Consider the following 72089-nt stretch of genomic DNA (forward strand, 5'->3'; position numbering starts at 1 on the left):
CCTCAGGGGCCAAGATCCACCTCATTCATCTCTGTGTCCTCGTTCACAGGACACAAAGGGGTACACACATGTTGAAACACTGAATGGAATTGCGTTTTGCATTCGCTCAGAAGCTTCAAATTCTCTCCGCATTGTTGAGCACAGTGAGCGCAGAGTTATTGTTTAAATATTAAAAGAGAATACAGCTAATTCGAAGCACACATTTGGGTTCTGGACTATGGTTATGCCAGCTTCATTATGAAGTTTTTCATCACTTTTTGGCCTTTTGGCTAAGATTGAGTGTATTATGTTGTTTTTCTTGTTAGGATAAAACCCTTTGCTGGATTATATATCCAGAAATTTTTTAAGGCTTTTGAGGAGATTTAATTTGATACACAGCTGCATGATCTGGGTAAGTCAATTAACACGTCTGGATCTTATTTTCCTCATGCATTAATGTAACATCTAATTAAGCAATCCATGTACTGACACCCATTTACAAGTCAGGATCATAACATCCACTATTTAAGCTTGAACGGCTGTAACCAAGTACCATAGACTAGGGGGGGCTTCTAAACAACAAATTTATGTCCCACAGTTCTGGAGGCTGGAAGTTGAGATCAGGGTGCCATCATGGCGGCGTTCCAGTGAGGATGCTCTTCTGGGTTACAGACTGCCAACTTCTGGCTGTATCCTCACATGGCAGAAAGAGGAGAGAGCTCTCTGGGGTCATTTTTATAAGAGCACTATTCTTATTCATAAGGGCTCCACCCTCATGGCCTAATCACCTCCCAAAGGCCCTACCTCCTAATACAACCATATCAAGGATTAGGATTTCACCATAAGAATTTCGGAGAGTGGGTCACAAACATTTAGTCCATTGCAATACATTGGCAAACGGTTCTCTTTTTTTGAGACGGAGTCTTTCTCTGTCCCCCAGGCTGGAGTGCAGTGGCGCAATCTCGGCTCACTGCAAGCTCCGCCTCCCGGGTTCACGCCATTGTCCTGCCTCAGCCTCTCCGAGTAGCTGGGACTACAGGCACCTGCCACCACGCCCGGCTAATTTTTTTGTATTTTTTAGTAGAGACAGGGTTTCACCGTGGTCTCGATCTCTTGACCTCGTGATCCGCCCGCCTCGGCCTCCCAAAGTGCTGGGATTACAAGCGTGAGCCACCGCGCCCGGCCGGCAAACGGTTCTTATCGTCTTATCAACTAGTGCTCATGTTGTAAAGTAGTAAAAAATAATAATGCAATTGCGGCACATAGCAAAAGAGCGCTGGGAAGAAGGGCTCTGGAACATAGACGAGGAGCCCCTGCTCTCTGCCTGGGGAGCTGACACAGATTCCACAAAGAGGGTGCACCTGAAAAGCAAGTGTCTCCAGAAGTGGTGGATGGGCTCCCTGAAAACAGCTTCACACTACTTCTGAGCGTGTTGGTCAGAATGGAAGAATCTCTAATGTTCCCTCCAGACCTGGCGGATGAAAATACTGGGATTTAGGAGATGGCCTAAGAAATGTTTGGGTGCAGCACATGTTTCTATTTCCCTGCTTTGTTTTTTTTCCTTTCAGATGCTTGGCTGTCTCCCATTTCAAGACATGTCTGTTTTGACTGCATAGTTACATTTGTTGTGGTGAGCAGACTGCTCATTAATATTTTAATTAAGGAACACAGTTTCTGTCCTCACTGTCCCCATATACTAGTTGCTGCTTTTTTTCCACTTTCTTTAAAAAAAAAAAAAAAGCCTTGGAAAAGCTTTGTTTTATAGAACTCTCTTGAGCAAGAGCAAATTTGTTTTCTCCACAAAATTAAAGGTGAGCTATCTTGGAAACATATAGACCTTTCCATATCCCTGATTTCCTGAATTTCTAGTGAGATTCCCTTGTCTTCTGATGAAAATATTTGCTGGTAGTCATTTGTAATGCAAACAGCTTCCCTAACCATCTCTCTAGAGGGTGGAAGGGAATCTGTTTCTAAAGAAACCATGTGACATTGAGGACTTCTATGACTGTTACAATTTTAGGAAAATTTTAATTTGACCTTTTTTAAAGAAAAAAATTAGGTGTAAAGTTTAATCCTTCCGATTCTTCAGAGTCTGAGAACTTGTTAAAGAGGGAGGCTCCCTAAGATCTAGAATTCTTGAAATGAATGTCCCTAACCTTGAACAACTTTCCTATGTTCTCAAAATCGCTACAATAGAACCCCTGAAGGACTTGAACTTCTGTGAACTTGAAAACAGCAAGTTCTTAGAACCTCAAGTTCTCTATCTACCAAATTAAAACATTAATTCCCATCTCATGACATTGCTTCCATTTTATTCCCTCAAGATTATTTTGAATATTAGGGAGTGGGTGGGTAGGTCTGGGAATATCACAGGCATGGGTTTATTGTTTGTTTCCATAACATGACACATGCAATGGTGGATAGCTTGTGTCATTATCAAAGAAAGCAGGAAAACTACTGAGTTCTGTGCTTTCCTGTTTGGTACAAAGATGCTGTGGACTTCATCTGCCAAATTCTGCTCCCATTTTGGGAGGAGTGGGTTGGAAAAATCATAGAAATAGGTTTGATGGGAGGCAAACACTCTCAGTGTCCCCAAGAACCATCATTGGTCACCCCCCAAATGGGGCAAAGACTGATTTTTGTCTATTTTATAGCATTGCTCTGCCTGCCTCCTTCCTCACTGCCACCCCCTGAAAAATTTGAAGCACATGTTGCTGAAGAGACGATGCTGCCAACACTCCATAGTCTCGGGAACACTGAGAATGTTGAAATATTTGAGTTTGATTCTCTCCTCTGCATGTTTGTCCATGGATTTAAAAAAAATCCGTAGTTACTGAAACAGGTTTCATTTGGCAACTCTTACAACTCCTAGGCTACTATTGTCCTGTCAACTTACTTTCCCCCATGTGGAAACTATTTCTTTCAAATACTCCTTTTATTGCTAAACTAAAGGCAAAATAAAAATGAATCAGGATGACAAATTCTTAAGAAATGTTTCAATATTTTATTTGCTCACTCACAATAAGGTATAATCATTCACATAAAAAAATCTTCCTACTCAGCAGAATTTGCTTTTGTTTTCCTCCCTGTAATTTACTGCCTGGTTAGGATTTAATAGCATAATATACTCTTGTTCACTGTCCCCATAAAATCTGTGGGCAGAGAAACAGCTACAGTCGGATATGTTCTCGCTCTGGGTTAAGAAATGGAATCCTGAAGTTGAACCTTGGTGGAAGTGGAGCTGTGAAATTATAAGGCAAATTGACTTTACAGGCATGTTTGCTGAGAATAGGGTGCTAGACACTCAAGCTCTGCAAACCCCCCGGGGCCTGTCTCATTCAGCACACTCCACTGCTTTCACTCGGTTTCATTTCTGAATATTATTTGTGTTGATTGTTAATGTCACATGATACAACATTGCAAGAGTTATGATTGAGTTGAACAGTGCTTCTAGAGCTTACTCAAAGAAGAGAAAACACTCTTGGATACCAGTGGGGTTAGGTATACAGTGATTTCAGCATAGTTTTTGTTGTTGTTGTTGTTTTCGTTTTTTTTTTTTTTTTTTTTTTAATTATACTTTAAGTTCTGGAACACATGTGCAGAACGTGCAGGTTTGTTACATAGGTATACGCGTGCCATGGTGGTTTTCTGCACCCATTGACCTCGTCATCTACATTAGCTATTTCTCCTAATGCTATCCCTCCCCTAGCCCCCGACCCCCGACAGGCCCCTCCCTGTGTCTGTGTGATCTCACTGTTCAACTCCCACTTATGAGTGAGAACATGCAGTGTTTGGTTTTCTGTTCCTGTGTTAGTTTGCTGAGAATGGTGGTTTCCAGCTTCATCAATGTCCCTGCAAAGTACATGTATTCACATATACTATGTGAATACAGCTGCATAGTATTCACAGGTACATATAGTGTATATGTGCCACATTTTCTTTATCCAGTCTATTATTGATGGGCATTTGGGTTGGTTCCAAGTCTTTGCTATTGTCAATAGTGCCGCAGTAAACATACATGTGCATGTGTCTTTATGGTAGAATGATTTATAATCCTTTGAGTATATACCCAGTAATGGGATTCCTAGGTCAAATAGTATTTCTGGTTCTAGATCCTTGAGGAATCACCACTGTCTTCCACAATGGTTGAACTAATTTACACTCCCACCAACAATGTAAAAGTGTTCCTATTTCTCCACATCCTCTCCAGCATCTGTTGTTTCCTTTTCAATGATCGTCATTCTAATTTGAGTGAGATGGTATCTCATTGTGGTTTTGATTTGCATTTCTCTAATGACCAGTGATGATGTGCTTTTTGTATATGTTTATTGGCCGCATAAATATGTTCTTTTGAGAAACATCTGTTCATATCCTTCACCCACGTTTTGATGGGGTTGTTTTTTTCTTAAAATTTGTTTAAATTCTTTGTAGATTCTGGATATTAGCCCTTTGTCAGATGGATAGATTGCAAAATTTTTCACCCATTCTGTAGGTTGCCTGTTCACCCTGATGATAGTTTCTTTTGCTATGCAGAAGCTCTTTAGTTTAATTAGATCCCATTTGTCAATTTTGGCTTTTGTTGCCATTGCTTTTTGTGTTTTAGTCATGAAGTCTTTGCCCATTCCTATGTCCTGAATGGTATTGCCTAGGTTTTCTTCTAGGGTTTTTATGGTTTTAGGTCTTATGTTTAAGTCTTTAATCCATCTTGAGTTAATTTTCATATAAGGTGTAAGGAAGGGGTCCAGTTTCAGCTTTCTGCATATGGCTAGCCAGTTTTCCCAACACCATTTATTAAATAGGGGATCCTTTCCCCATTGCTTGTTTTTATCAGCTTTGTCAAAGATCAGATGGTTGTAGATGTGTGGCATTACTTTTGAGGCCTCTGTTCTGTTCCATTGGTCTATATATCTGTTTTGGTAACAGTACCATGCTGTTTTGGTTACTGTAGCCTTGTAGTATAGTTTGAAGTCAGGTAGTGTGATGCCTCCAGCTTTGTTCTTTTTGCCTAGGATTGTCTAGGCTATGTGGGCTCTTTTTTGGTTCTGTATGAAATTTAAAGTAGCTTTTTCTAATTCTTTGAAGAAAGTCAGTGGTAGCTTGATGGGGATGGCATTAAATCTATAAATTACTTTGGGCAATATGGCCATTTTCACAATATTGATTCTTCCTATCCATGAGCATGCAATGTTTTTCCATTTGTTTGTGTCCTCTCTTATTTCCTTGAGCAGTGGTTCATAGTTCTCCTTGAAGAGGTCCTTCACATATCTTGTAAGTTGTATTCTCAGGCATTTTATTCACTTTGTAGCAATTGTGAATAGGAGTTCACTTATGATTTGGCTCTCTGTTTTCTATTATTGCTGTATAGGAATGCTTGTGATTTTTGATTTTTGCATGTTGATTTTGTATCCTGAGACTTTGCTGAAGTTGCTTATCGGCCTCAGGAGATTTTGGGCTGAGACGATGGGGTTTTCTAAATAGACAATCATGTCATCTGCAAACAGAGATAATTTGACTTTCTTTCTTCTGTTTGAATACCCTTTATTTCTTTCTCTTGCCTGATTGCCCTGGCCAGAACTTCCAATACTATGTTGAATAGGAGTGGTGAGAGAGGGCATCCTTACCTTGTGCCAGTTTTCAGAGGGAATGCTTCCAGCTTTTGCCCATTCAGTATGATATTGTCTGTGGGTTTGTCATAAATAGTTCTTATTATTTTGAGATTCTTTTCATCAATACCTAAGTTTTTAGCATGAATGGGTGTTGAATTTTATCAAAGGCCTTTTCTGCATCTATTAAGATAATCATGTGGTTTTTGCCATTGGTTCTGTTTATGTGATGGATTACATTGATTGATTTGCATATGTTGAACCAGCCTTGCATCCCAGGGATGAAGCCGATTCGATCATGGTGGATAAGCTTTTTGATCTGTTGCTGAATTCACTTTGCCAGTATTTTATTGAGGATTTTCATGTCGATGTTCATCAGGGATATTGGTGTGAAATTTTCTATTTTTGTTGTGGCTCTCTCAGGTTTTGGTATCAGGATGACACTACCTCATAAAATTAGTTAGGAAGGAGTCCCTCTTTTTCTATTGTTTGGAATAGTTTCAGAAGGAATGGTACTAGCTCCTCTTTGTACCTCTGGTAGAATTCGGCCGTGAATCCGTGTGGTTGGTCCTGGGCTTGTTTTGGTTGGTAGGCTATTAATTGCTGCCTCAATTTCAGAACTTGTTATTGGTCTGTTCAGGGATTTGACTTCTTCCTGGTTTAGTCTTGGGAGGGTGTATGTGTCCAGGAATTTATCCATTTCTTCTAAATTTTCTAGTTTATTTGCATAGAGGTGTTTATAGTATTCTCTGATGGTAGTTTGTATTTCTGTGGGATCAGTGGTGATATCCCCTTTATCAGTTTTTATTGTGTCTATTTGATTCTTTTCTCTTTTCTTCTTTATTAGTCTGGCTAGCAGTCTATTTTGTTAATCTTTTCAAAAAAACAGCTCCTGGATTCATTGATTTTTTGAAGGGCTTTTCATGTATCTGTCTCCTTCAGTTCTGCTCTGATCTTAGTTATTTCTTGTCTTCTGCTAGCTTTTGAATGTGTTTGCTCTTGCTTCTCTAGTTCTTTTAATTGCAATGTTAGGGTGTTGATTTTAGTTCTTTCCTGCTTTCTCCTGTGGGCATTTGGTGCTATAAATTCCCCTCTAAACAGTGCTTTAGCTGTGTCCCAGAGATTCTGGTACATTATGTCTTTGTTCTCGTTGGTTTCAAAGAACTTATTTATTTCTGCCTTAATTTTGTTATTTACCCAGTAGTCATTCAGGAGCTGGTGGTTCAGTTTCCATGTAGTTGTGTGGTTTTGAGTGAGTTTCTTAATCCTGAGTTCTAATTTGATTGCACTGTGGTCTGAGAGACTATTTGTTATGATTTCCGTTCTTCTGCATTTCCTGAGGATGGTTTTACTTCCAATTATGTGGTCAATTTTAGAATAAGTGCAATGTGGTGCTGAGAAGAATGTATATTCTGTTGATCTGGGGTGGAGAGTTCTGTAGATGTCTATTAGGTCTGCTTGGTCCAGGGCTGAGTTCAAGTCCTAAATATCCTTGTTAATTTTCTGTCTCGTTGATCTAATATTGACAGTGGGGTGTTAAAGTCTCCCACCATTATTATGTGGGAGTCTAAGTCTCTTTGTATTTCTTTAAGAATCTGCTTTATGAACCTGAATGCTCCTGTATTGGGTGCCTATATGTTTAGGATAGTTACTTCTTGTTGTTGCATTGATGCCTTTACCATTATGTAATGTCCTTCTTTGTCATTTTTTAAAATCTTTGTTGGCTTAAAGTCTGTTTTATCAGAGACTAGGATTGCAACCTCTGCTGTTTTTTTTTTCTTTTCATTTGCTTGGTAAATATTCCTCCATCCCTTTATTTTGAGCCTATGTGCATCTTTGCCCATGAGATGGGTCTCCTGAATACACCACACTGATGGGTCTTGACTTTTTATCCAATTTGCCAGTCTGTGTCTTTTAATTGGGGCATTTAGCCCGTTTACATTTAAGGTCAATATTGTTATGTATAAATTTGATCTTGTCATTATGATGCTAGCTGGTTATTTTGCCCGTTAGTTGATGCAGTTTCTTCATAGTGTCAATGGTCTTTACAATTTGGTATGTGATTGCAGTGGCTGGTACCGGTTTTTCCTTTCCACATTTAGTGCTTCCTTTAGGAGCTCCTGTAAGGCAGGCCAGGTGGTGACAAAATATTTCAGCATTTGCTTGTCTGTAAAGGATTTTATTTCTCCTTCGCTTATGAAGCTTAGTTTGGCTGGATATGAAATTCTGGGTTGAAAATTCTTTTCTTTAAGAATGTTGAATATTGGCCCCCACTCTCTTCTGGCTTGTAGGGTTTCTGCAGAGAGATCAGCTGTTAGTCTGATGGGCTTCCCTTTGTGGGCAACCTGACCTTTCTCTCTGGCTACCCTTAACATTTTTTCCTTCATCTCAACCTTGGTGAATCTGATAATTATGAGTCTTGGGGTTGCTCTTCTCGAGGAGTATCTTTATGGTGTGCTCTGTATATCCTGAATTTGAATGTTGGCCTGCCTTGCTAGATTGGGGAAGTTCTCCTGGATAATATCCTGAAGAGTGTTTTCCAACTTGGTTCCATTTTCCCCGTCACTTTCAGGTACACCAATCAAATGGAGGTTTGGTCTTTTCACATAGTCCCATATTTCTTGGAGTCTTTGTTCGTTCCTTTTCATTCCTTTTTCTCTAATCTTATCTTCACACTTTATTTCATTGAGTTGATCTTCAGTCTCATGTCTTTTCTTCTGCTTGATGGATTCGGCTATTGATATTTGTGTATGCTCACGAAGTTCTTGTGCTGTGTTTTTCAGTTCCATCAGGTCATTTATGTTCTTCTCTTAACTGGTTATTCTAGTTAGCAATTCCTCTAACCTTTTTTCAAGGTTCTCAGCTTCCTTGCATTGGGTTAGAACATGTTCCTTTAGCTTGGAGGAGTTTGTTGTTACCCACCTCTGAAGCCTACTTCTGTCAATTCGTCAAACTCATTCTCCATCCAGTTTTGTTCCTTTGCTAGAGAGGAATTGTGATCCTTTGGAGGAGGAGAGGCTTCTGGTTTTTGGAATTTTCAGCCTTTTTGAACTGTTTTTTCCTCATCTTCATGGATTTATCTACCTTTGGTCTTTAATGTTGGTGACCTTCAGATGGGGTTTCCGTGTGGATGTCCTTTTTGTTGATGCTATTCCTTTCTGTTTGTTAGTTTTCCTTCTAACTGTCAGTCCCTCTGCTGGAGTTTGCTGGGGGTCCACTCCAGACCCTGTTTGCCTGGGTATCACCAGCAGAGGCTGCAGAAGAGCAAAGATTGCTGTCTGCTCCTTCCTCTGGAAGCTTTGTCCCAGAGGGGCACCCGCCAGATGCCAGCTGGAGCTCTCCTGTATGAGGTCTCTGTCGACCCCTGCGGGGAGGTGTCTCCCAGTCAGGAGGCACAGGGGTCAGGGACCCACTTGAGGAGGGCATCTGTTCCTTAGCAGAGCTTGAGCACTGTGCTAGGAGGTCCGCTGCTCTCTTGAGAGCCAGCAGGCAGGAATGTTTAAGTCTGCTGAAGCTGTGCCCACAGCCGCCCCTTCCCCCAGGTGCTCTGTCCCAGGGAGATGGGAGTTTTATTTATAAGCTCCTGACTGGGGCTGCTGCCTTTCCTTCTAGATGCCCTGACCAGAGAGGAGGAATCTAGAGAGGCAGGCTGGCTGTAGCAGCTTTGCTGAGCTGTGGTGGGCTCAACCCAGTTTGAACTTCTGAGAGGCTTTGCTTACACTATGAGGGGAAAACCACCTACTGAACCCACAGTAATGGCGGACGCCCCTCCCTCCATCAAACTCGAGTGTCTTGGCTCCCTGGCTTCAGCCCCCTTTCCAGGGGAGTGAATGGTTCTGTCTCGCTGGCATTCCAGGTGCCACTGGGGTATGAAAAACTACTCCTGCAGCTAGCTTGGTGTCTGCCCAAACGGCCGCCCTGTTTTGTGCTGGTACCAGAGGGAATCTCCTGGTCTTTGGGTTGTGAAGATCATGGGAAAAGCGTAGTATCTGGGCCAGAGTGCACTGTTACTCATGGTACAGTCCTTCATGACTTCCTGTGGCTAGGGGAGGGAGTTCCCCGACCCGTTGCACTTCCCAGCTAAGGTGACGCCCCACCTTGCTTCAGCTCGCCCTCCGTGGGCTGCACCCACTGTCTAACCAGTCTTAATGAGATGAGCCGGGTACCTCAGTTGGAAATGCAGAAATCACCTGCCTTCTGCAACTGATCTCTCTGGGAGCTGCAGACCAGAGCTGTTCCTGTTTGGCCATCTTGCCAGCCACTCCTGTTGTCTGTTTTTTAAGAGAAGCATTTTACACTTTGTTGGTAATGAATAGAATGGGGTGCAGAACCATTGAATTATGGGAGGCATCTGTTTATGTGCCTGTTATAAAATAGGAGTTTTTATGACCCAGGGATAGATTTATGAATAGGCCTTTGAATGATAGCTGAAGAAACAGCACTTTTATAGTCTCCTACTTTTTAAACTAAAAGATCATCTATGAACAGCAAATTCGATCTATGATCTGGTTTGTTTAATTAATATCACATGACTATTTGAATGTATAATTTCTCCTTTCATATAGATAACTCTTTAGCACAAGAGCAGCTTGCAAGGCAAATTTGCTGATGCTTAAAAACCCAAACAAATGGGATAAGTCATAAGAGGCGATAAGAACAGTACATTTTGTCAATAGATACTAGACTTACTGGAAGTTGAGCTAGACTCTGTTAGCCAGAAGGGCTGTCTCCAATCCCAGCTCCACCCCTTATAATAGAATAATTTTGTCAATGCAAATGTGTGCCTTTGTTTCCCATCTGTAAAGTAATGGTTTCCACTTTTGAGGTTTGTTAAGAGGATGAACTCATTTAATGATTGTAAAGTATTAGAACAACTCATGGCACTTGGTGGTTTTTGTATAGCATTTTATTATTATGTATTATTATTATTTATTCACATGTCCTTTGGACTTTTAGTCTAGTTGCTCCTTCTTTTGTACTACTGCCACCCAGAAAAGCAAAAAAAGAACCTAATATGCTGGCTCAAATACATCATTTTGGCAAACGTATGTATGTATGTATATATGTCTACATATGGGCAGTCTCACTTCACAGAAATGTCTCTGCCTCCCTTCATTGAGGAGGGGCCATTTAGACCATTGTAGGTGGCTCCCAATTAATCTCTCCTTAGCGACCACTCTCACCACACTGTCCCAGAGTGACCTCTCATTCAAATGTTGAAGCCTCTACTAGTGAAAGTTTTAAGATCACTGGTGCTATAGTTAGCAGTTAAAAACCTTCTCAAAGAAATGTCTCTACAGGATAGCTTATTACAGGCTCTGTTTACACAAGCCATCTGTGGGGGACTTTGGAATTTGGTAACTCATCAGTAGTTATAATGATCACAATCACCAGCCCCAAGACCAGGAAATCACCTCCAGAAGCTGTACATTTTCATAAGTGATGCAAGGTATTCATCACTGATCACAATCAGCACTGGATTTATTGTTTTAGTTTTCAAGAATCTTACTCTGTTCTGTAGACCATGAAGTTTCCTCACTTAAAAGCCAAAATGTAAATGTGTGACATGTATTTTTCCCCAAGGCAAGTGAGTCACTGCAGATGCAGTGACAAGCTATCCTTCAGTTTGATAGTTGATCAGTGAACTGGATGTAAAACTGCAGCAAGTCTGCAATATGCGGAAATTAGATAAGCAAGATTATCTCTAAAATAAACCTCTACTTTTAAAAATAATCGATTACTCCAGCCAGAGTACACAGGGACTGAGGTCCCAGAGATGATTTGGGGGACAACATTAATAGATCATAGATGATTGATTCCATGTGAGAAGGAATAGAACTAAGGGTTAGAATTAAGGTTTAAAATAGTCAGTTTTGATTACATACACAGGCATAAGAGTTAAACTACCTGGGTTCACCCCTCTAATAGTATGACGGGCTAGGTTCTTAAATTCTCTGCACCTGTTTCCTCATCTGTAGAATGGAGATAATTGTACCTACCTCATAAAGAAATTGTGAAAACTAAATGTGATGATGTCTATAAAACATAAAGAACAATGCTTGCCTTTGAGTAAAACCCCACAAATGCTAGATAGTATTTTATCACTTATAATAATTAATGATTTCAAACTGCTAACATTTGAAACTTTGATGATCAAGGATCAAGAATTTGTGAATACTAATGATAGTATTTATTTTAGCAATTTAAAGTAGCTTCTTTCAACTTGCTAACATTTGAAACTCAGGATCAATGATTTGATGAAGGATCAAGGATTTCTCAATTTGGGAGCCATTATATGATTTTTTTTTTAGTAAAAGCTTTTCCATTTGTATTTTGTTTCAAGCACTGTGTTATGATTGGATAGTCTTAATTGATAATATTTGTTATTTGTTTTCTTTCAATGAGTAAGCTTTCGATGAGTAAGATCTAAGAATAACAAAGATTTAAAAAATTTTTAAAAATATTTTATATATATGTATATTTTTTACCACAGTTATATATTCATATTGTCTTTAAAGGTCAAATTGTATCTTCTTTTTTTTTGGTTCTTTTTTTTTTTGAGATGGAGTTTCGCTCTTGTAGCCCAGGCTGGAGTGCAATGGCTCAATCTCGGCTCACTACAACCTCCCTCTCCCGGGTTCAAGCGATTCTCCTGCCTCAGCCTCCCAAGTAGCTGGGATTATAGGTGCCCAATACCATGCCCAGCTAATTTTGTATTTTTAGCAGAGATGGGGTTTCACCATGTTGGCCAGGCTGGTCTTGAACTTCTGACCTCAGGTGATCTGCCTGCCTTGGCCTCCCAAAGTGCTGGGATTACAGGCATGAGCCACCATGTCCAGCCCAAACTGTATTTTCTTAAGGAAAATATTTAGCAGTCTCACATCTTTTCTTACCCCGTCCTCATCCTCACTGCCTAACATCAACTTTGATCACTTGATTAGAGTTGAGTCTGTCAGGCTTCTCCATCAAAAAGTAATTCTTTCCCTTTTGTAATTAATAATTATTTGGAAGGATGTATTTTGAGATTATGTAAATAGTTCATCTCTTATGGAAAACTCAATTTATGTATTCATTTCATCATATAGATTTTCCTATTTTATTCAATGGATTCACTAAGTATTTGGGTGCTTACATTGCCTCTGATTTGGCTAGTGGGGACTCCTTCAATATAGTTCTCTGTTATTTTGACATGTCCCCATCTTTTTTTAGTACTTCTGGACTTTTTAGTACTTTCTGTGCTTTCTGGAACAAAAACATATTCGACTTATCTTGTACCCCAAAGTCAATCGTTTCTCCAAAAGGGGCCCAGATTTAGTGGCGAACAGTTTTTAGAAAGCAGTATTTGGGCTCTAGTTGTTACTCATCGCTTTTGTTGGGGGTCACTCTCCCAGACCGCCTTCTCAATGGCCAGGCACAAAGGCACATTTACATCTGTGTGTATCTAGATTTGCATCTTATCTATCTATTGAAAATCATGCATTTACCCCATTATCTTCAATTGCAACCAGACTCACAGGGTTCATTCTGGTTCTCTTCTCTTTCATATTTGTAACTCCTTGAGGAATGAGAAACTAACTGCCCAAATTCTTATTATATTTACTTTATTTAAATTACTTCCTATATAACCAACCCTGTGTTGCCACTTTGTCCCTGAAAAAGAAATCAGAATCTTGGGACCTCAAACTCACTATGCCAGAAGGAAAGTTAAGCCTGGGAACTGAGTCATGCAAATATTACCTTCCTTTTTCCTCAGACAGATAGCTGTCATTTCACAATCCTATGTTATAGCATTGTATGTAAGCCAGGTTCCCAACACGGCAAAAGGCCATATACCTCCCCAGATGTCCCCCTTCAGATTGCTCTCAAGGAAATTCCTTGTGAGCTCCAAAATCTTTCAGGATACGTATTCCCCTATAAAACCAACACATGCCAATTGTAACCTTGGTTCTACCACCTAAGTTTAACTCCTAAAACCGAGTTCTGTTAAATCTCACCCTGACCATGTCAATTATGAGCTTATCTTCCAAGGTACAGACGTGTACCTTTACCTTATCTTCCAAGGTAAAGACGTGAACCACTCCTGCGCCTACTCTGAGATGGATGCATAATTGACTTTTTCCTTTCTCTTTTCAAATGTTCATGTTCTTTTATGTAAAACATAGATTCCCTTAGTGCTAGTTACAGCCTCACAAGGATGTAACTATTTGTTTCACTGCCTACCCATCTTCCCTTTCCCCCCCTGCTTGCTTTTTCCCCTTAAGTAATGAGTTCCTCAAACCCTCTTTGGAAAGCCCAGGTTAGATGCTCCTGTGACTTGTGTTTTTCCTGGGTCATCCTCAAACTTTGGCTTAATAAACCTCTACTAATTGAGACATCTGCCTCATTTTTGTTTATAACCTTTCCCCCTGCTGATGCTTCCTCCGCCCACTGAGGCTCTGGCACCCCACCCCCAATCTCCCGCTCCCTGCTGCCCCCATGGGTGCCCTCCTCCTCCCACTCTAGATCTGACAGCCTGCATCAGAACTCCCCACCCACCCCATGCTAGGCCCTCCTGGTTTGCTCCAGCTCAAACACACCTCACCATGCCCCTGTGAATGAGGATTAACCCTAACCTTGCTTGTTGCACCTGATAGCTCTAGGATGGAATTGTTCCAGAAGGAAAGGGGAAGGAATAGCATAAACTCCATTTTGGGGTTTTCTTAGGGGATTTTGCTGGTGCTATTTCTGGTATCTACCAGTAATGAGATTTTACCTAAGTTGACTGATCAGAACAATTCAGCATACCCCGACATGTGGCTAAGCCGCAGGCTGCTCACACGCATGGATTCTTTCTTAGCGGTAGTCTGTTTTCCTGTTCATTAGCACAACAGGAAACCAAGCACTGGTAATTGGATAGGTCCTCCTTTTACTTCTAATGAGCAGCAAGTTAGTGGTAATGACTAAGAGGGCTACTTAACTAAGTTTCAGATCTTGTTCTAAAATTCTTTGTATCTAACTGAGCTTCCATTTCAAATTCGTTCAGGTCTGAGATTGGAATTTGGCTTCTTATGAGCTTATCTGCTATTCCATTTACCTTAGCCTTCTCTTTGGTTCTAGGATACGGTGCCAAAAAATGTATTTCTGCACAAGAGATGCTAATATGATAAGGGACATCTGGGGGCTTTTGTACACATTGCTGTGATTTTCTTCTGTTGACCAGAAAATCCTAGCCACACAGTACCCAGAGGCCCTTGAACATATGACTACAATATATAACTTGAGCTGCTTTACTTTGGAGATCTAGTCAGGAGCAGCAGGGTAAGCTATTTCTCACACCCTCCACCAGATAATCGCAATAGATGTAAGCTTTGAAATTTCCTATAAACAAATTTTGCTGAAACTGGCTTTTTGATGTAAAGCAGCATTTGTCATGCAAGTTCTACTGGTATTACTCTTCCCATAGTCTATCTTGGTTGAATTTCAGGATGAAGATTATCTAAGCTACTTCTGGATTCCCTAGAAAACTTGTGCTGCCTATTCTTTTCCAACCATATAGTCCTCTCCTGGCTGTTTCTGTGGTCCGGCAGAGTGTGGAGAAATAGCTTACAACTCCATTAGAAAGAAGATCTTATGTAATAAAAATAAAAATTAGAAGCCCAGTTGGAAGTGGTATCAGGTCATGGGAGCTTTGGAAATGGAATCAGGAGATTTGGTGCTTGTCTTTGCCTCTGTGGCTAACAAGGTATAGAATGTTTGGAAGTTTCTAAACTGACTTAGGCCACCTAAAGGTATCAGAGTAAACAAGCAGTTTCTAAAAGGTGCTTTGCAGGTAACCAGGGGCCTGCTGGTCTCTCATAGCTGCCTCAGAGGCTCATGATAGAAGGTTTGGGAAACTAGGGGATTGTCACTGAGAGGGATACAAAGGGGACTTTGGTCGAATAATCTCCATTGTCTTTCGAGCAGAGCAGCAGCAGCTCTATTTCCTATATATTTCACATTTTTTAATTCTTGAAGGATTTTTTTTTTTTAAAAAAAAAAGACCTCTGCTAAAACCAAACCAAACCAAATCAAATCAAATAAAAGCTACAAGACTCCTGAAGGTCCCTCTAGCTCTACATTTTTAGTACTTTCCTATGATATTTATATATCCCACATGCTGGTTACTTTGTCATCTGAGATGAGACCAATCTGTGTCCATCTGGGATAGAAATTTCTTCCATACTTTGATGAAAAGCAGTGTAGTCCTGCAAGATGTGAGTCTATTTCCCCATACTTTATTCACACAGGTATGAAGATGAGAAGAGATGGAGGCAGCAAAGGAAATGTGGTTTTGCATGTCACTAGCTCAACTCCCTCTGCATTTTAAGCAAGGGAGGTGCCCCATTGTCTCTATAGGGCAACAGCAGTTCACTGGGTCCCCACATTTTTCTGGGGCTTTTGTGAGAAGCAGTAGGCAGGAACAGTGAAGAGAAACTTAGCAGGAGGTCCAGGTGCTGTCTTTTCTAGTTTCAGAGCTATCTGATCAGGACAAAAAGGAACAAGCTTGTCCACAGCAAGATGGCCAGCAACTTGGTTATTTACCCAGTTAGTCTTGGGGAACTCTAGAGCTCTTCCAATAGATGGGACTATTTAAATTTTTTCAAGGAAACATATGCTGTGGGTTGGTGGTAGATGGGATTCAGGAGGATCCTTCTCTTATACAAGATGATTTTCTGGATAGGTGTTTGTGGGGTACAGAGGGAGGGAGCAAGGAGAATAAGAGAGGAACAAACCAAATGTTCAACATTCTAACACTCTTTAATAATTTATCTAAAATTATTGAATATTGAATTATTAGAGGCATTGAATCTTTTACTTTTTGTATGACACTCAGTCTTCAAATAATTTCTGATTGAACACTAGATTAAGAGGAAAAAATAACACCACAAATGAAATAACTTGTATTTTTCTTACACAAAGGATTATTCTAAAAAATAATAAGCTGTTCCTCTAAGCCCTTTTAGAACACATGGCAAACTTCAGAACAGTGGAAGAGCTTCTTACATGCACTTCTTTCTTTGGAGATTGTGATGACCCAAGTAGAGGATTTAGGATTGTGCTGCTCAGAGACAACTGTTTGGATAAAATAGTGCCAGATTCATGGTTTCCAGACTTGTTAAATTCATGGAGTATTAAAATAAAATTGAAATAAAATGGAAAATATGATGCCCAGTTGTTTTGTCAAAACCAGTCTAGGTGTTGCTTTGAAAGTAGCTTTTAGATATGATTAACATTTAAATCAGTAGGCTTTGAGTAAAGCAGGTTACTCTCTATAATGTGGGTGGGCCTTGTCCTATCAGTCGAAGGTCTGAAAAGACTGAGGTCCCCTGAAGAGGAAGGAATTCTGCCTCTGACCTGACTTCAGACTCAAGACTGCAGCATCAACTCTCAGAGTTTCCACCCATCCAGCCTGCCCTGCAGGTTTCAGACTTGCCAGCCCCCAGAGCTGGTTTAGGGAATTAAACCAATCTTTCTCTCTCCACATATATACATTGTTTTGTTTCTCTGGAGAACCCTGACTAATAGACCAATACAAGATTGTGGTTTTAATTTCACCAAGTAAGGACTTAAAACTAAACAAATAAGCAAAAATGAAAATCTACCATCTATTGTCATCACTTCATGAAAGAAAGAAAAATTTACTATTCCCATAGGAAAGACATAATCTCAGAACAAAGAACAATTTTATTGATGAATAAATTCTATCCTATTAACTAGCTTACCACATTGCCTTTATGTGTCTCATTTTCCACACACAGGAGCCAGCCTTTAGGAACTGTGCTGGAGGTGACCCAACTTCTGATTGTGTGGGAGAACCATCCCACTGTTACTCCTAAGAGAACATTCTCTCCCAATAGTTTCCCTGATATGGAATGTGAGAGAGTAACAAGATGCCAAAATATATAGACCTTTTTTTCTTTCTACAACATAGATGCTCTTAAACAGTATGCAGAGGATTGTGTAGCTGCTTATAATAGGAGCCAGGCTGACTCAGCTCTCTTTTCTCTTTTGTCACAGGTGATCACAGAAATAGCTTTGCTATAACAGCACCTCACAGTTTCCTCTTAAAATGAAACCACATTTTCTTTGTGCCCTTTCAGCTCAGTTCTGCTGTTCATACAGGGGCTTGGGAGATTTTCCACTGTAGGTTTCTTAAAATTCATTATACTTGTAGAATGTTAGAGCTGGAAGGTTCCCTAAAGATCATAAAGTTCAATTTCATTTTTTACAGATGAGAAAACAGAGGCTAAGAGAGGTAAAGAAGTGCTTAGTTGTGGCAGAAGATTAGAAGTTCCTGCATGTCGGTTTAGCAATCATCTTGCTCATTACAACTTCCTCTTCTGCCTTAATCACTTTTCAGTTCAGTTGCCTCTTTCCTCTACAATAGCCCTTCTCTATTCACACTGCCTTTTCTTTGCTTTGAAGTTACAGATTGGAAACTCTTGCGTTAGCTATGCTATGGTTTTCTTCTACATTCTGTACACTGTACTGACCATCCTCTTATAAACCTCTTCTTATCTAGGTTAAAGATTTCTTGACTTCCCTCTGGTGAAGCTGGATACCAACTGACCTATAAGGGCTTGGTTTTCACAAGAGTCTTAGTCCACCCTTGCCATCGCACCAAATACTGACAGAACAAATAAAATTATTGCTTGAAAAAACTAAGACTGTAGTATTCATATTTTTCCCATATGCCATTTGCAGTAGCTTTTCATATTTCTCATCTATCCCACACTAGAAATTCATCTATCGGTTTTGTAAATTTTCTTTTTGAGCCACAAATTTATCTCAGTTTCAGATTCTAATCTATTTTCAGTAGTGCTTTCAGTTTAGTTTACTCCCATTTCAAAAATATTCCCTCTTGTTCTTTACAGCAATAAAATCCAAATGCAAATTCTGACAACCTCAGCCAATGGTGAGTCATGGTCCCTCATTTCCACCTCTTCTAAACGGTCATGGTCGCTCATTTTCACTCTTCTAAGCACCTCTTCTTTACAGCAACAAAATCAGAAAGCAAATTCAGGCAACCTTAACCAATGGTGAGTCATAGTTCCTCATTTCCACCTCTTCTGAACCCCTCCTCTGATGGTTAGGACCCTTCTCATTCCTCAAGTAGTAGCTATTCAGCACTTTACCACTTCCCTTGAGTCCCTGACCCCATTATCTTTTTCGTCTTTCTCAGAAAATAGAGGCAGCCATTTAAGTACTTTCTCAAGTTACTCTCCAACAAATCTGATTCAAATACGTTCATCTGTAGTTTTACCTTCTCTAGTGTCAAAACCTGAGGTAATCCTAAACCTCTTCAAAGACAAGTCATTCTCGGTGTGATACTCTGTTCTGTGTCTTCAAACTGGGCTCCTTTGATTATTGCTACCTCTCTATCGTTAGCCTTTCTACTGGCTCTGTCCTCTTAGTATTTATTCACGTTCAAGTACTTCCCAACCTTAAAAAAATAACCTTGGACGCAACATCCTCTTTGCCTCAACTTCACTTCATAAAATTTTAAAGACATCATACCTCAAATCCACTATCCTACCTATGTTAGTCTATTTTATGTTGCTATAACAGAGTACTACAGAATGGATAATTAATAACAAACCGTTATTGATTTGGCTTACAGTCCTGGAGGTTGGGAAGTCCAAGGACATGGTGATAGCATCTGGCAAGATAGCAAGACTTCATGCTGTGTGATAACATGGTAGAAAGAGCAAAAGAGGATGTGAGCAAGCAAACAAGAGGGGGCTGAACTTGCTTTTATAACAAAGGCACTCTCATGATAACTAACCCACTCCGTCCATAACATTAATTCATCGGTGAGGGCAGAGTTTTCATGACTTAATCACCTCTTAGTAGACTCCACCTCTCAATGCTGTTGCTTTTGGGATTAAGTTTCCAACACATGAACTTCAGGGAACACATTCAAATCATGGTACTACCTTGCATCCATATTACAATCTGTTGTGATCTACTTTTGCTCCCACAGGTCCATTAAAACTGTACTCCATGAATTTCTGGTTGCTAAATACAATGAACATTATTCAATCCTTATTCTTTCAATCTGTTGGCAGAAAACTTTCCAGTTGACCAACAGAGTCTTGTTGGATTTTATATCTCTTAGACCCAAAGACTTACAGGGCTTGGTGGAGTTTCTGGCAACATAACGAAATCTGAAAATTGATGAAAGATTTAAAATGGAAAATAAGTGGATGCCAAATGGTGAAGGCTTTAAATGTTAAACTGTGGGGACTGGCTTTTATTTTGTAGGCAGTGATAATCTAGAAAGGTCTCTTAGCAGAAAAGTAGCATTACCACATCTTTTGGGAAGTAAATTCTGGGGCAGTTTATGGTTTGGAGCAGTGGTTTCCTTTTTTTCTCTCTCTCTTTTTTTTTTTTTTTTTTTGAGACAACGTCTTGCTCTGTCACTCAGGCTAGACTGCAGTGGCACAATCACGGCTCACTGCAGCCTTGACCTCTTGGGCTCAAGCTATCCTCCCACCTCAGTCTCTGCCCCACCAAGTAGCTGGGACTACAGGCCTATGCCACCATGCCAGGCTAATTTTTATATTTTTTGTACATACAGAGTCTTGCTACATCGCCCAGGCTGGTCTCGAACTCCTGGACTTAAGCAATCTACCGGCCTTGGCTTCCCAAAGTGCTGGGATTATAGGCATGAGCCAACGTGCCCATCCTAAAGCACATTCTTAACAGGAAAACTGACATCTGCATTACCAAGAGGTTTAATTTCTCTTCAGAATCTTCCCATCAGATTCAGGTGACTCAAAAGGCAGCCCATGTGGCAGAGGGTTAGTTTAGATATGCATTGGCTCTTAGCAGTTCACCTCTGGAAATGAATTTCATAAGATATCATAGTAGAACACAGGACATAGACCCAGTGGAAGAGGTTAGTTTTAACAAGAGTTCTGAGTTGCAAGCTAGAGAAAGCAACTAGTTGACTTAGGCTATAAAGGAATTTATTCAATGGGGAGAGATCACCCAGAAGGCTGGGAAACCATGCAGGAACAAAGGTGATGTAATCAACTACTAGGATCACAGTCTAATGTACACAAGGCAATGGCTATTCAAACACCAGATGTCAGGAACTTACCTGTTGTACTTACTGGATTTGGGGTAACGGCTGTTGTCCCTGCTGATAGTTAGCCATTGATGCCCTCAACACAGGCCTTCTCCTAGCCAGTTTCTTTGCTTTACCAGTCAGGGCGAGGTGCCTCAGATACACAGGAGGTTGAAGTTTTTGCTTCTAGAGGTGGTGACTTGTGCCATCCAAACACTAGAAAGGGATTCAGATGTGGAAGAACAGCAAAAAACCACAAAACCGAAATCAAAAATAGAAAATAAAACCCAAAGACGTAAACTTGCAAGGATCCAATGCATCACTTTTATCAGATTCTAAAAGCAAAACCTTTCGAACAGCTTTTTATGAATTTAGAGTATCAATATATAAAACAGGCCTTGTTCTGCCTGCAGCTCCCCTTCCTATTCTATCCATCATCCACGTATGACTTGTCAGCCTCTAAGACACCTGCAAAGAATTTCTGGTCCTATGATGACATTAAAAATTAGGGGAGAGCAAACCATTTTACAAATAGTTTGAAAATTCCCAAGAAGGCTGGGAAACTGAGCATGAGCAAAGCCTAAGAAATTCAGGCTTAGAAAAGTTACAATTTCTCTTAATGCCACTTAGTTAAAGCTAAACAGGAGAACTTCATTTGTAGTCTGGTACTCTTTCCAAACCAGACTCTTGGTCTCCATTTCCTCTACTGAAAAACAAAGCAGTATGACTATTAGACTTTGAAGAGACTTTAAAAAACGACAGATTCTTCTAGTACCCCACGAAATGTTTCAATTCTCAAGCAGTCCTTATTTTGTAATTTGCCTCTGATCTTTTGTAAAATCATGTTTCCTAGTTTTAAACTGCTTGTTGCCATAAAAGCATCATATAAATGACTTTGAAAATCATTTGTGGAAAAAAAACTGGTAATGTAATATTCAGATTCGTAATGCTAACTAAAGGTGACCTTGAATATTTTGTTGTATTCCTATTTTAATATTTTTTAAAGCCGATTTAAAAATATTCATATTCATATAAGCCCCAAACTAAAAACTCAAATGTCCATCGACAGGTGAATAATTAAATTATGATATATTCATACAAAGGAGCAGTACTCAGCCAAAAAAAAAAAAGGAAATGAACGATGAACTATTACTGATCTTTGAGCTAACATGGATGAATTTTAAGAACATCCAGTGGAATGAAAAAAGCCTGGAGCAAATGAGCATATGCTGTATGACTACATTTATGTAAAGTTTTTAATGCAGGCAAATGCAAAGTACAGTAATAAAGATCAGAACAATCAGGCCAGGCGCAGTGGCTCACACCTGTAATCCTAGCACTTTGGGAGGCTGAGGCAGGCAGATCACCTGAGGTCAGGAGTTCAAGACCAGCCTGGGCAACAAGGCAAAACCCCGTCTCTACTAAAAATGCAAAAATTAGCCAGGCATGGTGGTGTGCACCCTGTAATCCTAGCTACTCAGGAGGATGAGGCAGGAGAATCGCTTGAACCTGGGAGGTGGAGGTTGCAGTGAGTTGAAATCGTGCCACTGCACTCCAGCCTGGACAATAGAGTAAGACTCCATCTCAAAAAAAAAAAAAAAAAAAAAAAAAGGATCAGAACAATCAGTGGAAGGGAAATGGAAAGTGAAGTGACTGTGAAGGGAACCAAAGGGAGTGATGGCTCTACAGTTGCATACATTTGTTAAAACTCAAACAATACAGTAAAACGCTATATATAAATTACACCCCAATTAAAAAAAATTGCATACACATCTAGTAAGTCACAGGCATCTTATTTCCTGCTTCTGTATTGTTGAGACAGAGAATATTAAATATCAGAGATAAGATTATTACAAGAAATTGTCAGATAAGATCATTTATAGACTCCCTAAACCTGCAAAGCAAAACCCTTCATATAGACCTACTATTTAAAAAAATATAGCTACTTTTAAAAGCATCCACTTAAGCTAGCAGATAACAAAATACTTATTTTATTGTTGTAAAATTAAAAATAGTAGAATACTTATTTTATTGTTGTGAAATTAAAAATAGTAGACAAGCATATATACAGTTCCCAAGCAGAGCAATACAAATATATAAATTATTGCAGTTTTCAAAGAAAATATAACAGCCAAATAATTGTCTAAATACTTTTTTGAAACGAACTTGGTTTTTACCACAACAGTTTCATTTTCTTTTTCCAAAAGCCTTAACACAATTTTGTAAAGTAAATTTCTAACACCAGAGAGATTAAGTTCAATGACCATAGTATATGCTACTGTTTTAAAGCAAGGTTAATGCGCGCGCGTGCGCACACACACAAACACACACACATACACAAAATGGAACTGAACAAAAGTCACTTCTTAATACTTTCTAAATTGCCTCTTTTGGAGGTACGGTGAAAGAAAAACATTCTAGATGTGTCTGAAAGAAACAACGTACACACACTTACTAAAATTCCCCTTTGCTTTAAGTGTAGTTGAGGGAAGTTCAACTAATCTTTAAATATTTTTAGGGGGAGGGCAATACTCATCTTCATGATTTTTTGTTTACTTTGGTAAATTAAAATTGTGAAATAATTAAATATTATTAAAATGTATTAGTAACGTGGACTCAAACTAAAAAGAACAGGGAAAGTGTATGTTACAAACTAGATGTTTTGGAGACTTAATATGGTTCATATCAATGTCACCATAGCCAGAAGTTGCTTAATAGGTTAGACTGCACCATAATAAGGGCAATTATGAAAGGATGAAGTGAAATGAAAATACTGAGATGCAAGCATTATAACCCTCCTCCAAGTTACCTTTATTTTGTGTGAGGGCTCTAGTATTCTGGTAAATTAACACTCTTCCCTGCCCCATGACCACAAAACTTTACTTGGTAAGAATAAACTGTTGGGGGTTTTATCTCTTACTAATTTTCACCACAAATTTCCTCAAATAGTTACTCCCACCAATGTAAAGTTAAAAATACAATCATACACTGAAATGACATCAATTATCTTTGCTTTACATCTGAACAAAAAGTATTAACTTTTTTTATAGCGTATTACACTTCTTAATAAGCACTTAGTAACAACATTTGTCTGTAAATGAACTGGCATACATCAGAAAAAGTGACAATACAAGAATTTTACATGGTACCATTTAAAATTTTCAGGTACAAGTAAACCACTTTATGGTCACTAACCTGAACCTCCTAATAAGCTACACAAATAATTTACTCTTAAAAAATTCCTACTTTAGAGCATTTACATTTTATAATTTAATAATGAAAGCAGATTCTTCCAAAACAAAACAAAACCCAAACTGGGAAACATTAAAAAAATAATAGATCTAAAAGCTTACTTTAAAAAAACCACAAAAATGGACTAACAAGCCTTACCAGTGTAAACACTAAGGTAAAAAATTATATATAAACAACAAAAAGAAAACACAAAACCATTTTCAGTCATAAAGAATATGGTAAAATGAAAAACCAAATCTCAAGATGCCTGTCAAGATATATTTGACTATATATTTTGACTATATTTCTGAAATCACTAACATGAACTTGACATTGAAAAAATCATCCTTAAATGTATATAAAAATGGGCACTTTGTGGTAAAATGAACATGTATTTTGAAAAACTAAGAACGTGTCTTTGTTCCACCATTGTGCATAGTCAACGACACAACAAAACACTATTCTGCTGCCTGAATCATCTATTACTGGAGTCTCAAGTGCATGCCTTTTAAAAAAGACTAATTTGGATATTAATATGAGCATCAAAGGGTAAGATGATAATCTCAAAGTAAAACATAATTGATTTTTAGCTTAATTATAAGGCTGAACTTTAAAGAGAATAAACTGTGCGGTCAAAAACACTTTTCTCATTTTTAAAACTCAATTTAACGTGTCAAATTATAAAACTGAACGTGAAAAAGATTAGTCTTATCTCACTCCCCTTAATCATATAAGCTCTGAAAATTTAGTAATGGATGACTGGCAGTCTGTTTTGCCACTTTTTAAACAGTAGTACATGAGATATGGTTCAAAACATTCTCAAAAATTACTAACAACTGTAGAGAATAGCCAAGTGTGGCAAACAATATTTGTGATATTTCATGTTCTCTTGTTAGAACTCAACTCTGTACCTGATACTTATATTTGCATACACAGTAATTGCATATTCAATTAAGGAAACTAACATAGGACTAAATTATAAGTTTACCAAATACTTGGATAAACTGCTGTGCAAAATACTTCAACAAAAAATTTTTTTACTAGGAACTCATCCAAATAAAGTAGTGTGAGTACCAGCACCACAAAGTTTTTTTTAAGAGCACCTCTCCCTTTTAGAGCTTAAGTAGAAATATCTAAATGGAATAAATCAGAGTCCCCACTTAAGACCTTAGTACATGCACACTTTCATCCACTTGTTCTGTACTCATTAGTAAAGCTATGTATTTGTCAGAAACTCCTTTCTTTGGATAACACTGTTGTATTCAGGACTGCAACTTATGGCTCATATTCTGGAAATATGCTACTACTGATATCAAATGCAACATATCCCCAACTTTTATGACTGTCCCTAACCCACCTAAACACAAACCCAAATGTGTGCAAACACACTGGCTGTTAACAACCTTACTGAATTACGCCAAAAAAGAGTAAATTCAAATTTGATAATGTGGCAACAATTAAGCACTAAGATACTGGCATAATCAGGAAATGTATTTACCCAACTTGTAAGTTTGAATATTTTGATATTGCACACATTTAATTTAAAGCTCATCAAAACTAAGGCAATGCATCCATACTCCCTGGATTTTAAATTCATTTTGCATGACTTAAAGAATTGAGAGAAATCGAAAGCATCTTTCAAAAATTCCCTCCAAAAAGTAATGTTATACTTCAAAGAAAAAACAAAATCAAGAAATATCAATTAATACCCTCAGGCCAATTTAACACATTAGCATTACAAAAAGTTGTTTTCAATTAAATTGAAGTGTTTCTTTGCTTAAATACTTTCTTGTGTTCAAGAATAAAATCTGACCCAAGCCAGGGTAGGCTGCCAAATTTAAGGCAAATGTCATTGATATCTTTATGCATGAAGCTGCCAAGTTACTGGGCTTCTGCAGATACTTTAAGCAAGGATCTACCTCATAAATACATTCTAAACACGAATTAAAAACAGAATTTAGAGCCCATTTTAATTCTGCATTGGTTATAGCTTTTACTATAATACATTATTAAAACTTATCTAGCTGTTTGGGACAATCTGTTAGATAAAAACTCTTTGGAAGCATCATAGGCAACTTACGAGAACATTCTCTTAATACATAGGCTTATTTTTTTTAAATTAGGAGTTTTGCTTTTCTTCCGTCAAGCAATCCTGTATTTCTCTATAGAGTCTAAAGTTTAGAAAAATACCTCACAATGCTTTGTTTGTGTACTAAGTTCAGTGATGGTGATAATACAATTTGGACAGTTTAAGTATTCTTGAAACTTTACCCAAAGTGGCACACAAAATAATCTTACTTTTTTTTTCAAAGACAGAACAATTTCACAGCACATTCAATTTGAAGATAGACATTATATTTGAATTGGAAGTGAGGCTTGACTTACTCTGTCCAAATTCTAATGCATCAGTCATTGGTGTGAAGCTAATAATGAAAGAAGCAGAGGAGGCTTTCATTTCTATGGAGACAAACTGACAGAGAAGCCAGATTACTCTTTTCTTCCTGAACTAAGAACTGCTTTTGTTAGAAAACAAAATAATGTATTTTATTTACTTGAATACTGCTTTAAAAAGTTATTAATTCCTCTTTTATAAGAGGTATTAGAAATTAAAACTCAACTAGATTTCTAATCCAAAATACATTTATCTTTGGAAAGCAAGGTAACCGTTGTAAAAACATTGTATTAAGAGAATAAAATGCAGTGACCTGAAATATGGGTGAACATATTCACACATGATAGTGTAAATAAATATACAGAACCACTCAAATACACATTTATAAAGAGAATGGCAAAGTACCTAAAATAGCATTTTTACATATAAAATTTTTATATTAAAATATTGCTCATAAGAGGTGATATGAATTCCATTTCCCTCTTAAAAATTATCTCTAGTAGTTTAGACTAAGGAGTTAATCTGTTGTTTTGACAGGTGAATTACATTAAAATGTTTAATAAAATGACACTGTAACAGTATATTTAAGTAGTCACATGTGATAAAATTTGTTTAGTAATTCTGGGAAAAAAAGAGTCCCCAAATGAGCCAAAATGATTAGCCCTAGAAGACTAGAGTATAGTGATCTGCTTTATTTGACAAAGATGTTAAATACTGCCTTATGTTTGGCAAATTTAATGACCATAAAAAAATGGACCGCAACTTTCTTCAAACTTCTTCAAAGTTTGCATGTCTGGGAGACCAATAAAGGGTAGGGCATACAAAGTAAGTCTGTTTAGGTCAGTTGTTTATGGGTAGGTGGGACTTCATTCCTGTTCGCCCTACTTGCAGACATGGTAACTTAGAATAGTTCTTCAGAAGCTGTTCGATGGCAACGTGGCGGACATGGAGCTGTGAGGCCAAAGAATCTTTTTCTTGCACTTGGTGTGTTAACTCTTCAAAAACTTCTGTAAAAGATTTAAAAACTTTCATTTTTAGTATGCAGAAAGCCGGTGCTATGATTTATATTTCAAGAACTCTAACTGAAATCTATGCATTGGGCAAAGAGTCACAATGAAACTGATTTGACACCAAGGAAACAGTTCTGTTCTCTACAAAGCATATCAGTTCTGATCATCCTAGGCATCTGTATACTTTACATAGCCAAATGGAATTTGGCTCTTCTCCATCAAGTGACTACAGAGATACACAGCAAAAATGGTGGTTGCTACTGTAGCTGAGCTACTTTTCTCAATCAGAATCTATAAACAGATTCAATTAGTATATAATGTGATTTATGGACAAGAAGTGCCTGTTAGTATTCAGGTCTGGAACCCCCTCTAAGAGGCTTTGGAATCAGACTACCAAGAGTTTTGAATCCTTATTCCTACTCTTACGTGCCTCAGGCAAGCAACTTTTGGTTTCAATTTCCTTTTCTGTGTAACATTAATAATGATAGTAAGCACTTCACCAGGCTACTGTAAAAATTAAATGAGATCATATTTGTAAAGTACTCATAAATTTCTACTACAACTATTATTGTGATTATTTTTATTATTCTGAGAGGCTGTGTGGTTAAGCTTTGGAGTTTAAATCCTTGATCTGCTACTGATTGGATGCATGATCTCTGTAGGCAACTTAACATCTCTGAAGTACCATTTTCTCATCTAAAAGGAAATAAATTTAAAAGGAGACAACTGGGGAATCTGAACATTAAATGTTAGTGTTCGCATTATACTTGATGATGTTAAGGAATTATTAACTTTAAATGGTGTGATAATGAGACTGTGACTATTTTTTAAAGTTATCTTTTAGAGGAAATCCTTAACTATCTATGGACAAAAAACAATGTGTTAGCTAGGATTTGTTTGAAAATAATCCATGCTACGGGTAGTGCAATGGGAATGGATGCAAGTAGAGATGATTATTATTATGCCTTTGTTAACAGTTGAAGCTGGTGAAGATGGCTTAAAGGGTTCACTATACTAGTCTCACCACTTTTATGTATGTTTGAAATTGTTTATAATTTAACAAAAAAGACCAATATCACATGCCTTAAAGAACTGTTTGGGAGGACTCCCACATAGTGCCTGGTGCAATAGTGGGTAGTCAATAAAATGTCAGTAAGAGGTTGTAGTTTCCATTTTCACTTAGAAAAGAAAAATGTGGCCGGGCACAGTGGCTCACACCTGTAATGCCAGCTCTTTGGGAGGTTGAGGCAGGAGGACTGTTTGAGCCCAGGAGCTCAAGATCAGCCTGGGCAACATGATGAAACCCCGTCCCTATAAAAAAATACAAAATTAGCTGGGTGTAATGGCGCACGATGACAGTAAGTCCCAGCTACTCGGGAGGACCACCACTGCACTCCAGCTAGGGTGATAAAGCAAGATTCTGTCGCAAAAAAAAAAAAAAAAAAAAAAAAAAAGGAAAAATGTACTTCCTCTGCAATTGAAAGTTGTTTCTTATTCTTTTTGCTCTGGAAACTCTAACAGGTTAGAATATCTCATTTCCAAATTTAAATGTAGATAAAGCCAATGGTGTCCTATCATAGGTGATTTTCTATGTCAAAATTTTTCACACACAAAAAAGCATTGACAGTGATTCTTACCCTGGATTTGCTGTAGGAGCTTTGCATTCAGTTGCTCTACCTCACCAAGAGTCATCGAATTCACTGAAACATGAAAATGTATTCACTATTACCACAACAACCTAGGAAAACATGCTGCTTACATCACCAACACAATATCCTGTTTTTAAAAATCAGCACTTAACTGCCAACACAACATTCAGCAGTACTCCAGTATTCAACCATGAACGCTGTTAAGTGTGGAGTAGAAGTTTTCAAACCCTGACCACAACCCATGGTAAGAAAATTTTAATTTTTATTCTTTTTTGAGATAGGGTCTCACTTTGTCACCCAGGTGGGAATGCAGTGGTGCGATCAATGGCTCACTGTTGCCTCAACCTCCTGGGCTCAAGTGATTCCTCTCACCTCAGCCTCCCTAGGAGCTGGAACCATAAGCATGTGCCACCACACCTAATTTTTTTATTTTTTGTAGAGACGGGGTCTCCCTGTGTTGTCTAGGCTGGTCTTGAACTCTGGGCTCCAGTGATCCTCTCACCTTGACCTCCCAAAGTGCTGGGATTATAGGTGTGAGCCATTGTGCCTGGCCAGAAACATATTTTTTATCACTCCCAGTACATCACCACCCTCCAATGAAACAAAAGTTTCACCAAAAAATAGTAGTAAGTCCAATGAATTCTGATATCTCCTATTCTGTTTCAGTTTTTAAAAAGTGTTAATCACTACCCATTAAGCTTATTTTGATTAAGCATTACACAGTTTATAACCTGCAGTTTGAAAAATCAATTTGTCTATCTAGATATACAATCTTAAATAATTCACATTTAGAATCAAGAAATTGTATAACAAGATACCAGAGGTCCCTTCTGGCTCTGAAAACATGATTTCAAGACAATTTAAATCACCTCAGCTTCTGTAAATTTTTGTAGAAATAGATGTAGAGAGAATGAGTCACCTTTTCTAACTTTACAGTAAGTGCACACATTACCTTTGGCCTTTAGTAAAATGTCAGATTTTTGCTTCTGAAATGCCACCACCAGTCAATTAGTCTTGCAGGGATCAGCAACATGACAATGTGTATTAGCCAACAGACGAAGCTGTACTTCTAAAACTATACGAGTCCTAGATGCTCCAATTCACAGTTTGTTGATTCCATTTAGTGTAATCATTTTAAATGGCAAAACAAACATAGAAATTGCTTAACTTCAATGCTTAGAAGACAGAATCCCAGTGAATGAAAAATTTTAAGATGTCTTATTTTTGCTAAGGTGAACCTGTTAAATACAATGTTTCCCAAATCTATGATTCCACAGCAAAATTCTTGACCCATTACACATCTATACAAATGTACAAAAATCCCAAACCACCCAACTTTTACTTTTCTCCCCATTTTACTTACATTCTTCTCTGCTGTAATGTGGATACTGGGTCTGGACATTAGCCTCCGGACTAGAGATTGTCTCTTCTTTTTTCTGGGCCTGGTTGTGACTATGAGGCCACAATACACTGTTATGACATAAAGTGGCACCTGAATCTTGTAACATAGCAAGTCCAAAGTCTGTATTTTCCCTCTGCTCCAAAATTCTTTGTGTACAGTTAGAGATGCCACATGCACTTCCATCTATCCATTTTGCAGAATATTTTGGTACTTGGGAGTCAAACTGTGGGAGTAATTTTTCTTCTGGCTTATGCCTGAAATTAAACAGATGATGCTGGGGGTTTTTAGAACATTCAGAATCTGAATCCAGATCCTTATTTTGTGCATACTGCACAATCCAGTTTATCTTCTTACTCAAAATGGTTTTAACTTCTTCATAAGTACTTTTTGAAAGCTTAGATCGAGGACAACCCTGGTTTGCAATTAAATGGTATTTTTCAAAGCAGTCTTTATGGCCCCTTAATGATTTGGTGTGCAAGAGATCAGACTTTGGTACCCCTATGGAAAAAAAAGAGAAACAAAAGACTTGAGAAATTTTGTTTTCTGTAAGTCATTTTAAGAACATACAAATCTTAGTAAAATCACAGAGTCCCTGATAGTCTGTGAATTAGAGGAAAAATGCTAAAGAATATTAGTATTAGTATACAATGTGGCTTAATAATTTCTGCTTCAATTTAATATTCAGTAATATTAAATTCTTATGGATAGCAAAATCTTTCTAAGAACTGAATTATTCAATTTTAATCCTAGTCCAGAGATGTTACTGCACAATATAAAAAATATACTACTGAACCCAGCAATTTACCTTTACAGATTTTTGGCCTTTACATTATAGTGCTTTCTTCATGAAACCTTCTGAAGTACACACTTGCAAAAATATCTATAATATTATAAGGTTCAATAACAGAAATACTCAACAAGTTTTCCTCCCTAAAACACAGTAAATCATGTTCTTAAATTATGTTATGTTTATTGGAAAAAAAAAAAAATCAGAACCAGAAAAATGCAAATAAATAAGTCAAAAATTCAATAAGCTATTTACATTTATTTTTTGAGAAAATCAAAGCATCTAACATTTTTCACATTTCCATTTTATAGTTACTAAAACCTTATCAAGATAATTTTATTTTCTAAAAGAAATGCATTATACACATTTTTCATATAGCAGTAAATTCAATCTGCCAAGATCCAACAGCCAGTAATTCCTCAACTCACAAATGTTCATTATATACTATAAATAACAGAAATATTATTTTTATATCTTTCAACTTAGTAGAGTGTAAGTATGCTACCTCAATTGTTTTTTAAAAATATAAAAATTATAAAAATATAAAACATTTTCAAATATCTAATACATTTCAAAATACAGAATATATTCACACATTTTTATAAGTTCAAGCCATATTATTAAAGTCAAACAGCGCTTCTTTTATACTGAAGGTGAATTAGGAGTGTGGACCCGAAAATTTATGTCTGCCAGAACTAACCAGTTTAAATCTGCTTAGCTTTTTAAATGGAGTAAGCGGAGAGCCACTCAGGAGCTAGTTTAAAAAAAAGTTTTAGCTGATTCATCAGAAAAAAATACATTTCATAATTCATCCTTTGCTTTGAAAATTGAACTCATAGTTATTTTATTTGAACTCCAAAGTCTGGCTAAAAGAAAGATAATGAAACATTTGTACTTTAATGGTATGACATAAAGTATTAACATACTTGTGAATATTAATGTTTTTAAAAATATATATAATATCAGCCAATGGTGGGACTTGAGGAGACTGTCAAAACCAAGTGTTAAATTGGTTATCAGTTCCCTCAACAGTTACTGTAAGCTATGTGAACACACCTCTAAAACACATTAATATTATAAGCACATGTAAACAACTGCTCTCATGAGGTAAACTCAAGTATCTGAGCGTTGTTTCTTCCAATGAGCACAAACATTGCTAGAAACTTAAAAAGAATTTAATATACATTTTATTTATCACTTTGCTCCTTGTACTGCAATTGTGAGCATGTATACATTTCTACCAGTTATTATCTGATTAGGTCAAATTTCCAGCAACATTAGAATATGTAAATTATAAATCTCAAAGCTTTATTTGATAATAGAGTATACATCTTTAAAAATGGGAAATTGACATAAAAAGGAAGCTCACAAGCCCTGCTTTATTAAAAGTTTTATTATTACGCATTTTAGATAAGAAGACAAAACAGTAGTTATCACAAGTTATACACCAAAGGAAAAATGGTTCCATTCTGCTATCTGATTCCAATGCTTAGTTTTCTGGGAAACACTGGTATGCAGAGAGAACCTGAAGCTTGCCTATTACTAACTGGAACATTTATTAAAGAGCTCCCCTACCCTCTGCAAACTCTTTTAGGTCTTGTTGCCAACAGATGGTTAGCTAATCCCTCAAAACTGTAAATGGTCTCATTGTCAGTGCACTGCCTCAGCTCTATGTAGCAATGAAATTCTTTAGCATATAAAAAAGGTTGTGAACTAGGCTATGGAAAGTAATTAATATTTATTGTTAAATTTTGTGGAGTTTTTAGTATTTATACAGAAACTCCAGAAATTATATTAAAACAAGTTGAAAAAGTAATTACATTAAATAACTAATTTTCTGATGTACTAGAGTACATAGTTCTAGAGAGCTACAACAACAGGTCAATATAATAGATATCTATTTGAAGAATAATGAGGACTTGTAAAGTTTATCTACTGTTTCTTCTTAATGATTCATGTAATATAATTTCCACTTAGATGTACCTATTGGCTCCTTGAACTCACCTTACTGAACATTTAACTCCTTTATCTCTCTCACCACACAACTCCACAGCTGATCCCCTTAATGAATCTGGCATCACCAACTGCTCAAGGAAGAAACCTGGGTGTCCTCCTTGAAAGCTCTTCACTCCCTGCAATCCCAGAGGTTTTGCTGACCGTCTTGACAGATTTCTCCCCCATAAAATCCAGCACCTACAACATCTGAAATCCTTCTGCTTCACTCCAGCACCACTCCCACTACAAATGTGGGTCATGATCATCATCACCTCCTGTCTAGTTCTCATTTCCCCTAAGAAGCCTTATCTAACCCAAACATCTGGGTTAGTTTATCACACTAGATTTTACAATTGCCTCTTTCGTGGCCTGTATCTCCCGACAAAATGTAGGTTCTGTGAAAAATACGGACCATGTCTATCTTACTCGTATATTCTCAGTGTCAAAATGCCTGGCACATAGTGGGTACTCAAAAGTAGTTAAATGCATAAAAGAAAATTAAAAATATATTTTAAAACACCAAAAACAAATCAATTATCACTCAAGGTCCCTTGCAAGGTCCCTCCTAGCAAGGGAACTAGAATTTGCATTCTGCCAGGCTGCGCAGCGGGTAATTAAAGGCATCTTTCAGTGAAGTTACTCCTATATTTAGTCTAATGGGCTATTAGTCTAAAGAACATATCAGTGGCACTGATACAGAAATGGCATTCCTGTGGCATCATTCAATCTGTCAAAGAAAATAATGAATTTCTACTCAAATATATATTTTTAAATAGAAATTTACATACAGAAAATATACAAGAAGATGGTTTTATGTTAACTGTAGCTCATTCATCTAGATATATACCTCTAATTTCTTTAGTTACATCAGTCATACTAAAATTTAAAAACCTGACTGAGTTTTAAAGTTCAATTAGAAACATTTGTTTTATAAACATATTTTAAAATATCCTGTGCGGCAGTAGCATAGGAAACAAAAACTTCTGTAATACACTGACTACTTCATATACTTGAAAAAAATGACTTTTTAATCTAGAAAATAATGTGAGTAGCTCACTTAATTTGCATCAGTAATATACATATCATTTTATAAACTCTTGAAGTGATTTGTTTTTTCTACCTCATCAGTTCAAATTATTATAGCAGAAACAACCATTGCTATTTCAAGAGATCCCAGTGAGTTTCCCAACTGACTTTTCAATTTTAACTGCATTATAAGCGTAAACAGCTCTGAGCACTAATTTGTTTCCTAAGCAGCTTTTGAAAGGGAATAAATCTAAATGCAACACAATCAGTTGATACTTTTGAGGAGCTGAGTTATAAGAATTTCCAAACCAGTTCAACCAAGATTGTACTACAACTTGCTTGCTAATAAAAATTTTGAAGGCCAACGTAATTAACTTCCTATTATAAAAACATCTTTAAGATACTTCAAAGATACCCATGTCACTTTTTTTTTAAATCATAAAGTCATTATTAGAGAACCAAGACCTTAATTGGCAACCAGAAGTCTTAATCTTATTTTTTTTTAAAGTATGCGTTTCTTAGCAGATATTGGAGAGGATGTGGAGAAATAGGAACGCTTTTACACTGTTGGTGGGATTGTAAATTAGTCCAACCATTGTGGAAGACAGTGTTGTGATTCCTCAAGGATCTAGAACTAGAAATACCATTTGACCCAGCAATCTCATTACTGGGTATATACCCAAAGGATTAAAAATCATTCTACTATAAAGACACATGCACACGTTATGTTTACTGCAGCACTACTCACAATAGCAAAGACATGGAACCAACACAAATGCCCATGAAAGACAGACTGGATAAAGAAAACGTGGTACACATACACCATGGAATATTATGCAGCCATAAAAAAGGATGAGTTCATGTCTAACACAGGAACAGAAAACCAAACACCATATGTTCTTATTCATAAGTGGGAGTTGAACAATGAGAACACATGGACACATGGAAGGGAACATCACACACTGGGGCCTGTCGGGAAGTAGGGGGCTAGGAACATCACAAACTGGGGCCTGTCGGGGGGTGGGGGGCTAGGGGAGGGATAGCATTAGGAGAAATACCTAATGTAGGTGATGGGTTGATAGGTGCAGCAAACCACCATGGCATGTGTATACCTATGTAACCTGCACGTTCTGCACATGTATCCCAGAACTTAAAGTATTAAAAAAAAAAAAAAAGTATGGGTTTCTTCTCGTTAGTGGCTATTTAGAAATATATATAGGCTATATTTCTGTATGAATAGTAGTATTTTAAAAAGCTGTTCCTATTCAATAATTTTATTTTTCTTTTATCTTTTCCCATTTTATCTGAGTTTTTATACTATTATTCTATACTTTGAAACCCTCCCTCTAACCCATCTGGCATGCTATCCCCACCTCTATCCTTTAAGTTACTCTTTAAAATTGCTTTAAGAAAACTTGGTTAAATCCATCCTAAAAGTGCAAAGACTACTCAAATGTTTAGATGTTTAGCTCTAGTTACCATCATTACTCTTATTTTTTTGAGACGGAGTCTCGCCTTGTTGCCCAGGCTGGAGTGCAGTGGTACAATCTCAGCTCACTGCAACCTCTGCCTCCTGGGTTCAAGCAATCATCATACCCCAGCCCTCCAAGTAGCTGGGACTATAGGCACACACCACCACACCTGGTTAATTTTTGTGTTTTTAGTAGAGATGGAGTTTCACCATGTTAGTCAGGCTGGTCTCAAACTCCCAACCTCAGGTGATCCACCTGCCTCAGCCTAGCGAAGTGCTGGGATTACATGTGGCATGTAATCCTGGGATCACAGTGGCGTGAGCCACTGTGCCTGGCCCACTGTTACTCTTTTAAAAGAATGATTAGGTTGTACTTAATTCGCCAATTGTAGGATCAATTTTTTTTTCTAACAAAAATAATACTCCAAATGGCACTAAAAAAATAACCACAAATATCAAAATGCTTAAAGTTCTACCACGTACCATGATCCTCTGCTTTTACCCCTAGCCTCTTGAAGAAGACTTGATTTATAACTTGGTAGTAATGAGTAAGCTAGGCAATCTTTTCCTGATGATTCACCAGCTGGTCCTGTCAAATAGCACTGTCTCTCAGCTGTCTACTCTGATGCTGAATGCCTTTATACTTCACACATTCTTGAATCATGTCATCTGACTCCCTTACACTTTCTGTGGTCAATTAGACTATATTTTGAATTTGATTACATATTCCATTTCCCAACCAAAGGACTGGCTTTACATAATTTGGTACTCCACAAGGAGAGCAAATATAATACAACCATCAGTGGATGTGAAGTTGTAATATGCAGTATCACATCAGTAGGTGATTGGAAAGCACTAAGAAAGCAAGCACTCCAACTTTTACCTCAAACTTAGAGCAGAATTAGGGAACTGGGAGTATGGGTTTGCTAAATGGTGGGTTTATGTGTTCTTTCTTAATGTTTAAATAAGGCAAAAAAATTAATTTTCCAGTTAATATGCTGTGAAAAAATTTTAAGCACATTGCCTTAAAACATGATAAATGTATTTGTGCAACAATACATGCAGTATTGCTTCAAAATATTTTTTGGCCAGGTGTGGTGGCTCATGGCTATAATCCCAGCACTTTGGGAGGCCAAGCCAGGGGCCTGCTTGACCCCAGGAGTTCGAGAGTTGTCTGGGCAACATGGTGAAACCTGGTCTCTAGAAAAAATACAAAAATTAGCCCAGCATGGTGCATGCACCTGTAGTCCCAGCTACTTAGGTGGGAGGATCGCTTGGGCCAGTGAGGCGCAGGCTGCACAGAGCCGCGACTGCGCCTCTACATTCCATCTAGCCTGGGCAACAGAGTGAGACCCTGTGCCTTAAAAAAAAGAAAAAAAAGTTTTTTATGGAGGTTCACATTTGGCGCAGCCCAAATAATTTTCCGAGATTAAAGGTGTTTTTCTTTTTGTGATGATCTTATCCTGGATGCTAAGAAACGTAGTATAGGTACTTGAATATGTATGTGTTGTCCATATTAAGTAACAGTAATCTTGTGCTTCTTTAAGCAAGTGTTCACTGTAAAAATGGGAGGGTAGCCAAATTCCATCTTATTAGGAAAGACAATAGATTAAAATGTTACTTGTTTTTGAGGCGCAGACAACCATTCCTGATAAAAGGAATAAAGGAAAAGCCCTGTGGGTAGAAGTGGCACTCCCACGGGCTGACAGCTGGATCCATACTGCAGGTTAAGTTCTGTTTAGCCCACAAATATTTTAAAGAGAAAAATTAAAAACAAAATGAGAGGATCTGGCAGGAACTGGCTGCTGAACTGGGTATGTACTCTTCAATTCCAAATAGTTCTTATTATTTCCTTAATGAAAGCACTTGTACCTGTGACCCTGCAGGCTCCAAATCCATGTCCGGTCACCTGTACTGTACTGAGACTAGGCTGGATTGCTGCAGTGTAAATACTACTTGCCCCAGTGATGGTTTCGTGCTCAATTCGACTAGACTACTATGCATTTGATGAGCAAGCAGCAGCCAAGCCATAATTCAAGAAGTTATTACCATTATATCTATTGCCAAGCACTGCCACTGAGTGGGAGGATGCTCAGTTTGTCTATCCTATCATGTGACCAAGGCAGAAGATTAGACTAAAAGTGGGAAGGCAAGGATGAATAGTTGGAGTATCTACTCCCCACAAAAGGACAGGCTTCTGCCTCTTAAAATTTTTTTTTTTTTTTTTTTTTTTTTTTTTTTTGAGATGGAGTCTCGCTCTGTGGCCCAGGCTGGAGTGCAGTGGCGCAATCTTGGCTCACTGCAAGCTCCGCCTCCCGGGTTCACGCCATTCTCCTGCCTCAGCCTCTCCGAGTAGCTGGGACTACAGGAGCCCGCCACCACGCTCGGCTAATTTTTTGTATTTTTTTTAGAAGAGACGGGGTTTCACCGTGGTCTTGATATCCTGACCTCGTGATCCACCCGCCGCGGCCTCCCAAAGTGCTGGGATTACAAGCGTGAGCCACCGCGCCTGGCCTAAAATTTTTTATCAGTTGTCCTAGGTGCCTTAGAAAGTACTGTGATAAAGAGTACCTCATTTCCTCGTCCTCATGCCTTTAGCTAACTCAGGAGCCACTTAAATAACTAAATAGAGTCTGCCATATTCAAAGTACGCAACATACCATTTAAAAGTAAAAGGTAACTGCTTATCTCTGCCTTGGCAGCCGATGGAATATTGGCAACCACATGAAGCCAACATATAGATGGGTTCAGAAACTTGCTTTCCCACATTTTGAGAATTACTGCCCTAAAGAAAGATTTATCAACAGGTGGCCTTTAGATGGCAGATTTCAGCTTAGAGATGTGCATGCCATTTTAAAGTTCCTGTGTGCTAAGGATTAAAGCAGTTAATCAAAGCAGCTTAATCTAATAAATGAATTGTAAAGGAAAATTTCAATGAGCTAAGAGTTCAGAGAGACAATGATAAACCTCACCCTCAACCAAGGAGACCAGAGCAGAACTGAGATCTTTTACTGATAGATGTATACATTGCAAATGACTTTTCAAAAATAAAACATCTCTCCGTGAATTCTACTTTTTTATTCTAACAGTTGGAAAGTTGGGGAAACACACATACATAACAACTGTTTATTACTAAAAAGGCACAAAACTAATCCAAACTCAATTCTACTCCTTAATGTAGCTAGCTGTTTTTTAACAGCAATGCTCAACAACTTTCTGTGATGATGGACAAGTTGTATGTATAACTGAGCTATGCAATAAGGTAGCCAGTAGCCACAAATCGCTATTTAGCATCTGAAATGTAGCTAGTCTGACTGAAGAACTAGTTTTAATTTTAATTTAAATGAATTCAATGTGGCTAGGCTACTGAATTGGACAAGGCAGCTTGTCCACAGGTAACTAAGCAAAAGGGTACTTGGAAAGAGAACATGGATACAAGCTATCACCATTTCTTTTAAAACCGTACATATATATGTGTGTGTGTATATATATATATATGTATACGTGTATATATATATATATATATATATATATATATATATATTTATTTGTTTATTTTAGATGGAGTTTTGCTTTTGTCACCCAGGCTGGAGTGCAATGGCGCGATCTCGGCTCACTGCAACCTCTGCCTCCCAGGTTCAAGCAATTCTCCTGCCTCAGCCTCCCGGGCATCCGGGATTACAGGCACCCACCACCACACATGGGTAGTTTTTGTAAACTACTAAACTCCCAGTATTTTTAGTAAAGACAGGGTTTCACCATGTTGGCCAGGCTGGTCTCAAACTCCTGATCTCAGTTGATCCACCCACCTCGGCCTCCCAAAGTGCTGGGATTACAGGCGTGAGCCACCATGCCCAGCCAGTGTACTGATATATTAATATGGGATATTATACTCACAATAGCACGATATAGAAAGGTAAATTTGTTTTTCTGGTAAAACAAATCAAATTTGGACTATAAGGTTTAATTAACATTATGTTAGAAAAAATTTTAAGCCAATAATTCAATGGACCCAAGTAACCCTCTACTTGTTCCATATTCCCCTAAAGGATTTAAGTGAATGTACTGATATTTATTCTTAAAAAATTTTTGTGCATGAAATTGTCATAACACACCTAAAAAGCTATTCAAATTAACTGTAACTGAATTACTAGTTTTAAATATCCACTTACATGGGGCATACGGAGACAACAACTTACAGCAAAACAAAAACAACAAAGTTTCCTAATGATAGACAAGGTTAAAAAGATGTTACTTAAACAAGATAGCCTTAAAAATGCCTTCATAATAATAACCAGATGAATGAAGGCACACTATTATGACAAAGCAAATTTAGGGTTTGAAAGCAAGAAATGTGATAACTCTGTGTCTTTGCCCTTCATCTCCTGAACTGCCACCTGCTCAACTTAAGTTCTAACTGAGAAAGTGATCTATTTTCTTAGAAACAAGACGTCAGACTTTGAAAATTACAGTAACACGAACCTGTTTTATTGCCTAGATAGGTAGGTGATTGCTGGTGAGAGCAAAAGAGGGTGGCAAATTAGAGGGCATGAAGAATAGCTGGGAGGAGAAATAACAGACCCTAAATGAACTGCTCTTTAAAGAACTGTGGCTTAAGGAAAAAAGGGAAAAGTTTTTTTCCCTGACTTTTCCTTTTAAAATGGGGGACATGAACATTTCTGATATGCTAATCATTCTTTTGGCCAATCTGCCAGGTTACATAGAAAATAACTGTAGGTTGCCAAGCTGATGAGCTGGTAAAAAAAAAAAAAAAAAAAAAAAAAAAAAAAAAAAAAAAAAAAAAAAAAAACGGAGGAGAGGGTAAATAGATGAATTAAGAGGGGGAGGCTGGGCACAGTGGCTCATGCCTGTAATCCCAACACTTTGGGAGGCCAAGGCAGGTGGATCACCCTGAGATAAGGAGTTTGAGATCAGCCTGGCCAACATGGTGAAATCCCATCTCTACTAAAAATATAAAAATGAGCTGGGCGTGGTGGCAGGTACCTGTAATCGCAGCTACTCGGGAGGCTGAGGCAGGAGAATCACTTGAACCCGGGAGGCAGAGGTTGCAGTGAGCCAAGATCCTGTCACTGGTCACTGCACTCCAGCCTGGGCAACAGAACAAGGCTCCATCTCAAAAAAAAGAAAGAGTGAGAGGCAGAAAAGACAGAGGCTGTAAGAAGTGTGAAAGAAATTAAATTGGTCCATATTCACCCTCAATTGAGAACTGAGATTTCCCAGAATATCTATGACTGATATTTATCTAATACAATTTTGTTAATAAATAACCTAATAATCTAATAATAATAATAATAATCTAAAACTGACTTTTCTGGAGAACTTTCTAATATGTAGGAATTATATTTTATCTATACTGTATTTATTCTACTGTGTAGTAGAAATAAAATTGATATGGTTTCGATTTGTGTTCCCACCCAAATATCACGTCAAATTGTAATACGCAATGTTGGAGGAGGGCGCTGGTAGGAGGTGACTGGATCATGGGAGCAAACTTCCCCCTTGCTGTTCTCATGATAGTGAATCTCACAAAATCTGATCGTTCAAAAGCGTGTAACACCTCCCCCTTCTCTCTTACTCCTTCTCCAGCCATGTAAGATGTGCCTGCTTCCCCTTCACCTTCTGTCATGATTATAAGTTTTCTGAGGCCTCCCGAGCTATGCTTCCTATACAGCCTGCGGAACCGTGACCCAATCTCAGGTAGTTCTTTATAGCAATGCAAGAACCAATACAGAAAATCGGTACTGGGAATGGGGCATTGCTATAAAGATATCTGAAAATGTGGAAGCGACTTTGGAACTGGATAATGCGCAGAGGTTGGAACAGTTTGGAGGGCTCAGAAGAAGACAGGATGATAAGGCAAAGTTCGGAACTTACTAGACACTTGTTAAATTGTTGTGCCCAAAATGCTGACAGTGATATGGACAATGAAGTCCAAGTTGTCTCAGATGGAGATGATAAATTTATTGGGAACTGGAGTAAAGGTCACTCTTGCTATGCTTTATTAAAGAGACTGGTGGCACTGTACCCCTGGTCAAGGGATCTGTGGACCTTTGAACTTGAGAGTGATGATTTAGGCTATCTGGTGGAAGAAATTTCTCAGCGGTAAAGTGTTCAAGATGTGGCCTGGCTGCTTCTAACAGAGTATGGTCATAAATGTGAATGAAGAGATGATCTGAAACTGGAACTTATATTTAAAAAGGAAGTAGAGTATAAGACTTCAGAAAATTTGCAGCCTGACCATGTGGTAGAAAAGAAAAGCCCATTTTTGGGGAGGAATTCAAGCCAGCTGCAGTAAAGAGGAGCTGAATAGCCAAGACAATGGGGAAAATGCCTTGAAGGCATTTCAGAGACCTTTGTTGCAGCCCTTCCCATCACAGGCCCAGAGGCCTAGGAGGAAAGAATGGTTTCATGGCCTGGGCCCAGGGCCCTGCTGCCCTGTATAACCTTGAGACACTGCTCATGTCCCAGCCACTTCAGTTCCAGCCATGGCTAAAAAGGCCCAGGATATGTCTCAGGCCTCTGCTCCAGAGAGTGCAAGCTGTAAGCCTTGGGGTCTTCCACGTGGTGTTAACCCTACAGGTGTGCAGAGGGCAAGAGTTGAGGCTTGGGAGCCTCTACCTAGATTTCAGAGGATGTATGGAAATGCCTGGATGTCCAGGCAGAAGTCTGCTTACAGGGGTGGAGCCCTCATGGAGAACCTCTACTAAGGCAGTGCAAATGGGAAATGTGGGGTTGGAGCCCCCACAAAGAGGCCCCACTGTGGCACTGCCTAGTGGAGCTGTGGGAAGAGGATCACCGTACTCCAGACTCCAGAATGCTAGATTCACTGACAGCTTTCACTGTGCACCTGGAAAAGCTGCAGGCACATAACCCCAGTCTGTGATGTAACCTCACTGTATCTTGGAAGTAACTAACTTGTTTTTTAGAGGCTTATAGACAGAAAGGACTTGCTTTGTCTCAGATGAGACTTTGGACTGTGGACTTTTGAATTGATGCTAAAATGAGTTAAGTCTATGAGGGACTGTCGATAAAGGATGATTGTATTTTCCAATACGAGAAGGACATGAGATTTGGGAGGGGCCAGGAACAGAATGATATGGTTTGGATTTGTCCCCACCCAAATCTCAGGTTAAACTGTAATCCCCAATATTGGAGGAGGGGCTTGGTGGGAGGTGATTAGATCATGGGGCGGACGTCCCCCTTGCAGTTCTCATGATAGTGAGTTCTCACAAGATATGGTTGTTTAAAAGTATGTAGCACCTTCTTCTCTCTCTCTTCCTCCTTCTTTGGCCATTAAGACATTCCTTCACCTTCTGGTATAATTGTTACATTTTCTGTGGCCTCCCCAGCCATGCTTCCTGTACAGCCTGCAGAGCTGTGAGAAAATTAAACCTCTTTCTTCATAAATTACCCAGTCTCAGGTAGTTCTTTACAGCAATGTGAGAACTAATACAATAATGAAAATGTGGATTTATCAGGATAAATGGAAAACAATTAGTTCAGCCAAATTAACATGGTCAAAATTATGAAGGATATTAAGTAAATGTCCTCAGAGTAAACAGTAATATAAAAACTTTGAAGTATTTTCTACTGTCCAAAATACTTAAAGATACTGAAGATCCTCTTTAATATTTGAAGACAGCAGTATAAAAGTATGAATGAAGGAGTATTCCATGTTAATCTTGAAACACTCCTCCCAAATAACACAACCAGATTTCCTCAATGTATGGGCTCTAATTTTCAAAACAGAGTAGCAATTATCATTCATTAAGTTCATGGTAGATATTATTCCACCAGTAATACGTTTAGGACAGATATTAAAAATGTCATTAAGTATATTTGTATAGCACTTCAGAAACTGGAAGGTGCTTTTAGTGTCTATTATTATACTTCATAGTGGCAAATAATCCTGTATTACATTCCAATATGCCATACAATTTATTTATTCTATTGTCTTTTTCCTCCTCTCATGTAAGCCTCATATGTTGGGGATTTGTTTATTTTTGCTAACTCCATTATCTCTAGCTACTAGAGAATTTCTGACACTTAGTGGTTGCTCAGTTAGTATTTACTGAAGGAATATGTTTAAAATTATGGTGAAATCAACCACAGAGCTTTCATTTTGAGATTCAGATTTATGGGTACACACAAATCATCATTTTGCCTTACTGTTGTACAATTCAAGACAGTAAGAGCAAAGAGCTACCAGAAATAGATATATTAATTGAAAATTATTTATAAAGAAGAGACACTGTCCCCTTGTTAAAACGATAAATCCAAAGCTCAGAGTTTAATGGGTTTATTCTCCTTATCAGATTCTTAACAGATGGTATGACAAATTGAATTAGAATAATTTAAATTCACTCCAACCAGAACTGTGGTTAACATTTTGATAACTCTGCAACTTTACTTAGCTACTTTGATTTCAATCACTCATACATTTTTCATGTCTTGCCTTATTTAAAATTCACATTTAATGCTCATTTCCCATAATATGGTGATTAAATGTAACAGCAAAATCACCTTCCAACCTCTAAAATGCTATACAAATATAATTATATTGTTTTTAATTTATATTCAGTAATAAACATTGAAAAAATTTTAAGTTTTAATTTTGAACTGTAAACAGAGGAACAGTATTTCTAAATATGTTCTAAATATTTCTAAAATGTTCTATTGACATAGTTAAGTTTAATGCTCATTATCTTCTAAAATTCAGAAACTAGGAAGCTCAACATTAATGAACACTTTCTTTTCTCTCTGGTTGTCCCAGCATCAGCTATTGAGGCTGATAAGCAAAAGGGAGCTGCTACGCAATTTCAGGATTGGTGCTGACATCTTCACCTGTGCTCACACTGTCTGCTTCCACTTACCCATAATCCTGTTCTCTCTCCTGAAAGAAAGGCTAATCAGGATAAATATGCTAGTCTGCTTTACTTGGATGGTGGAAGGACAGAGAGCAGTGTTAGAATCACTGTTTCACTACCAGCTGACATCCGCATACTTCTGGGTAAGGTCCAGCAACAAGACTGTCTTGTGTGTCCTTTTTCTTCCTAGTTCCTCCCATCTGATTAACACCAATCCAATAAAAATTTCTCAAAACTATATTATGTTGGCATATTACTGTTTAGATTACGATCTATATGGAAATTGCATCATTCCACTCTCTTAGGTCATCAGAAATGTGTATTTTTGGCTATTCCACAGAATGTGTATTCATTAAATATCATGAGTAGAAATTATTTAAAAATTAAGCATGTCTTAGGACCCAAACTTTAGTCCTTGCTTGAATATTCACATTTGTGTAATTCATTTCCAATCTTGCCTAAAAGTTACTTAATAGCTCCTAAATTCCCAAGAGTCCATGTCATTTTCTTTGGAAGCAGAAATTTAAGCACCTGGACATTTTGGAATCAGAGACCCTGGGTCTCTAACCTTTGTGATTTTTGGAATAGTTACCCAGACTCTCTACTCACTTTCCTTATTCATCAAACTGGGATAACACAGAACCTACTTCATATAGTTGTATTAAGAATAAAATTTTAAACTGCATGTAAAGTGTACAATACCTGGTAAATAATATCCAACTATTATTTAGATAAGAGACTTACCTAAAAGCATAAATTCCCTAAATATCTACTGAGCATAAGGTGGACTAGTTTCTTCCAACTACAGGGTGACACTTCACTTCCGCTAGAGTAGAGATAAATCTATCTTTGTCTTCTTTCTTTACAGGCCATTATTATTTGCATGTAATAAGAAAAATTACACTTTTAGTGTCTATTATACTTCATAAAGGCAAATAATCCTTTCTGGACAGGTGATGTCTCTTTATTAGTTTTTCAGTAACAGTTATTGTAAGTTATTTCAACATAAAAACTGTATCTTTGAGAATATTTTTGATCCAAGTAGTAAAGACGTTCAATTTAGATTTAAGTTGTTTTCATATATCTCATAAAACATTTCTTTTCATCTGTCAGACTATTGGGATAAATGAACTATGACTCTGAACCAGAAAGTCATTTCTATGTATTCTAATAAATCATTTTAATTTGTAATTATGATATTCTTATTAATAGGATATTCTGGCTTATATACTCTGCTTGTTTTCAACTTTAAATCACTGATTTAAAATAACATTTTTTTTTTGAGATGGAGTCTCGCTCTGTCGCCCAGGCTGGAGTGCAGTGGTGCAATCTCGGCTCACTGCAAGCTCCGCCTCCCGGGTTCACGCCATTCTCCTGCCTCAGCCTCCTGAGTAGCTGGGACTACAGACGCCCGCCACCACACCCGGCTAATTTTTTTTTTTGTATTTTTAGTAGAGATGGGGTTTCACAGTGGTCTCGATCTCCTGACCTCATGATCCGCCTGCCTCAGCCTCCCAAAGTGCTGGGAGTACAAGCGTGAGCCACCGCGCCCGGCCATAACATATTTTTATCACTGACTCAAAAAGCACTCAAGATCATCATTATGAACATATATACTCCTCTGTTGCAGAGGAAGTATCTTCACAACCAAAATTTAAGTGTGATCTAAATTTTAAACGCACCCTAGACACCCTAATAAAGTTAGGCGGGAGGAAAAAAAAATGAGGCTACCATCAACAGGACAGGGATGAGTCTGGAAACTGGCTCCTCATATATGGGTTGTTAGTTAAATCACAAGTCTTTACCAGATATTGTTAGCCTAGTTTCAATGATTTTTCTTTAAAAATATTCTACTATTTAAACTTATCACCAATTAAGCCTACTTTTACTCTCACCTATCCCTACTCCTGTTCAAATAAAGTATTACTACCAGAGCCATTTTTAAAGTGTTCAAACTAAGTGATATTAAAAGGAAGTTAAGAAAAAAAAAACAACCTTAAGCCTTTATTTTCAAGTTGCTATGGTGTGAACGTGTCCCTCAAAGTTCATGTTTTGGAAACAATCCTTAAAGCAACAGTGTTGGGAGGGGTCTAATAGGTGATTAGGTAATGAGGGCTCTGACCAAATGAATGAAGCAATGTCATTATCGTAGGAGTGGGTTAGTTATCTTGAGATAACTTTCGTAAGAAACCACTGTTGGCCAGGCGCGGTGGCTCACGCCTGTAATCCCAGCACTTCGGGAGGCCGAGGTGGGTGCACCACGAGGTCAGCAAATTGAGACCATCCTGGCTAACATGGTGAAACCCCGTCTCTGCTAAAAATATAAAAAAATTAGCCAGGCATGGTGGCGGGCGCCTGTAGTCCCAGCTACTCAGGAGGCTGAAGCAAGAGAATGGTGTGAACCTGGGAGGTGGAGCTTGCAGTGAGGCGAGATTGCACCACTGCACTCCAGCCTGGGTGACAGAGCGAGACTCCATCTTGGAAAAAAAACAAAAAAAAACAAAAAAAACCACTTTTAACATAAAAGTGAGTTTAGCTCTCTCTTGACTTCCTGCCTTCTGCCATGGGATGATGCAGCATGAAGACCCTTGCCCAAATGCAGGGCCCTCAACCTCCGGAACTAAGAAATAAATCTGTGTTCTTTATAAATTACCCAGTCTCAGCTATTCTGTTATAGCAGCTCAAAATAGACTAAGATAAGAATATTAAAGATCACCAAGCTAAAGTTCAGAATTCCCATTAGGCTTTATACTTCAAAGTGCAACTTTTAGTTAATACATGATGTTTGCCATTACAGGATGGGAAATGAGAAAGAGGCTAATGCCAGATTGAATTAGCTCTTTACAGCTTCCTGATCACGAGTGGTGGGGCCCCTTACTTAAGTGGAAAAAAGTTAGTGTGTCAGAAGCAGGACATAGAGGAACAGTTTATGTCCTCTTCGAGTAATAAACAACGAGTTCTAACTTCCAAACCAAATCAAGAATTTCATATTGAGATTCAAATTGTTCCCTGACTACTGACCACAAACAGTATATGGTAAAGACATGGAGAATCAAGGAACAGTAAGATTAAACGTAGGCACTAATTCACCTACAACTTAACCAAGATTACAGATTTTTCCTGCTGGAAAGATTGCTAAGGAGCTGACTTTGGGTCTCCTTCTAGAATGGTTCTAGAAAGAACTAATTGAAAGTAGTCCAAGAGGCACTACAGAGAGAGCAGCCAGATACATACTTACTCATCAACTAGCAAGGTCAACTTACACTGAAAACTTTGTTTAGTACAGATTGAGTATCTCTTATCTGAAATACTTGAGACCAGAACTGTTTCCAATTTCAGATTTTAGAATATTTGTATTATACTTACTGGTTGAGGATTCCAAATAACAAAAATCTAAAATCTAAAATGCTCCAATGAGCATCTCCTTTGAGCATCATGTAGGTGTTCAAAAAGTTTTAGATTTTCGATTTTGAATGCTCAACCTGTATAACAGGAATTGGTCCAATCTCATAAAAAAGTTTTAGCCAGGTGTAAGGTGATGCACACCTGTAATCTCAGCTTCCTGGGAGACTGAGGTGGGAGAACTGCTCGAGGTCAGCCTAAGCAACATAGTGAAACCCTTATTTTAATAAAATAAAGGAAAAAAAGCTAAACTAAGCTAAGCTAGCTTAAAAAAAAGGGGTTTTTCTCTATGGAAAAGAAAGCAAGCCAATTATAGGAAGAGAGAAATGCTCTAAGAATTATTTGTACACTATTTTGGTACAAGATGAAAACTGATAGTATGAACCAACAGTATTGAAACCCTGGATCTTTTCCTGCTCAGGTCTCACTTTGGGCTTTGTTACCTTACAGTTGAGTTTCATTACTAGCTCCTAACCACCCTGTGCTGCCTTCCTCTTTGCCATTCCTTAGGGAATGGTAGTGAGTTGGTCATTAAATATCTTTAGAGATTTTAGCAATTTGAACTATGATGCATTTTAGAGTATTTGGTCACTAATATGTATGAAAAAGTTCATAGTGTCTTAGGGTCAAGGCTGTAAGTATTTAGGAAGTTTATGCATCTGTCTCCTAATCTGAGAAGTAGACAATTTATTTTAATGGTGTATTAGTCCATTCTTGCATTACTATAAAGAAATACCAGAGACAGGGTAATTTATAAAGAAAAGAGGTTTAACTGGCTCACAATTCCGCAGGCTGTACAATAAGCACCGTAGCATCAGCTTCTGCGGAGGCCTCAGGGAACTTACAATCAGGGCAGAAGGCAAAGAAGGAGCCAGCATCTCAATTGGCTAGAGAGTAGGAGGAAGAGAGTGAGGGGGGGAGGTGCTACACATTTTTAAACAACCAGATCTCACGATAACTCAGTCACTGACTATCATGAGAACAGCACTGAGGGGATGGTGCTAACCCATTCATGTGAATTCCACCTCCACGATCCGATCACCTAATAGCAGTCTCTGCCTAGGACACTGGGGATTACATTTCAACATGAGATTTGGGTGGGGACACAAATCCAAACCATATCAAATGGTGAAGCATAGGTTAAAAAAAAGTCAACCTTGTGAACATTTAAAAATATCTGAGTCCTCAAAGTGTGTTTCTCAGGTCCTTAAAGCATATCACCTGTGGCTTGGAAGTATATAAAATTTAGGCTCCTCTTTCCTTTTCATTATTGTAAAGTCAGAGAAAAAGCCAACTTAGAGCCATGCCCACAATACAAAATCTGTTCAACAAGATTAGATTGTCTTTTGTTATTTCTTCCTTCCTTTGTCTTCATTTTATAAATGTATGCATGCACACAGCTTTTAAACAAGAGGCTAGTTGATTAGGAAACCAGTGTTGATTTGATGTAAGCAACAATCCAAAAAGTAGAAAATTCTATTATTGTTTACTACAAATGTATGTACTCAAAACTAGCTTAATTGTTATTATTCCTCAAGAGAATTTATTTTTACTCAGCCTCTTCTCAGAGAAGAGTGCTTTAGACCAAAGTTAGCAATTATAAAGCTAAGAAATCAGGCAACTGCAATACTACCAAACTACAAAAAAATTTACACTAAATTAGTAAAGTTAAATGTCATTTTTAAAAAGCCCCTCTTACATTCTAGTCTATTGACAGGCATTGTGTTGGGAACTTGGTAGAGGAAAGAAAGCTTCAAAAACATTTTAAAAGATTTACCGACAACAAATATACCTTGTTATTTTTCTAGTATGTAATTATTATGACTTTTTTCCGCCACTGATTTCTAAAGACCTGTATACTGATATAAAAACTAAAATTTTGTGCAATTCAAGATGCTCGTTTCCCTCTTTTCTAAAATAATTTTTTTTTTTTTTGAGACGGAGTTTCGCTCTTGTTGCCCAGGATGGAGTGCGATGGCACAATCTCACCTCACTGCAACCTCCACCTCCTGGGTTCAAGCAATTTTCTTGCCTCAGCCTCCTGAGTAGCTGAGATTACAGGCATGTGCCACCACGCCTGGTTAATTTTGTATTTTTAGTAGAGACGGGGTTTCTCCATGTTGGTCAGGCTGGTCCCAAACTCCCAACCTCAGGTGATCCACCTGCCTTGGCCTCCCAAAGTGTTGGGATTACAGGCGTGAGCTACTACACCAGTCTACAATAATCTTCTATCAAACAAAAAAGTTGTAATACACTAGCTGATCACTGTAGTGAAAATGAAAATGTGTATTTGTGAGAGCTGAGAACTGACACCAGATAGAGAAGAAATTATTTGATTCCAATTTTTCTTACAAAGATTAAATTGGGATTTTAATATATGAAACCCTGAATATACATAGAGTATTAAATGAAATAGTTCTAATTCAAATTGAGAATTGTCTTTTACACTGAAGGGAACTATGATTTCAAAAACAAAGGATTTATTCCATGCTTACATGCTGAGATATTATCAGAGCTGAAATGTTGAGATGTACGGTACCTGAGGTAATATTTGTATATTCTCCATATAATGACTGAGAACCAATTAAAAGGCTTATTTTAAAAAGCTAGAAAAGCAATTACGAAAATTTAGGTTTCTGTGGAAAAATTCGATCATGGCATGAACTCCGTTAATGATGATTTGCCAGCAAACACTGGTTAGAAAAAGCTGGCTGAGAGAATAGCAAGGATAACCAATTAGGATTAGAACATCAGCCCTATTGATATAAAATAACTATTGACAGTAGATCAATGGTATTAAGATCACATATACTAGAACCAGACTGCCAGGCTTTAAAGTCCAGGACCGTCAATTATGAGCTGTGTGACTTCAAACTGTATTTCTTAGGTCTCCAAGGTTCAGTTCTATCACATTTAAAATAGAAAATGACAGTAGTCATTCCAAAGCTATCTTGAGTTAAATAAGACAATCCATATAAGGGGTGTAGCACAGTGCCTGGCACATAACACCAGCTTGCCATCACCACTACAGCAACCCCGGGCAGTCCAACTTTTTGGCTGTTTCCTTAAAGGTAAAATACAGGGTTTGGACTAGATAATTTCTAATGTCTTTACCCATCTAAAATTAAAATTCTACAATGTATCAACAATATACAAGCCAACTCTATTTCCAAAGAACATAAATTTGGATTTTCACCCTAGCATGATTTAAGTACTGTAAAAGAAACTTATTTTTAAGATATCCTTTTATTTTTATTTATTTTTTTAGAGATGGGGTCTTGCTATGTAGCCCAAACTGGACTTGAACTCCTAGGCTCAAGCAATCCTCTCACCTTAACCTCTGGAGTAGCTGAGATTGTAGGAATACACCAACTGTTCCTGTTATGTCATCTTTTGAAATTAGCTATAATCACTACATTTATTAAAGCCAAAGTTATAGATATTCTATGTAATCCACAAGAAATCCATAATCTTCCATCACATACTGTTTGGTGACCATAATAATTTCTGAATAACAAGTCCTAACAGGAATTTCAAGGTATATAATCCCCCACTATATTTTTTTAAACAATAAGAACATTTCATACCCCATACTTAGCAAATAGAAAATAAAGATCATGAAAAACTTCAAATATATAATACAGAAAAAAGGAAAGAACTATTTTGAAATTGTCCAAAATCTAGAGGTTTAATAAAGTCTCTCTACTGATATGTTACAACTCAAAACGCAAATTACAGGCCAAATTTTTTTTTGCAGGAATATTAAGGATTTTTTTTTAGTATGACTCATAAATATCTAAACCAAAAATCAATTTTAATATGACAACACTAACTGCACCAATCCAAATAAATCCTTCCAATAGGGCTTTTTTCTTGGGTTTCTTTTTGGATTTGGAGAATTTTTCTTCATGTATCTTAGGGACATTATTAAAAGAATTTTAAAAACCTTTTCAGTTTTTAAAAATTACTAACAGTGTGTGTGATCACTGAAAAGAGGTTAATCTAAAAATTTTAAAGTATTTTTCCAGATAATAAGATCATACTGGTGAGAAAAGAGTTCGAGCTCATCTCACTCAAATACTTGCATAACAGGCTCGAAAGAATAAAAAAATTGTTGTTACTTCTTAATATGAAAAACACACACGTCTGTTAAAATCTGACAATTCAATAAGCTCTCAAACCAGAAAACACGTTTCCCAGTCAACACTCATACTTATTTCTGTATTAGGAAAAATGGGGTTGTTGCAGGGGTCTTTTAGAAAAAAAGATTTCTCTTAAATTTGTAACTGTTAACTGCACCTTCATTTCCAGAAACCTTATCTTTAACAAATCTCTACACTATTCATACTTAGCACAATTTCCAATCATTGAAGATATTTTAGTTTTACCTTACAATCAGTATAAAGCAGCTATGTTAAATTCATTCCATAAGATCAAAACTATACTGTGTCCTTACCCTCAATATTTAGCTCAAAACAAATGTGGCAGAAGGAGAGTGTTTCTTTGTCTGTTCCCAGTTTACAAACACTGCAAATGTTGTCATCATTCAAATCAATGTTTACAAACTGCTCCTCTTCGTTCATAGTGCCCCTATTAAGAAACAGAAAAGGAAAGTTACACCATTTCAAGAACCTGCCTTTGGAGTAGTTCCCTTTACTGGGAACTTCTAGGAAATAAGGAAGCTGTTCAGCTCATCTGAAGCAAAAGCTCCATCAAACAAGCATCGCCATACTTGCACTTCAACATTGCACTTTTCCTGTGGAAAGACACAAAAGTAGTAAAACTTAAGGCCAGGCCATAGGTGACACCATGTCCTATAGTTGATTGGGTTAAGGGCACCTGAAAGAAAGAGGTTTTCGGGCATTCTAGTCCTCCTCCTTCGTCCCCCAACCTCGAATAATCAGAGAGCTTAGCAGCGAGGCCTTTTCAGCTATCAGGTTCTGTCAACCTAGTTAACGCTGTGAGAAACAGGAAAAACGACCTGCACGGGACATTGCTTTGCTAACTTCATTGGGGGAACCTCAGATGCGCCTCGCGAACTCGGAGTTGCGAAGCTTCGCATCGAACGGAGGTCGGTGGCAGCAAAACGCACGTGGGTACCGAATACCCGGGGAGAGCGTCCCGCCGTGTCCGGGGCAACTACACCGAAGGCCGAGCGGTGGCTTCACGGTACCGGCCGGGCACCGCCGGAGGGGCCCAAGCCGGAGCTGGGAGAGCCGCGGCATCCTGGAGCCTGGCGGGCGGGAGAGCCTCGTCCCATCGCTCCGGGATTCCTCCCAGAGGGAAGAACGCGTCCAAGGGCCACGGCGGCCGGTCCGCCCAGCCTCAGCGTCTCGGGGAGGCGGGTCCTGGCCCGGCCTTCGGCGTTGGGGGCGCGCGGCCGCCCCCAGAGAGTCGCGGACCCAAGACCGTCTCTCCGTCGGTCTGTCCGTCGGGGCGCCTGGAGCGCAGCAGCGCGAGGGGCCACGGGGCTTGGAACTCGAAGGAGGCGGGACGATGGGACTGGGGGTCGGGGCTCAGGTGGGATGGGAGCAGGGCTGAGGGGTCTTTACCGTCCAGCTCCGCGGGCCACCACCGCCGTTCCGCGCGGCTCGGGTTCCTCCACTATTGTTTCCGGCCGCAGCAGAGGCGGCCGCCGAGCGCCTGGCCCCGCCCTCTCCCGCCGGCGCCATCCCGTAAAGGCTGCAGGGAGGGTGGCGCGGCCGCGGGCTTACCTGCGCGCTCGCAGGGCTGCTGTGGGCCCGCCCCTCCGCTCCTGCACCGACGCCGCACCTTCGCCTCGAGTTCTCCTGTGATCCCGTGTGTCCTGGCCGGAGTTTCTTACCGTTCTCTGGAACGTAGCTCCTCACACCCCCCTCGTCGAGGTGCGTAGATAGACGAATCCGTTCCACCTCTCCCTTCAGCATAGTGCAAACTACGGCCCCGGGGCGGGGGCTGCAGGCGGCGGGGGTAGGAAAGCCGCGGGTGGATGGCAGAACTGGAGAGGTGCGTGGGTGGCACTTTGACTTCAGGAGAAAGAAGCAGAATACTGCCGCTGAACTTATAGGTAAGTGCCAGTTGAAGTATCCAACGAAGGAAAAGTTCATATTCAGGTGTCATGATAGAGGCATAATTTCAAATACAGAAGCTTTTTAAATAGATTATTTGTTGTGGGGCGCCCGTGCCCCCAATATGGTACATCGCTCAACGCCCACGGGGAAAATCCCGAAGCCCCACCTCTTACTTTCAGGTCCTGCTTGGTTCTCAAATTCTTTGCTTGACTTTTGTTTAAGCTATTCTGGTTTTTTTAGGGTATGGTTCATGCAGTACTTTCACTTACATTTTCTATTGTAGTCCTCACACTAACCTACAGAGGAGAAACAGGAACTGTTCTCTCATATTGCAGCCTACGAGTAATTGACCCAGGTTATCACAGTTGGTTAGAAAAAGGGGACTTGAACCCAAGGCTACTGACCTAAGATCAATGTTATTTTATATAGCATCATATGTATGTGTTCTGGTTGCACTCACATAGAAAGAGGGCTGGCCTGTCAATCTACATGTAGGCATTCTTGAACTGATGGTAAGAATGGACTCTCTAGATCTTGGAAACTTCTGGGCCAAATTAGCACTCCAATTATGGCGTTTGTGCCTCGCAGGAGCCATCTGTGTCCTTGCCACCTAAATTGTAGTAGATGAACAAGCAAAATTGACATTACCTGGTTTCCTGTTAGAAATGTAGAATCTCAGGCCCCACTCGAGATTTCCTAAATCAATACTTGCACTTTAACAAGACCCCCAGGAGATTCCTATGTTCATCGAAGTTTGAGATGCACTAATTGAAATGAAAAGCCTGTGCTTTTTCTCTTCGAATTTCTCATTCTAGGTAACTACGACGAAAATATCTTGCATCTTGGATTCTACCCATCTTTTCAATAAAAAGGATTCTTTTAAAAAGGACTCTTTTAAAGGGATTCAATAAAAGTGTTCTAAAATCACTAAAATTTAAAAATTGAAACAAGTTCTTTTCAATTCTCAGAATCGTCTTCCTTCCTATGGCATTTCACATTGTTTACTTGCTATTCTTAAAACTTTTCTCTCTTGTTGTTGGCTTTTTTTTAAAAATCAAAGAATAATTTACAGAAATAAAATGCTCCCATTTTAAAAGCATTATTTGATGAGTTTTGGCAAATATATACACTTGAGTAACCACCACCCCAGTGATGATACAGAACATTTCCACCGCCCCAACATTTCTTTCTGTTCCTTCCTGGTCAAGCTCCTTCAACATGGGATCTAATTTATATGACTAAGTGTTTTAGTTTTGTCTGTTATAGGAATTCGTATACATAGAATTAAGCAGTGTGTGTTCATTTGTGATTGGCTATTGTCATTCAGCATGTTTTTGAGATTCATGATGGTATTTTGTAACAGTGGTTTCTTTTTACTGCTTGTCTTAGTCAGCTTGTGTTCCTGTAAAGGAATACCTAAGGCTGGATAATTTATATAGAAAAGAGGTTTATTTGGCTCATGATTCTGGAGGCTGTGCAAGAAGCATAGTGCCAGCATCTGCTTCTGGTGATGGCCTCAGGCTGTTTCTATTCATGATAGGAGGCAAAGGAGAGCCAGTGTGTGCAGAGATCATGTGGCCGGAGAGCAAGCAAGAGAGAGAGGGGAGGAAATTCCAAGCTTGCTCTCTCTTTTTTTTATTTTTTATTTTATTTTATTTAAAAACTAGTTCCATTGGGAATTAAGAGTGGGAATTGATTCACACCCTAGAGAATGGCACCAAGCCATTCATCAGGGATCCATAACTGAGCTTCAACCCCTTGCTCCCCGCTCTGCAACCAAGCTTCACCTCCGACGCTGGGGATCAGTGGGGCATGGGGGCTCATACCTGTAATCTTAGCACTTTGGGAGGCTGAGGTGGGCTGATCGTTTGAGTCTAGGTGTTCGAGACTAGCCTGGGCAACATCGTGAAGCCCCATCTCTACCAAAAAAACCCCACAAAAATTAGCCAGGCATGGTGGTGCATGCCTGTAGTCCCATCTACTCAGAAGGCTGAGGTGGGAGACTGGCTTGGGTCCTAGAGGTGGATGTTGTGTGAGCTGAGATAGTGCGACTTCACTCCAGCCTGGGTGAACAGAGTAAGACTCTGTCTCAAAAAAAAAAAAAAAGAAAAAGAAAAAGATGTCCACACCCTAACTCTTGGATCTTTTGAATATGTATGTAACATAGCAAAAGAGACTTTGTAGATATAATTAAAGTTATAAACTTTAAAATAGGTTTTCCTGGATTATTGGGGCGAGCCCAATCTAATCACATGAACCCTTATAACCAGAGGTCTTTCTCCAAGTAATCTCAGAGAAATGCAGCAAACAGAAAGTCAAAGTGATTGGAAGCATGAGAGGGACTTGACCCACCATTGCTCTAGGAGCAAACACTGGTCTCCAGCTGGTAGCCAGCAAGGAAATGGGAGCCACAGTCTTTAAACTGCAAGGAACAGAATTCAGCCAACAGCATGCATGGATTGGGAAGCTCATTTGAACAATCTCCCAACACTTTGATTTCAGCCGTATGAGATTCTAAATAGAGGATTCAAGTGAATCATGCTGTACTGGAATTTTTACCTGCAGAACTGTGAGATAATAAATGGGTGTTGTTTCAAGCCATTAAACTTGTATTAGTTATGCCAGCATTAAAAAGATTGAATGTCGAAATTTTTAAAGAAGATTGAGATTTATTTTGGGAAGATGTTACTCTAGTGGCTGATCAGCTTGCTTCTTTAGAGACTTGTTTGTAAACCTTGTGAGGGTCTACACTATCATTTTGTAATATGGATATCTTAGTCCAGTCCTTGAAGAGTGGCTCCTTAGACCCTCTATTGTGTGTCATGGGTATTTAACAAAGATTCTGCACTCTAGTTGATTAAAACTCAAATGACTCCTGTCCCTGTGAGTTCCAGCAGGTGTTCAGTTTGTAGTTCCCCAGTAATTGTTCTTTCAGTGATAGTTATTTTTTTGCCCTGGTATTTAAATTTTCTGTAAGGTCTCGCCCTATACATGCACAGCTTAGTATTCAGCCAAAGACTTCAAGAGTATTCTGAAACTCTTTCTAGGTATAGTTTTTCCTTTCTGTCACTCTTTATTGCAAATTCCAGCCCGTCTTAGACTTCCCAAACTCAAATCTTTTTCTCCCCAGAGCAACTTTGCTTGGATTTCCTTATGTGGACCACGGTCCGAAAGTACTTCCAGGTGTAAAATCAGGGTAATCATAGGTCTCCTCTCATTTGTTTCTTTCCTATTATGGATCACATGTTTGTACTGTCTGTGTTTCAGTGTCCTAGAATTCATATTTTCTAGATTTTGGTTGTCTGCCGCCATGCAAGATGTGCTTTTCACCTTCCACCATGATAGTGAGGCCTCCCTGGCCAATTGGAACTGTTAAGTCCATTAAATCTCTTTCTTTTGTAAATTGCCCAGTCTCGGGTATGTCTTTATCAGCAGTGGGAGAACAGATTAATACAGATTCCTAACTAAGCCTAAAGTCAAAGTAATGTCTGTGTTAGGCCAAGAGCTAATTACAAAACTAGTCATTGTATATCACTTTATAGTTTATAACACATTTTTGCACACTTCACTGAGTTACTAAATTAGTAAGAATTGTAGTTAGTTAAAGGTAAAATCCTTGACTATTCAAAGACCTAGGCTTTGAACCTGTACAGCATGTGACTGTACTGAATACTGTAGGCAATTATAAGGCAATGGTAAGTATTTGTGTATCTAGACATACTAAAGGTATAGTAAAAATACTGTATAAAAGAAAAAAATGGTATATCAGGCACTGATTATTAATGGAGCCTGCAGGAGTAAAAGTTGCTGTGAGTGGGTCAGTGAGTAAATGGTGACTGAATATGAAGGCCTAGGACATTACTAAAAATCACTGTAGACTTTATAAACACAGTACATGTACACTACACTGTTTATTTTATAATTTTTTTCTTTCATCAATAATTAACCTTAGCTTACTATAATTTTTTTACTGAATAAACTTTAATTTTTTAAATATTTTGACTATTTTGTAATAACAGCTATATTAGTCCATTTTCACACTGCTCTAAAGAACTACCTGAGACTAGATAATTTATGAAGAAAATAGGTTTAATTGACTCACAGTTCCACAGGCTGCACAGGAAGCATGGATAGAATAGGAGGCCGTAGGAAACTTACAACTATGGCGGAAGGCAAAGGGGAAGAAAGCATGTCTTATCATGGTGGAGAAGGGGAGACAGACAGAGCAAAGGAGGAAGTGCCACCCACTTTCAAACAACCAGATCTCATGAGAACTCACTCATTATAATGAGAACAGCAAAGGAAAAGTCTACCCTCATGATTCAATCACCTCCCACCAGGCCCCTCCCTTGACATGTGAAGATCACAATTCAAGATGAAATTTGTGTGAGCACACAGAGCCAAACCGTATCATTCCACCCTGGCCCCTCCCAAATCTCATGTCCTTTTCACATCTAAAATCACAACCATGCCTTCCCAACAGTCCCCGAAAGTCTTAACTCATTCCAGCATTAATTCAAAAGCCCAAGTCCAAAGTTTCATCTGAGACAAGTCCCTTCTGCCTATGAGCCTGTAAAATCAAAAGCAAGTTAGTTGTTTCCAACATACAATGAGGATATAGACTTTGGGTAAATACTCCCATTCCAAAAGGGAGAAATTGGCCAAAATAAAGGGGTTACAGGCCCCATGTAAGTCTGAAATCCAGCGGGGCAGCCATTAAATCTTAAAGCTCCAAAATAAACTCCTTTGACTCCATGTCTCACATCCAGGGCACCCTGATGCAAGAGGTGGGCTCCCAAGGTCTTGGGCAGCTCTGCCTACGTGGCTCTGCAAGGTACAGCCCCTGAGGCTGCTTTCATGAGCTGGCTTTGAGTGCCTATGGCTTTTCCAGGTGCAAGGTGAAAGCTGTCAGTGGATCTACCATTCTGGGGTCTGGAGGACAGTGGCCCTCTAATCACAGCTCCACTAGGCAGTATCACAGAGGGGACTCTGTGTGGGGGCTCCAACCCCACATTTCCCATCTGCGCTGCCCTAGTAGGTCTCCGTGAGGGAGACCAACAATGTCTGTTAGAGAGATCGCATAATGTTTTTTTTCTGAAAATCATTGCATTACCTCTACAGTGGTGAACATTTTTCTCATCATTTAAAGTCCAATTCAAATGAATGTCTGCTACAAAAATATCTCTAATCCTTTTACTTTCCTGAATTCCCACAATGCTTGCTCATACCACTACTATTTTTAGTATGTTTTTCTGACATGGCCCCATTTTTAAAATAAAGGATTTAGTATATTCGCTATATCCATCCACCCATCTCTCACCTATTTGTTTCTCCTCCTATGTTATCTAATTCTCTCCAATTAGAGAGGTGCTTTTTCCATTTAGCCAGGAAGATTGGCATATGTAGCCCCAGGCTCAAAGCCTTCTGGTACCATGATCCTGAAGCTACTGGAAATTCAAGATGGTGTGACTGATTGACTGAATTATTATTTCCACTTCTTCACCCCCTTTCTCTTACATATGACCTTATAGTTACTGTAGTGAGCAGAATATATTTCCCCATCCCAAAAAAATATTAATGCATGACAATGAGCAGAGACCTTAAATGTGCTTGTGTGCTTTAGCTTGGCTTCTTTATCTCTGTCATATGTCACAAGAAGACCTTCATCCAGGTATTTGCTGGTCCAAGAAAGATGAGAGAGATGTAGAGATCAAACAGATTGAAGGGTCCAACTTGCAGCCTAACGCTGGGTTGCCCCAGCTGACCTATAGATCCATGATGTTGGTTATTAAAGTACTGATATGGTTTGGCTCTGTGTCCCCACCCAAATCTCATGTTGAATTCTAATCCCCAATGTTGGGGAAAGGGCTGTGTGGGAGGTTATTAGATCATGGAGGTGGATTTCCCTCTTGCTGTTCTTGTGATAGTGAGTTCTCATGATATATGGTTGAAAGTGTGTAGCATTTTCCCCTTTGCACTCTCTGTCTCCTGTCACTATGTGAAGATGTGCTTGCTTCCCCTTCACCTTCCACCATGATTCTAAGTTTCTTGTGGCCTCTCCAGCCATGCTTCCTGTTCAGCCTGTGGTACTGTGAGTCAATTAAACATCTTTTCTTTATAAACTACCCAGTCTCAGGTAGTTTTTAATAGCAATGTGAGAACAGATTAATACAAGTACTGAGTTGGGGGTTGTACAATTATGCAACATTTTGCAGTGATAGCTGATTAATACAGCGGGATTCTGAATGGCCAAATGTGATTCATATGCTTGTCTCTGAATCAATCACAATTGCTAGTACTTTAATTGGCCAGGCTCTATTACATTTTCAGCTCTTCCTCCGTTCCCAGATAATTGAAGTTGGCTCAGGAGTGGGGGTATAGGAATTAAAATTTGATCTCAAGATATGGAAGACAAGTTTCCCAAAAGGAAAGTGGTTACTCTTACCAGAGGAGGGGAATTGGTTTGAAACCTATTAAACAGGAAAAATCTATCTGTCATAATCTAGTCTGGTACTCTTTCTACATCATTATTTATTGCTAAATTTTAAGCTGATTTGTATGCAGCAACTCTGCCTTACTCATCTTGTATTTAACACTTACAAATTATAATATCTTATAATTTGTGTTTGAATCCAGTAGGATTAAGTTTCACTGCAAGTAATATAAAAATCCCCAAGTAACAGTGACATAAAAAGTTGGACATGGGCAGACATGCTGGCTCATGCCTGTAATCCCAGCACTTTGGAAGGCTGAGGCAGGAGGGTCACTTGAGCCCAAGAATTCATAACCAGCCTGGGCAACATGGTGAAACCCCATCTCTACAAAAAAATACCAAAAGAATTAGCCGGGTGTGGTGGTGCAGCCCTGTAGTACCAGCTACTCAGGAGGATGAGGTGGGAGGATTGCTTGAGTACGGGAGGTCAAGGCTGCAGTTAGCTGGGATTGTGACACTGAACTCCAGCCTGGGCAACAGAGTGAGACCTTGTCTCAAAAAAAAAAAAAAAAGTTGGACTTTATTTTTTTCTCTTATGTTGAAGTCTAGAATTGAGCAGCTAGGGTGAGTGTGGTGACTCTGATCTTCAAAGTTCTTAGGCATGCATTTTGCTTTGTTTTTTTTTCCATGAGACAGAGTTGCTCTGTCACCCAGGCTTGAGTTCAGTAGTGCAATCTTGATTTACTGCAATCTCCATCTCCTAGACTCAAACTGAGGTGGGGGCTTGGGGACCACATCTTTATTCCAGATGACCATATGGCCAGCTAAAAGTCAGGGCTTCTAAAAGAGGGAGCATAGATATTGCAATTTACGCAAGCAATCTCTACTGCAGTGCTCAATATTTATTAAATGAATGAATCACGTTAAAAATTAAAATTGATTAATAAACACTGACAATTAAATTTTTAATCTTAGATGAAATGCTGGATTAAAGAATATATTTGAGGCTGGGCGTGTTGGCTCACACCTGTAATCCTAGTACTTTGGGAGGCTGAGCCAGGTAGATCACCAGGTCAGGAGATGGAGACCATCTTGGCCAACATGGTGAAACCCCGTCTCTATTAAAATACAAAAAAATTAGCTGGGTGTGGTGGCACACACCTGTAGTCCTAGCTACCTGGGCGACTGAAACAGAGGAATCTCTTGAACCTGGGAGGCAGAGGCTGCAGTGAGCCGAGATCATGCCACTGCACTCCAGCCTGGTGGCAGAGCAAGACTCTTTCCCAAAAATAATAATAATAATTTGCTTAAAAATTATTTTTGATTTCCACTGAAATTGAACAATCTGGCAGGCTTATTTCAGTTTTATTCATCCATTTTCTAAAAGTGTAATCCTTATAATATTCTACACAGGGAGTCTAGCGCTGCTCTTTTGGAATCTTTAACACTGAAGAAAATATCACTCTTAAAATTATGGCTCCTCTTAAGCTTAGACAAGCATCCCTCTGAAAGTTTGAGATACAGATATTTGCATTAAAGGGATTTATTACCTATAGTTTTAATAATGCTGACATTATGGGTAAGCTGTCTGCTGATCCATTGTCTTGTTTTGCAAGCAGAACAAAGCAAACATATTTCTAGTCTGTGGATAAATTCTGTGTTGGCATTTCTGGGAGAAGATTAGGAGTTAACTACCAAGCTATCGATTTTTTTTGTTTCTGCTGTGAGCCAAATCTAGTCTTCAGTAATGTGCACAGTCCCCCCTGTTAAATTCAAGGTGATAAAAGGAAAGTTTAGTATTGATGTCTGAAGTTAGAAAAGTCTGTTTCATAATTTACCAGAGGTTTATTTTTATACTCCATCGTATAAGTATCAGGCTTTGGGTACAGAATACTCAAGCTAGAAATTAAAATCCAGACATGTTTCTGAGTTTACTATTGGTGTACCCATTGAATGAGATACAATTTTGAAGTTTGATGACGAGAGAATTATAGCATTGTTAAAAACTTTAGACAAATTGAATTTAACAGAGTTTAATTGAGCAAGAAAAAAATGATTCGCAAATCAGGCAACCTCCAGAATCACAGCAGATTCATAGAGATTCCAGGGATGCCTCGTGGTCAGAGCAATTTATAGACAAAAAAAAAAAAAGGAAAAAAAAGAAAGCGACATACAGAAAATGGAAGTGAGGTACAGAAACAGCTGGATTGGTTACAGCTTGGCATTTGCCTTATTTGAACACAGTTGGAACATTGAGCAGTGTGTGAGTGGCCAAAGTATGGCTGCTGGGATTGGCTGAGATTCAGCTATTGCTACAGAAGCATTCTCCTAAGTTAGGTTTTCAGTCTTGTCTACCTACTATGTTAGGTTATGGTTTATCCAATAGGACTCAAGTATGGAAATAGAGAGGCTTTCTCAGGCCATATTTAGTTCCATTTAACAGCATTAAGGGTAGTAAAAAAAAGTACAACTTTTTTGCTTTTCTGCCTTTTGAATTTCTACTAAACATTTTTTTCACAAAAGCTAAAACCAATGAGAAATGAAATTCATTCAATCAGTCATTGATTTATTCATTCAGTAATTATTTATTAAATGCACATTATATGTGAGATACTGTGCTGGGTATTAGTTACAAAGTAGAGAGTAAAACAAAGTCCTTCCTCTTGAGAAATTTACTGCTTAGTATAAGTGAAAGGCATTAAGTAATTGCATTTGGAAAGGAGTTTTTAATGGCAATGGAATACATTTGCATTTCAATTGCTGTAGCACCATGAAAATGTCTAAGTACCACATTGGCCAATAACTTTTATTTCTTGCTTTTTTCATTATTTTGCTAAATCTTATATGTTAAGCATATGAATAATTCATTATCCATAGTCTGTAATAAGAGATCCCACCATAGTATTTGTTTTCAAAATAACTGGAAAATGTAGGTTTCAAAACTGAAAACATTTTAGCTATTTTGAAAGAAAGGCTTCCAAAGTGTATTACATTCTTTTTTGCCATCTTAAAATATATAGGAGATAATTTATACATTAGCAAAATGTTTGTGTTAGCGGAGGATAAATTGTTATAAACCCTGACTTAGAAATTCAGTGACTTAATAAACAAGGAAATGGTTTTTCCCTCATGTAATAACTGAAGGTAGGTACCCCAGGTTGGTAGTAGCTCTCCTTCCCATGGTGATTTAAGGACCCAGGTTTCTTCCATCCCCTAGGACCTTGTCATCTGGTGCAAGGTCAGGATTGCATCCAGATTTCAGCCACTGGAAAGGGGGTAGTGTGGAGGAAGCACACCTCTCTTAAAAAGCCCATTCCTGAAGAGGCAGGCACATACCACATCTACTCGTATTTCACATTTCATTATTGAGAATTTAGTCACATGGTTATATCAGTCTGTGAGGGAGACGGGGAAATGTAACCTATTTTTGTGCCTAGGAATAATGAGTGGATAATTTTTAGTAGATGACTACCTGTCTCTCCCACAGCCTGAAACTCTGGCTGCCAAGTTTCTGTGTATATCCTTCTCATACTCATCCTCTCTCTGGGCAAGCCCCAAGGAGCACATTCACCCCTTCCCCCAGGGAGACAACTCAAGGTTATATTCAGCCGCTGCATCCAGCTCAGCATCCATAGGTATGTTGATTGGTGATGATCAGTCCTACTCACATCTATAGGTAGCTCCTAGTTATCTGGTGACCTATAAGTTGAAGGTAAAATACTTTTCCTCTCTTTCTGTCACCCCTTCCTCCCACCAGAATAAATGGTGGACCAGAGACAGGATAACTGCAATTAAAACTCCTATTCAGAAAAGGGAAGAAGGAGAAACACAGCAGTCACTGGTCCATAGCACTGATAGAAACCAGCTAGACAGGGTGGGGGTCAAAGACCTCTGTCTTAGTAGTGAAGGAACTTCCTTGATTGGGCCTTATTTCTGCTTTGTGGGAGTAAATTCTTGTCCATTGGTCTCTGGCCCCCTGCTGTGCTCTCTGGAAGTAACTTCTTTGCCTGTTATTCTTCTTGATCAGATCTAAGAGGGCTTTGGAGAATTTGTTCCTCTTGAAAGCTGCATATATTTTACAGCTTAGTTTGTAGGACCATAGAGTCACAAGGCTATTTGGTTCTTAGGCTCATAGATTCTTTAGCAACACAGTTTCCTCAATCTTAGTAAATTCTAAGTTTATTTGCTTCCAAGGTGCCTGTAAGCACAAGCAAAACATTTTCTGGATGTATTCTAGATAGTACTTCAGCTTTTGCTTCCTTGCTCTTTCTCTGACATGTTCTTTCACATTAACAGCAGCTATCTTGAGGCTATCTGGATAATTAGGCTTTACTGGGAAGGCGATAATCTGACCTTTTGCCATTTAAAATCCAGAATCAGTCAGCTTTTCAGGTGAGAGGGTGTCTTAATTTTTGGCCCCTTCTCCTTGAAATTATTGTCACTTTTCAAGGAGGTCTTCTCTGATCACCCTATTTGAAACTTCCACCTGGACCCATCTTACCGTGATTTTTTTTTTTTTTTTTTTTGAGACGGAGTCTCGCTCTGTCGCCCAGGCTGGAGTGCAGTGGCACAATCTCGGCTCACTGCAAGCTCCGCCTCCCGGGTTCACGCCATTCTCCTGCCTCAGCTTCTCCGAGTAGCTGGGACTACAGGCGCCCGCCACCACGCCCGGCTAGTTTTTTGTATTTTTAGTAGAGACGGGGTTTCACCGTGGTCTCGATCTCCTGACCTCGTGATCCGCCCGCCTCGGCCTCCCAAAGTGCTGGGATTACAAGCGTGAGCCACCGCGCCCGGCCTGATTTTTTTTAAACACTACTTGTCACTTTCATATAAATAAATAAATAAATAAATATATGAAATGATACATAACATATAATTATTTATTATACTAATTTGTTTATCATCTGTCTTCCTCCTTTGGCCTGTAAACTCCATGAGGTTTAGAAGTTACATTATATTCTCTGATGTCTCTCAGGTATAGAGAACAGTGCCTGCTGCATGGTAGGTGCTCAACAAATCTACGTGATGTGAGTGAATGAATAATTTGAGAGTATGTTGACTTTTCAGGATCTGCTGTATATCGTGCTACATGTCAGCTATGCAAATACTGCAGGTTACAGTTATTCTTTCCTATTGCATATAGACAGAATTTTTACTTTGCTCATTTGGCAGTGTAGGGCAGGATGAGTGCATCTGTTTTTTCTCTGTTCTCTCCATAGAGACCTATTCTATGCCAATTATGGAAATTCCATTATTCTTGTTGGTGATCAGTCTAATAATGGACAAGTGAAGCATGTTGGCCAGTGAGGGATAAGCAAAAGTATGGTAGCATGAAGGATCTCTGGAAAAAATTTTGTTTTCTTTTCACTTCCTTCCTTTCTGCTGTGGGTTTTGTTTTTGTTTTTGATAGAGACAGGGTCTCACTCTGTCACCCTGGCCGGAGTGCAGTGGCACATCACTGTAGCTCACTGTAGCCCCAAAATCCTGGGCTAAAGTGATCCTCCTGCCTCAACCTCCGAGTAGCTGGGACCACAGGTGTGCATCACCACACTCAGCTAATTTTTGTATTTTGTGTAGAGATGGGGTCTCGCCACATTGCCTAGACTGGTCTCGAACTCCTGAGCTCAGGCAATTCACCCACCTCAGCCTCCCAAAGTGCTGGGATTCTGTGAGTATTTTTTATTCTCATGATGATATGATGTTGGAACTTCAGCACCTGTCTTATGATCATGAAGGCAGACATTGCTAACATTCTGAGATTTAATGACGGGAAAGACAGAAAGAATCTCAACCCATATGACATAATTGAATCCCTGTTCTGATGTTGGAATAATTTTCTTTTTAAATGAGATAATATGCTTACTGTTCTGTCATTTGTTGATGTACCTGAAAACATCCTAACTGATACAGCAGCAGTATTTTCAGTAGCTACTAAGACTAATTTGCTACCACACTGCAACTCGTTCAACCATTTGTCCATTCATTTATTTATTGAGTAAATTTTCTGTATACTAGGCTCTATGCAAAACCTAGAGGTAAAAGGATAAAGATGCAGTTTGTGCATGTCCTCATGGAATTGACAATAGTGGAACAATTACAAATTCAGTAAACAAGTAGTAGTTGTACAGGAGTTCCACTAGTTCTACTGAATTTGAATGATGGTAAGCATTTGCTCTGTGATAAGTGTCCTAGACAGATAATTTGTCCTCTAGGCATATGAAGATGGATTTCACCTATCCATCCTTCACCATTTGAGGGAGGTTCTCTTCTGTTGCCACAGAAGAAGTGGCACCAATATAGGCAATCGTGACCATATTATTTAGTTCCTATCTATTGAGACATAAACTCATAGGTGGAGAAGATTATATAGAGTTAAATGCAAGATAGCTTGCTAGTTTGCTTCTTTCTTCTCTATGCCCACTTACAGGTTGTTCTTAAATACTTAGAAAAGTAGAACTCTGACTGTGGTTAGAATGCATACATCGAATTGTAGCTGTTTAAATATGCTCCTACAGGCTCTTAATCAATTTTGTGTGTATGCCTGGAAAATAAATTAGAATTGCAGGTTGTTAAATATTTTAGTTTTATCCTCTGGGAAACTACAGTTTTGTGTGTGTATGTCTTTAAAAAAAAAAAAACAAAACCCTACAGCTTTATCAATCCAAGCCACCTACCTAGTCATTGATATATTGAACAATTTTATTTGCAAAGCTGTTCAATATCTGCAAATGGTAATGTTAGTGGCCAAACGAGTATGTGGGCTTTATAACTCAAACTCAGTAAGAGATGTTGTGTATTCCCCACCCCTTTTTGATAATTTGAATTCAAATGACAAATACATGTATGCTTAGGATGAAAAAGTATGTCATAAAATACTAGGTTCACTGTACTACTTTTCATATTAGGCTCATCGAAAGTTTATCTAGAGAAGACTAGGCGCAGTGGCTCACGCCTGTAATCCCAGCACTTTGGGAGGCTGAGGCAGGTAGATCACTTGGGGTCAGGAGTGGCCAACATGGTGAAACTCTGCCTCTACTCAAAATACAAAAATTATCTGGGCATGGTGGCACACACCTGGAGTCCCAGCTACTTGGGAGGCTGAGGCAGGAGAATCCCTTGAACTTGGGAGGCGGAGATGGCAGTGAGCTGAGATCTTGCCATATAATTGGCTATAATTTATAAGAATGTTGTCATCGAGTGTGTCACTTAAGATCTTAGACTGCGAATCTAACCACATTTAATGAAATGGCTTACCGTACAAAAACTCTAAACCAGAGGTTCTCAGGGAACAAAGCACATGTGCAGTTTTAAAAGAAAGCAGTGTTTTGTCCCATTGCTGTGGTTTGTAGTAATAGTTTACTCACTCTGAAATCCAATGAACACTAAAGGATTAAGTGTGAGATTTTGGTTTATCCTATTTCTGTATCTCATACTACTCCCTCTTTTTTTTTTTTTGAGACGGAATCTTGCTCTGTTGCCCAGGCTGGAGTGCAGTGGCACAATCTCGGCTCATTACAAGCTCCGCCTCCCGGGTTCACGCCATTCTCCTGCCTCAGCCTCCCAAGTAGCTGGGACTCCAGGCTCCCGCCACCATGCCCAGCTAATTTTTTGTATTTTTAGTAGAGATGGTGTTTCACAGTGTTAGCCAGGATGGTCTCGTTCTCCTGACCTCATGATCTGCCCTCCTCGGCCTCCCAAAGTGCTGGGATTACAGGCGTGAGCCACCACGCCCGGCCCCCATACTACTCCCTCTTAATAACAGTTTCCACTGATGATATAAAGGGCTGGTATAAAAACGTCTTTCAATGAGTAAGCTTTCTTTGGTAAAATTAAATCATACAAATTATTTTTAAAACCTGATATGTACAATATTTAGCCCAGTTTTCTAATTTTCTGGATGTAAAACGAAAGGTTTAACATACATTCCTTGAGCTGTTAGTGCTATTGAAATCTTTTGTCCCATTTAAGTCCTAAACACTTTTGGTTGGTTGAGTAGGATGTGAGTTTTTTTCTGGGTCTCATAGCATGCTTTTTGGCTTAATTTCAGGTTTATATATATATATATATATATATATAAAGGAATTAAGTGAAAATAAAATTTCAGTTACTTTTTGAAAGCACCTGAAATCTTGGACTGGAATAGGTTGTCTATTTCAAGTCTACAGCTGTGGTTTTCCCCTTCTGCTTTACCCTTCTTCAAATGTTGTTTTAATGTAATTCTTTCCTGAGCTTTCCCTGTTTCCTTCATAATGCATAAGATGGGCCGGGCGCGGTGGCTCACGCTTGTAATCCCAGCACTTTGGGAGGCCGAGGCGGGCGGATCACAAGGTCAGGAGATCGAGACCACGGTGAAACCCCGTCTCTACTAAAAATACAAAAAATTAGCCGGGCGTGGTGGCGGGCACCTGTAGTCCCAGCTACTTGGAGAGGCTGAGGCAGGAGAATGGCGTGAACCCGGGAGGCGGAGCTTGCAGTGAGCCGAGATCGCGCCACTGCACTCCAGCCTGGGCGACAGAGCGAGACTCCGTCTCAAGAAAAAAAAAATAATAATAATAATAATGCATAAGATGGCAATAAAAATAGTTTTAAATCTCATCCCTCCATGAGAGGTTAGCTCCCCAAGTGTAAGCTCCTTTTGTATCGTACTTGTAATTGCTCATTCAATGTTGGTATTGCCCGGTAGAATGTAAGTTTCCTGAGGGCCAAGAATGCTTCTGCCTCTTCCATTGTCGCTTCCCCAGTACCTTCTGTATATCTCATAAGCAAATAATGAAAATGATATATTCCATTTAAAGGGCCAAAAAAAGTTTAGAAAGTTTATGTGGGAAGAAAAGGTAATATACTGTTTTCCCACAGGCATAAATGTAGTTTAATTTATATGCATGTGGAAGCTGTTCAGGAGCTACTCTTAGTTTGCTTTATGTATTTAAAGTTTGTTTTAATATCTTTAAGTCTTAAGTATCCCTATTTTTTTCCTGTTTTCTAGAATGATTTTGGAATTTCCACTTTTTGTTCTTGTCTACTTTGTGATTACCAAGTTCTCTAATGGTATTTGACAGTTCCCTTTGTTTTGATTTGTGACATATTATGGATAAATATATTTAACAGATATAGAGGGGAAATTGTCACATTTAATACATGTAAACCTATAATTTTAAAAAGAGGAACTACTAATATATATATATATCTGTGATGAAACAAAAAATAGATTATCTCATATCTAGAAATAAAAAAAGGTTATTAAAATTCAGAGGAAATAAAGCTAGCAACCCTGCCTATACCAAAGAATATTTTGATTTTCATAGTGCCTTTCGTCAACTAAAGAAAGAAACTGAGGCAAATTAACATAAGTCGAGAATTTATTTGGGCCAAATTTGGGGACTGCAACCAAGGAGACACAGATTCAAGTTGCCGTGAATATATGCTTTGATTAGCAGCAGTTACAAGTGGGCTTTCAAAGGAAAAAAAAGGGCAGTTCTTACATTGGGTTGTCAAAATAGCATAAGTGATTGATTGTCTCTACGTTGTTCTTTGTATCACAAATTCCAGGAACATGAAAATAATGGGTGAGGGTCGTATTAGGCAAATTGTGGTAACATTTTAGGTAATTTGTCAGCTAGTCTGGAAACTACAAGGAAGGAAAGAAAGAACAAAATGCCTTTAAACAATTGCCCCTGGGCATGGGTACAGGGGCATGACTGTTTTATACTCATGTCTCTCTGGATCTAATACATTTTACATACCTCACATAGCTCAGACATCTCTGAGCTACTTTTCTTCTCATTTCCCCCTTTTGATTGAGATCTTCCTTTTCTGAAAGCATTGATAATCAACATTTTAAATGTAGCTTTTCCCCACATTGCTAGGAAGGCTCATTCCCAGGTAATCTCTCTCTACGTTGGCGGGAAAGAGGAGAGGCACTACAGCTTAAGAATTTAGTGCAGTCTTAGGCTAAATTAACTGGCAACACAAAGGGACAGAGGAATTGGGTCTCAGGATTTCATCCACTTATAAAGGAAGTATGGCATGTTGAATAATTTCTATGCATCTAGCTATCATGAGTTTAGTTTCTGTCAAACACTTTAGACAGAGAAATGCAAAGCATAATCGATTTAAGAATCAAAAATATGACACAAATAAGGACAATTACTAATTAAACAATTTGAAATCCAAATGTGAGAAATACTCCTATACCTGAAGGTAACCAGTCAAATAAATCATGTAAGGGGTCTGTCTTTCCAACCATGGGTTGTCTTGTAGCCATTTAGCCTTTTGAGTGATCTTTTTAAACTGAGTTTCAGTTTCTTGTCCTGGTCTGAAGAACCAGGTGACTGGCTGCAGGTCAGCTTCAGTTGGAGATCTCTGATGATGGAAGATGCCTACTCACGCAGGGCTACCTTTTTAAAATGAGAAATGTAAATCCATGAGTCAATGCCTTTGAGTTTAGCTGCACAAGTATTGATAAGCAATACTTGATATAGCTTCTTCCAACATGATTAGAGGGAATCCAAAAATCTCAAAGTTGGAAGCCATGATATTTTATATCATAAACTCCCAAGAGCTTCCTGTTAAAAGAATCCTCAATTAATTTAGAATTTTTAGTGAAATGCTTTTTAATGCCTTGGCAATAATGAAGAATATCATCTTTAAGGAGAGCTGGTTTATAGACTCCTTCATCCAGGCACATGGGGCTTCCTGGTATCATTTCAAAGGGAAAAAGCTGATGTTTTCCAGTTGGGTAGAATGTAAGTTAAGCAATAACAGTGGAAGAGCCTTAGGCCAGGGAAAGTTAAACGTTTCTATAAGCTTTGTCAATTTATTTTCTTATTATCCCATTTGTGCATTTGTGTGTTCTACTAGTCTGGAAGATGGAGGGTAGTATGCCCAATGGAAATGCTGAAAAATTGACCATATGTTACAAATGGACTGAGTTATTTGTCTAGTGAAATGGGTTCCTTGGTCACTGGGAAGACTGGAAGGAACTTTCCAAGAAAAAATAAGACAAGTATTAAAATGGCTATGGTTAAAGATGCAATTGACAAGGAAATTTGTGCATTTTCTTTTTTTGTTGCCTACAATTCAACATACTAATCATAATTATGACTGATAACATATACCAAGATACATTAGATTTTTAGTAATCTCATACAATTTTGGGACACACTAACACATTTATACATATATAACTCAAAGCTAAATGTCATTTCTTATTTGACAGTGTTTTCTGTATGATTTTTTACATGCTGAATAAGCCTAGTATCTCTCTTTGGAACTTCCGGGGGTTCTTTTTGGGAAGTTGGTTCCTGACGAAAAGACTTAATTTAGAATTTGAAATTTGATTTTGAGAAGTTTATTAAATATTAAAGGTTTAAAACCTTGGATCAAAATGGAATCATTTATTTAGCCAAAGTGATGATTAAAATATTTCAAAAAGCAAAAAAACAAAATGAAACAAAAATCCGTTATCTTTGGTAGAGGAGATTCAGTTTTCTAAACATCAAGACTTAATAAGACCGCATGAGACCAATAGGATCTCTCTCTCCTTCTCTCCCTATTTTTTTTTTTTTTTTGCAGTTTACTCAAAAGATGAAATCCTTTTACTACCTCTTATTAATACTATACAAAAATCTTATTCACAAGAGAAAACCAAATTCTATCTTTGTATTATGAATGGTGAAAG

The 72089-nt window shown here is 38.6% G+C and overlaps 1 protein-coding gene across 1 annotated transcript; it reads right to left on the reverse strand.

Moving 5' to 3' along the window:
• Nucleotides 1-27015: 27015 nt before the first annotated feature.
• C25H21orf91 (chromosome 25 C21orf91 homolog) lies at nt 27016-53529 on the reverse strand. Its single transcript, XM_003263790.4, has 5 exons — nt 53479-53529; nt 52383-52516; nt 30319-30855; nt 28944-29006; nt 27016-27303 (listed from the first exon to the last, which is right to left on the reverse strand). Exons 2-5 carry the CDS (start codon nt 52507-52509, stop codon nt 27137-27139), a joined length of 894 nt encoding a protein of 297 aa, XP_003263838.1. The 5' UTR covers nt 52510-52516; nt 53479-53529; the 3' UTR covers nt 27016-27136.
• Nucleotides 53530-72089: the final 18560 nt, after the last annotated feature.

Source organism: Nomascus leucogenys, chromosome 25 (assembly GCF_006542625.1).
Source record: "Nomascus leucogenys isolate Asia chromosome 25, Asia_NLE_v1, whole genome shotgun sequence".
NCBI classification, from domain to species: domain Eukaryota; kingdom Metazoa; phylum Chordata; class Mammalia; order Primates; family Hylobatidae; genus Nomascus; species Nomascus leucogenys.

What these genes read in the sequence shown, in the direction of transcription:
- C25H21orf91 (XM_003263790.4), bottom strand. Translation starts at nt 52,509, where the DNA reads ATGAACGAAGAGGAGCAGTTTGTAAACATTGATTTGAATGATGACAAC. An exon ending in TTTTGAGCTAAATATTGAGG is followed by an intron (nt 30,856 to 52,382) that starts GTAAGGACACAG and finishes TTTTTTCCATAG; the next exon opens with GGGTACCAAAGTCTGATCTC. An exon ending in ACATTACAGCAGAGAAGAAT is followed by an intron (nt 29,007 to 30,318) that starts GTAAGTAAAATG and finishes TTCATGTTTCAG; the next exon opens with TGAATTCGATGACTCTTGGT.